General features: G+C 45.4%; 3 protein-coding genes and 1 long non-coding RNA gene across 4 annotated transcripts; all 4 read left to right on the top strand.

Moving 5' to 3' along the window:
* Nucleotides 1-15,965: 15,965 nt before the first annotated feature.
* LOC120935886 (zinc finger protein 572-like) lies at nucleotides 15,966-22,937 on the top strand. Its single transcript, XM_040347922.1, has 4 exons — nucleotides 15,966-16,003; nucleotides 16,087-16,293; nucleotides 16,449-16,584; nucleotides 21,462-22,937. Exons 2-4 carry the CDS (start codon nucleotides 16,159-16,161, stop codon nucleotides 22,415-22,417), a joined length of 1,227 nt encoding a protein of 408 aa, XP_040203856.1. The 5' UTR covers nucleotides 15,966-16,003; nucleotides 16,087-16,158; the 3' UTR covers nucleotides 22,418-22,937.
* An 11,006-nt stretch (nucleotides 22,938-33,943) lies between these two features.
* On the top strand, nucleotides 33,944-37,079 carry LOC120935891. Its single transcript, XR_005748558.1, has 3 exons — nucleotides 33,944-33,989; nucleotides 35,923-36,029; nucleotides 36,993-37,079. It is a non-coding gene; the product is annotated as an uncharacterized LOC120935891 (long non-coding RNA).
* A 908-nt stretch (nucleotides 37,080-37,987) lies between these two features.
* On the top strand, nucleotides 37,988-45,326 carry LOC120935883 (zinc finger protein 271-like). The gene is made up of 2 exons (XM_040347918.1): nucleotides 37,988-38,118; nucleotides 43,089-45,326. Exons 1-2 carry the CDS (start codon nucleotides 38,052-38,054, stop codon nucleotides 44,639-44,641), a joined length of 1,620 nt encoding a protein of 539 aa, XP_040203852.1. The 5' UTR covers nucleotides 37,988-38,051; the 3' UTR covers nucleotides 44,642-45,326.
* A 16,969-nt stretch (nucleotides 45,327-62,295) lies between these two features.
* Nucleotides 62,296-65,862, top strand: LOC120935889 (zinc finger protein 260-like). The gene is made up of 3 exons (XM_040347925.1): nucleotides 62,296-62,488; nucleotides 62,644-62,779; nucleotides 64,954-65,862. The coding sequence occupies exons 1-3, from the start codon at nucleotides 62,339-62,341 to the stop codon at nucleotides 65,652-65,654; spliced, it is 987 nt and encodes a 328-aa protein (XP_040203859.1). The 5' UTR covers nucleotides 62,296-62,338; the 3' UTR covers nucleotides 65,655-65,862.
* The last annotated feature ends 6,227 nt before the right edge of the window (nucleotides 65,863-72,089 follow it).

The raw sequence follows: 72,089 nt of genomic DNA, 5'->3' as shown, positions 1-72,089 counted from the left end.
AAATGTTCGCAATAAATTCGCATTAGCGAAATTTCGCAATTTTTTTTTTTTTTTATAAAATATCACGAATATTCGATTTTAGCGAATATTTCACGAATATTCGGCTATATATTCGTGATATATCGCGAAATCGAATATGGCGTATTCCGCTCAACATTAGTGGCAGGATCCTTCCAGCACCTGAGCCCCGGCCCCAGAACACCCCCCACAGACTAGGGGGTACCCCAAAGGGCCACCAACAGCACTATATATTCATCTTCCACCTGACTGCCCCTGCTGGCATGACTCATGCCTATTTATGAGGTAAGCCTTGCCCCCTGCCAGGCTTTTACTGGTGAATGGCTTAGGCCCTCATAAATATTCCACGCAGCTCCTCCTAATCTCCAGCCACTAGCTTTAGAAGCATCTACAACCTAGAAACAGGGGGAGGCACCAGAGAAGCTGTCAGAATGAGTAATGCAGCCCTGACTCATTGAATCCTGACCCAGAGTCACAGTTCAGGCTTAGCCCTGAACTAACTAAATTTACCTACACTAACAACTAGCATACACTAGAGGGTGCTACAGTAGCTAAGGTAATCAGTTGGGATCCGTTAGTAAGTACCTGCACTCCGGGTCGATAAGGGAGTCCTGTTGGAACTGATTTAGCTATAAGAATACTTACCCGAGAAGAATTTTTGTTAGGAGAGCCAATGTGGTAGAAGTAGAGAAGTGTCTATCCTGTATTGTTGGAATCTTCCCTGCCAGGAAGTGGGTTTCTTGAAGAAAGGCAATGTAGGATTTTTGTCTGCAGTCATTTTTTCAGCACTGTATGGAAACACTTTACAGGACTTTAAATTGAAATATTGCACAGAGACTATATTTGCACTTTCGAGTTTTGCATATGTGTAGCAAGGACCCGGACCTCCAAAGACCTAATCATGACCTCCAGAGTTAGGGAGACCTGACATGCGTCTTTGTAGAGTGGGTTACAAGGCATGGTGGGTGTAATGCAAGATGGAGTGATGGGCGCCAGACACTTTTTGAATGCAAAAGAGATTTATTGTCTCTTTTGTATAGGTAGCACCACTGTCTCCTACGGCAACAAATCTTGTAACAGTCACTAATGGGAGCTGCGGTGGCTCAACGCGATTGGCACTGCGCTGACAAGCCATTCACCTCTGCAGCTAGGGGTTCGGATCCTGGTCTCGGCTACATGTGAATTGAGTTTGGTGGTCTCAGCCCGGCTCCCGGTGGGTGTGCTATGCGAGGTAAGCCTGCGCTTAGTACGCCCACCCCCCTCCCACAAAAACCACCACACTTACACGCACTCGAAATTGAGTTAACATCACGCACTTTGACCACGCGGTCTCTAAAAAGAGAGGCAAAGGACTAACAGGGCTGGTTGAGCGGGCTAGATCCTCTCACTCCCTTGTAGGGAGTCCCTCTGCCCCGTTGGGCTTCAAAGCGGAGCAGGTAGGGCGGGCTGTGTGGGAGGACCCCCTCACACACCCGCCATTGCCACCCGGGGCATGGAGAAAGGTGGCAGATTGCCTCTGGGAGAGGTCTGCCTACTCCCAACTCCTGCAGTCCGGCTCCTCTCTCGAGTACACGCACAAAATACACTTTAAAAGAAAGAATAAAAAACAAAAAAAAAACAAAGTAACAGTCACTAATGTTCGTTGTTAATTACTATTGGTAATACAGATCCTTCCTCAAGCGTCACCCCCACTTCCCTGCTGGGTCCTTGGCTTGGCACTTACAGATGCCCCTCAAGCGTCACCCCTGCTGACCCACTAGGTCCCTGGCTTGGCACTCAGCGATGCTCCACAAGCGTTATCTCTGCTGTCCTGCTGGGTCCCTGACTATTTTGTATGAAAAAATGATAACAATTTTATTTGGGTACACTGTTGAATGACACCCAGCATCATTCAACCCATTGAGCCCGGGCTGTTAAAGGTACAACCCCTGGGGGGTACGTCATCATGGGCTCTTATTACACCTGTGCAGAATGGCGCTTTTACGTCATTACAGATATTCTGCATTGTGTGCAGGACCACCCTAAATTAGGATAAAGTAAGGACCACCCTAAATTAGGATAAATGCATAGTGTATAAAGAAAAATGCTGTGCACTGCTAAATTGAGGTGACCAGATTTTTAAAATGAGATCCGAGGACATTTTTTTTTTTTTTACTAGTTATGGCGGGAATCAGCGACTTCCTGCTTATCGCCGCCACCACCCGCCTCACAACCTGTGAAGTCTTACTCTCTGGGCCCCAGCTACTACTGGGTGGGGAGCGGAGGAAGATCACTCCACCTGCAAAGGCAAAAAGGTAAGCAGTCAGGCGGCTGGCCTGGGACTTGAGCCAAGGCAGAAGAACATGCGAGCGGAGCGGAATGAGCATGCGCCCAAAACTGAAGAAATATTCCCTCTGTCTGACCAGCACATGATCATCAGAAAGAGGCACAGATAATGGAAAAAAATACACCCCCCTAAGCCAGTAGGAGCGCTGGAGCGGGGTGTGTAATTCAGATTTTTTTCTTATTCTGCACTGACCGGGCCAGATTCAGATAGATTTTTTTTACGTTGTTTGCGTTCGGCTTTTTCCAGCGGAAAGTTACCCCTGCTATATGAGGGGTATGTGCGGTGTATCCTATGTTAAGTATGGCCGTCGTTCCCGCGCCGAGTTTTGAAATTTTTACGTCGTATGCAAATACGACCGGACGTAATTTACGTTAACGTCGAAACCAATGACGTCCTTGCGACATCATTTGGAGCAATGCGCGCTGGGAAATTTTGCGGACTGCGTATGCGCAGTTCGTTCGGCGTGGGGACGCGCCTGATTTAAATATTACACGCCCCCTACCCGCCGTATTTGAATTCGGCCAGGGGATTTACACTACGCCGCCGCAACTTTACAGGCAAGTGCTTTCTGAATAAAGCACTTGCCTCAAAAACTTGCAGCGGCGTAACGTAAATCAGATAGGTTAGCGCAGGGATCCTCAAACTACGTCCCTCCAGCTGTTGTAGAACTACACATCCCATGAGGCATTGTAACACACTGACATTCACAGACATGACTAGGCATGATGGGAATTGTATTTCCTGAACAACTGGAGGGCCGTAGTTTGAAGACCCATGGGTTAGCGGATCTTTAGATTCGCGTAACCTATCTGAATCCGGCCCACTGTCTTTAAAATTGCCCCAGCCCCTGTTCACATCCAATCTGGGGACAGACTTGGTCCGGGGACAGTGTCCTTAATCCGGGGACTGTCCGTGGAAACCGGGGATGCTTGGTCACCCTACCATGTTTAGGTTTGGCTTGAACTAGGGTTGCCAACTCATCCCTTTAAAACAGAACACATATTAATTACACAGGTTCTGAGGCTAATTTAATGCAAATAAGGCACCAAGTGAGTTTAATTACCTCCTTAATTAGCCACAGAACCTGTGTAATTAATATGTGTTCTGTTTTAAAGGGATGAGTTGGCAAGCCTAGCTTGAACAAAAGGTGGCAACCCTAGCCCTACTATGTGTATGTATGAATGTGAGTTAGGGACCTTCGATTGTAAGCCCCTTAATGGCAGGGACTGATGTGAATGTACAATATATATGTAAAGTACTGTGTAAATTGACATCGATATATAAATACTGGTAATAAATAAAGAAATCAATATTTGGAAACAATAACAAGGCCGTGTTTACATTATGAAATGTTTCCCAGGGCTGCAGTTCCTCTGAGTTCCACAAGGTGGCAATCTCACTTATGTAAAACAGACAGGAAGTGATGTGAGGTACAGACAGGAAGTTTTTCGAGAGAGGTGAGTCGGGAGGAAGTAGAGAGAAGACATTGCTGGAAGAAGTAGCAGAGGAGGTAATAAGATCTTATTTTCTATTTACACCCAGTAACCCCGTCATGTCCATCCTCTTCCTCCATAGTCACTGTGACGTCTTTTATCTCCAGCAGATGATGATACACACATATATAGTGTGGAAACCTAGATTAACCCCTTCAGGGTCAGAACATTTCCCCACTTACTGGGCCGAAACATTCTCTTAATTTTCCAGATGTGTCACCTTCTCACTGGAGATGAGATGAACTGTTCCTCGGTTCGGTTTCAGTGTTGTTCCTGGAAGTTCAAATGCCAACCCCAAACCCTATTGAAATCAATGGGAGCTGAATCTGTCAAATTAAACACTTCCCCTCAAGCGTATTACCCATACGTTGCTGGACTTTCGGCGGTTATACCTGGATGATATGCAATATAGCTGTAGGCATCACCCCAGTATCGTTTTTTTAGAGCCAACGGTTGGCTCTCTTGTAACAGCAATTGGAACGGCTCACCAGCTACTTGATTGCTATTAGAAGCAGCAAGAGGGGACAACGCCCCCTAATTCTGCCTTCTGTGGCTCTCATGGGCTTTCCCGTCCCACCGGGAGATCCGAGCAGCCAGGCAGCGCATCCGCTGGCTGGACAGCTGAACAAAGGCAGAATGGGCTTTGATCGGCTGTTTGCAATAGTAACCTGGAAGCGATGACATGACATCACTTCCGGTTTACTCAAAAACCATCAGCGACATTTTTTTTTTTAAATCTGATCTTGGTGTTTTGAATGCTTTGAAGTACAGAGGAGGAATTTGGGGTCGTATAGACCCCAGATCTCTCCATAAAGAGGACCTGTCACATGCCTATTAAAGCGAATGTGCCATGGGAAAAAAATATTAAAAGCCAGCAGCTACAAATACTGCAGCTGCCGACTTTTAATATTAGGACACTTACCTGTTCTGGAGTCCAGCGCCGATCGCAGCAGAGGAGGAGCGATCGCTCGTCTCTCTGCTGCTCCCCCCGCCATCCACGCTGAGGGAACCAGGAAGTGAAGCGCTACGGCTTCACTGCCCGGTTCCCTACGGCGCATGCGCGAGTCGCGCCGCGCCCGCCGATTGGCTCCCGCTGTGTGCTGGGAGCCGAGTGTTCCCAACACACAACGGGGGGGCGATGGGATGTGACGGAATGCCCGTCTTTTGCCCATGAATGCCGGGCCGGAAGTGGGTGCAAATACCTGTCTTTAGACAGGTGTCTGCACCCCCCTCCCCCCTGAAAGGTGTCAAATGTGACACCGGAGGGGGGAGGGGGACGATCAGCGGGACTCCACTTTAGGGTGGAGAACCGCTTTAATCACTTCGTTACCGGGCCTATTTTGGCACTTTTCTCCTTTATGTAAAAATCAAAATTTTTTTGCTAGAAAATTAATCAGAACCCCCAAACCTTATATATATTTTTTTTAGCAGACACCCTAGGGAATAAAATGGCAGTCATTGCAACTTTTTTTCCTCACACGGTATTTGCGCAATAATTTTTCAAACGCCTTTTTTTAGGGAAAAAAACAGTTTCATGGGTTAAAAAATAACAAAACAGTAAAGTTAGCCCAATTTTTTGTATAATGTGAAAGACGATGTTACGCCGAGTAAATAGATAGCTAACATGCCACGCTTTAAAATTGCGCACACTCATGGAATGACGCCAAATTTCGGTACCTAAAAATCTCCATAGGCGACGCTTTAATTTTTTTTACAGGTTACTATTTTTAAGTTACAGAGGAGGTCTAGTGCTAGAATTGTTGCACACGCTCTAACGCACGCGATGATACCTCACATGTGGGGTTTGAACGGTGTTTACATATGTGGGCGGGACTTGCATGCGCGTTCGCTTATGCACGCGAGCGACCGGGACAGGGGCGTTTTAATTTCTTTTTTTATTTATTATTTTTTTTTTTTTTACACTTTTTTTTTCCTTTTTTTTTTTTGATCACTTTTATTCCTATTACAAGGAATGTAAACATCCCTTGTAATAAGAATCACTATGACAGGTCCTCTTTATGGAGAGATGTGGGGTCAATAAGACCCCACATCTCTCCTACAGGCTTACAAGCATGAAATCGGTGAAAAAAAAATCACTGATTACATGCCGACAGCCGCGATAGCGGCTTTGTTTACTTTCGGGTACCGGGCGTGACGTCATAACGTCGCGCCCAGTCCTCCGACGGTTATAGAGATGACTGTGACCATCTGGTCACCAGTCATCTCTATGGTTCACCAACGAGCGCCGGCCGATTCACTCTCCGGGCCCCCGATGGCACGGGAGAGCCCGGAGAAGCACCGGATGGCGGCGGGAGGGGGACGTCCCCTCCCGCTGCCTAGAAGAATGATCGAGTGGCGGAACCGCCGCTTTGATCGTTCTTCTGGTGCACAGAATCGCCGGCTGAAGATGGCGATATCTGAATGATGCCGGCAGCTGCAGGCATCATTCAGATATCACCGCACAAAGCCGAGGACATCCCAGGACGTCCTCTGGGTCTCAAGTGGTTAATGTCACAATAATGTTTGCATTCCTCGTGACAGCAATAAAAATGATCAAAAAATTATTTAAGCAACAGTGTTAAAAAAATAATAATAAAAAAATGTGCCCCCCATCCTCCTGTGAAAAGGTGAACGCATGCTTTGGTCTCGCACTCAAACAGCGATCATCCCACACATGTGAGGTATAACCGCGGACATCAGGTCGTGGGCAGTAATTTTAGCACCAGACCTTTTCTGTAGATATTAAATGGTAACCTGTAAAGGCTTTTAAAGTGTTGTATGGATAGTAAAGTTTATGCTGTTTTTCGCTGTTGGACAGGTGTATGCATTGTCAAAGCGCAAATTGTTTGGTATCTATTTATTCAGCGTAACTTCATCTTTTATACTTTACAAAGAAATTGGGTTATGTGTTGTGTTTTTTTGCATTAACCAGTTAACAACCGCCCTATAGACGAAATATGTCTACAAGGCGGTTGCTTAACTCTGGGAGGACGTCCATGGACGTCCTCCCAGAATCGCGCTCCCGCGCGCCCTCTGGGGCGCGCACACGGGAATGTCCGGAGGACGCGGCGGATCACGGTAAATCACCGCTGATAGCGGCAGTTTACCACGTGATCGCTCCGTCCAATGACGGAGCGATCACTTGTAAACAAACCAGCGTCATGTGATGACGCTGGTTCCTCCCTCTCCTCTCTGTACCGAACAGTACAGTGTGAGAGAGGAGAGGGGGGGGAGAGCAGAAGCAGCAGCAGCTGCTGTGGGCTGGATCTGTGACAAATGCGGTCACAGATCCAGCCATCAATACTCTGCAATACCCCCAAAATACTCTGCAATACCCCACAATACTCTGCAATACCCCACAATACTCTGCAATACCCCACAATACTCTGCAATACCCCCCATACTCTGCAATACCCCCCATACTCTGCAATACCCCCCATACTCTGCAATACCCCACAATACTCTGCAATACCCCCATACTCTGCAATACCCCAAAATACTCTGCAATACCCCACAACGTCATCTTTTATACTTTACAAAAAAGGCAACGTCGCCTATGGGGATTTTTAAGTAGCGAAGTTTGGCGCCATTCCACGAGCGTGTGCAATTTTGAAGGGTGACATGTTGGGTATCTATTTAATCGGCGTAACTTCATCTTTCACATTTATGCAAAAGAATGAAGAAAATATACTAAATTTGCTACATTTTATAACAGAAACAAAGAAAAATTCATTTTTTTTTACAGAATTTTCAGTCTTTTTTCTCTTATAGCGCAAAAAAAGAAAAAACCCAACGGTGATTAAATACCACCAAAAGAAAGCTCTATTTGTGTGAAAAAAAGGACGAAAATTTCATTTGGGTACAATGTTGTATGACTGAGTAATTGTCATTCAAATTGTGAGAGCACCGAAAGCTGAAAATTCGTCTGGTTATTAAGTGGGTTTACGTTCCCAGTGGTCAAGTGGTTAAAGTTCTAAAAAATGTTTTTCCCCCCAAAAATTGCATTTGAAAAATTGCTGCAAAAATAATGTCACATAAAAAATTGCAAAACCCACTTGGATCTGGGGGCCCTCTTGTTAAAGTGGGCTTTCAGATTCCGATAAGCCTGCCAGCCACAGATTCCCACAAACACCACCCAGAGTTGTGAGGAAAACACCCTTCTCCCATCAACATGGAGACACGGTGCTTTGGGGCCCCAAAACACCTCTCCATGTTAAGGGCATGTGGCCTGGTATGGTTCAGGTAAGGGGGGTGTGATCGCTCATCCCCCCACTTTCCTTGCCTGCCGGGCTGCATACTTGAATAAGGGTCAGGTATGGATTTGGGGAGGACCCCAAGCCATTTAAAAAAAATATTTGGCATAGGGTTCCCTATTCCCAATTGCTGGCAATTTTTTGTTTACATTCAGCTGTCAACGGGAAACCCACTGACAGCTGATAAGCCATCAGTTGTTGAAGTGGTTGTAAACCCTTCTGGGTGAGTTGCACCTACAGGTAAGCCTAGATTAAGGCTTACCTGTGGATGTTTGCAATATCTATATGATGGCGAACCCGTGGCACGCGTGCCGCTGCCGACATGTCAAGCCCTCTCTGTGGGCACACCAGGAGAAATGGAGAAACAGACTTAAAGACTGAAATCGGACCACGCCGCAAACTACATCTCCCACAGGTCCCTTGGTTTGCGGCGATGTGTCCGAGTGAGCATGACAAAGTAGAAACGGCCAGGGGTGACATGCGTGCATTTGCACACACAAATCCAATCATAGACGCTGTTTTGTCCACACTGCACCCCCATCAAACTACAGCTCCCACAAATCTCTGGGGCCAGCGGTGTCTGGGGTGGGTGTGCCTGAGAGAACACAGCTTCCTGATGGCTGGGATCGAGCTGCTAAAAAAATAGAAAACAAAAATGATGGGAAATTAAATGACAAAAATGTATTAATTAAAGCGGGGGTTCACCCTATAAACCCAAAAAAAATTTTTTTTTTCTTCTACCATAAAATCAGGCATTGTAGCGCGAGCTACAGTATGCCTGTCCCGATTTTTTTATCCCCGTACTCACCGTGTACTCGTACATCGAAGATAACGACTCCCCTCGGGGAATGGGCGTGCCTATGGAGACGGAGGATGATTGACAGCCGGCTCTGGCGCGTCACGCTTCTCCGGAAATAGCCGAAATAGGCTTGGCTCTTCACGGCGCCTGCGCATAGCCTGTGCGCAGGCGCCGTGAAGAGCCGAGACCTACTCCGGCTGTCTTCGGGGAGAGTGACGTGCCAGGGCCGGCCGTCAATCATCCTCCCTCTCCATAGGCACGCCCATTCCCCGCGGGAGCCGAAATCTATAATGTACGAGTACACAGTGAGTACGGGGGTACAAAAATCGGGACAGGCATACTGTAGCTCGCGCTACAATGCCTGTCTCGATGGAAAAATCATGTCAGTGAGGGTGAACTACCGCTTTAAGACAGGTCAAATACAAAAAGATGCTTTTCCACCTACAACCATCTAAAAAGACTACGTTGTCTAAAACAAAAACATCTAGGCGCCGTTATGCATCCACATACCCAAACAATCGTGCAGTAACCATATAACCATGGAATGTATGGCTGGGTATACCCAATTCTGAGCGCAATGCATTCCTGATCCCAGAATTCTGAGCGGAATGCATTCCTGATGCCAGCATTCTGAGCGGAATTCAGAGGGATGATCAGTCCCATCCTCTGTACAGAGCCGCTGGTAGGTTTAATTCTGTGTTGGCACTTTGAAAGAAATAAGTTGGTTTTGCGTCGCGGTTTGGGCACTTGGGTTCAGAAAGGTTCGCCATCACTGGTTTAGGAGATATTTCCGAAAAAGAGTACACCGCTGTCTACGGCGCAGGTGCACTGTAAATGCAGTTTTTGCTAAAATATAATGCTGTGTTTTAAAGCGCCCGCGCGCATGCGCGGAGTGACGTCATCGCCGCTCTGGCAAATCACAGGGCCGGATCGGTGATACCCGAAAGCAACCTCCGGGTATCATGGCTGCGGCTGGAGGGGAGACGAGGACGGCATCGGGGGCTTCAATCTAAGGTAAGTAATGCATAATGAGCTTGTATGCTAGTCAATGGGTTTACTGCTTTAATGACACAGCAGCCGGCTTGCCGGCCCATTCCTTAGCAACCAACTATTCTTCACACAGAATTCAGATCAGTGGATCAATTTGAGATCAATTTAATTTGAATTGTTCCGAAAATGTGGAATTAGTTGGAAAACTAATAAACAAAATTAAATGAATTTCAACTAATATTGTATTTCGGACATTCAGATACATCCGATTTCTCTGAATAACAAAAAATGTGTCTAATTTAGATACGAACCAAAACAAATTGCATACAGTATGTCTACTCAGCAGGGGATACAGAAACGTACTTACTGGGGACAGTTTTAGAATCTTCTCACTAGCTCCTCGTACACAGAGACACATGGAGGAGAGTAAAAAAAATCCCAATAAATGGTTCAAATCTATTAACATTAAAAAAGCGAGGTCAGAGCATATGGGCCCCATAAAGGACGATGAAGTTGGTTACAGATAACAAGGAGACGGCAACAGTACTGAGGGCCAGATTCACAAAAGAGATACGACCGCGTATCTCCTGATACGCCGTCGTATCTCTGAGATACGATTGTCGTATCTATGCGGCTGATTCATAGAATCAGTTACGCATAGATAGCCCTAAGATCCGACAGGTGTAACTGTGTTACACCGTCGGATCTTAGGCTGCAATTCTAGGCCGGCCGCTAGGTGGCGATTCCATTGCGGTCGGCATAGAATATGCAAATGACTAGTTACGCCGATTCACGAACGTCCGCTTTGCCCGTCGATCTAAATTTACCTCGTTTCCGTAGAGATGCGTCGCGTAAAACTAAGGCTGCCCTCTAGGTGGTGTAACCCATGTTAAGTATGGCCGTCGTTCCCGCGTCGAAATTTTAAAATTCAAGTCGTCCGTGAATGGCGCTGGACGCCATTTACGTTAACGTCGAAAACCAATGACGTCCTTGCGACGTCATTTAGCGCAATGCACGTCGGGTAATTTGACGGACGGAGCATGCGCAGTACGTTCGGCGCGGGAACACGCCTAATTTAAATGGTGCCCGCCCCATTTGAATTAGGCGGGCTTGCGCCGAGCGGATTTACGTTACACCGCCGCAAGTTTACAGGTAAGAGCTTTGTGAATCAGGCACTTACGCTGTAAACCTGCGGCGGTGTAACGTAAATGGGATGCGTTACGCCGCCGCAGCGTAATGTATTTGTACCTGAATCTGGCCCTGAATGCTTTCTTCTTCTCAGATTTTACACAGTAAAAGGAGGGAAATAACAACCACGACTGTATTTTTAGTAACACATCACAAGATGTACTCTTGTGGCTGACAGGCGCCGGAGTCCAGAAAAGACTAGAAAAGCTTAACACAAAAAAATCATCAAGATCAGATGGCTTACACCCGAGAATCCTGAAAGAACTCGTCAGGTTATAGCCAGACTGTTATTCATAATCTTTTTGGACCGCATACTGACAGGATTGGTACCAGCAGATTGGAGAAAAGCCAATGTGGTACCATTATTCAAAAAATGTCAGAGAGATTCTTGGAAACTACAGGCCAGTCAGTCTAACATCGATAGTATGTAAACTATTGGAGTGGATGATAAGTGGAGTGGATGGCTATATCCAAGAATTTGCTGATGAAAACAATATCATTAGTAGTAATCAGAATGCGTTTACGAAAGGTCGTTATTGCCAAACCGATCTGTTCACATTCTACGAGGAAGTGAGTTGCCATCTAGATAAAGGTAGGTCTGTGGATGTGGTGTATCTTGATTTTGAAAAGGCATTTGCAATGCATTAAATGCATTTGAAAAGGGATTTTACTCCAGAGATAAAACGATAATCCTGCCACTTTATAAAACTCTGGTGTGGACACATCTATAGTATTCTGTCCAGTTTTGGTCACCAATCCTCAGGAAGGATGTGCTGGAGCTGGAGAGAGTCCAGAGAAGATCAACAAAATTAATAAGGGGACTGAGGACCTTCATTATGAGGAACGACTACAAACGTATTCTCCCTGGAGAAGAGATGCTTGAGAGGAGATATGATAGCGATATACAAATATCTCTATGGTGGTACCAGCGTAGGTAGGAAACTATTCAATCTCAGGGAGTGTAAGAGGACACAGGGCCACACAATGAGACTGGAGGAGAAGCAGTTTAACCTTAACCACTTTAAGACCAGCCACCGCAGTTTTACTGCGGCAGGTTGGCTCTCCTGGGCGAATCGCCGTCATTGTATGTCGACCACTTTAAGAGCTCTATGGGGCACGCGCAAAGCCGGAGCCGATGCGCATTGGCCGACGGCAGCAATGTCAGCCGGCCACCCGCGATCGTTAGTGAGAGAGACAAAACAGGGATATGTCAATGTAAACAGGCAGATCCCCATTCTGTCAGGAGAGGAGAGACAGATCTGCTGTTCCTAGTGATTAGGAACAGCGATCTGACTCCTCCTCCGGTCACTACACTCCCCCCACAGTTAGAAATGCCTCCCAGGGAACACTTAACCCCTTGATCGCCCCTAGTGTTAACTCCTTCTCTGCCAGTGACATTTATGCAGTAATCAGTGGCTATTTTTTGCATTAATCACTGTATAAATGTCACTGGTCCCAAAAAAGTGTCAAAAGTGTCCGATCTGTCTGCCGCTATGTCGCATTCCTGCTAAAAATCACTGCCATTACTAGTAAAAAAAAAAATTATAATAAAAATGCCATAAATCTATCCTCTATTTTGTAGATGCTATAACTTTTGCGCAAGCCAATCATTATATGCTTATTGTGATTTTTTTTTTTACCAAAAATATGTAGAATACATATTGTCCTAAACTGATGAAGAAATGTGTTTATTTTTTGGGGATAGTATAGCAAAAATTAAAAAAAATATCTTTTTTTTTCAAAATTGTCGGCCTTTTTATGTTTATAGCGCAAAAAATAAAAACCGCAGAGGGGATCAAATACCACCAAAAGAAAGCTCTATTTGTAGGAAAAAAGGGACATACATTTTGTCACACGACCGCGCAATTGTCTATTAAAGCGTCAAGTTAGGGAGATAAGGACGTGGAACGCTCCTTCACAATTAGTGGTGTTAGCAGGAAGTATTGATAGTTTTAAAAGACTGGATGTGCAGTACACAGGTTGAACTGGATGGACTAGTGTCTTTATTCAACCTTACCAATTATGTAACTTTTAGGCCTTCCGTCATATTATTTTTCTCAGAAGTCCCTTGTCGGCCTGTGCCTCTCTGCTTGTACGTGATTTATCTCAGGCAGTGTCATTCCACTGATCAGTTATGTTCTTGTTTTAAACTTTACCATAAACGCCATAAAAGCTACAAACAACCATCAACGTGGTGTCGTCTGCTCCCATTTATTGGTGTTGCTTAATTTGTCAAGTAATTCTGTCTATAGGGAAACCTGCATAGATCACATGACCACATCAGTGAGGATGGAGGAGGACCGGAGTCACATGACTGAGAGGATACTAAACCTCACCCTGGAGATCATCTACCTGCTGACCGGAGAGGTAAGGAGGATTCTGGGAGGTCACATGACATCACTCTTATCTCTAATAATAAAACACAGACCTGACCGGAGAGGTGAAGAGGATTCTGGGAGGTCACATGACATCACTCTTATCTCTAATAATAAAACACAGACCTGCCCGGAGAGGTGAGGAGGATTCTGGGATTCTAACATGATATTCCTATTGGTTCCCCAATACAGAGATTTCCTCTTGTGAAGTCAGGTGATCATATGACCATCACAGTGCCTCCATGTGACTCCCTAAAACCTGAGAGACACAACATGCAGAAGATTCTAGAAGTCACCAAGAAGATGATGGAGCTGCTGACAGGAGAGGTGAGGAGAATTCTGGGACATTATCCAGTAACAGACAAGGGATGTGTCTGGATGGTGACTGTATCATTGTGTGTGTCAGGTTCCTATAAGGTGTCAGGATGTCACTGTCTATTTCTCCATGGAGGAGTGGGAGTATTTAGAAGGACACAAGGATCTCTACAAGGACGTCATGATGGACAATCAGCCGCCCCTCACATCACCGGGTAAGAGGAGACTTTATTGTAAAGGAGAGAGCAGTACGGAGGCTCCACCTAGATCCCCCTGTAATGTAACGTCCCACACTCTGCTTGAGTGCTTCCATCAGTATATCGCTTCCTAAGCTCTGGAACACGAGACTAGTGGATCTGGCTAGGTTACCCTAAGAACTAGGCAGTACCAGTTTTATAATAAACCAGAATGAGAACTGTTTATTTAAATAAGTATACAGGCTTTTATGCACTTGAGAAGGACATTCCCCCTTCAGATCAGATTACCCTAACAAAACAAACTGCACATAGGAATATAATTACAACAACAGACTTATACTATAAACATGACGTTAATTAACCCTCTGGATAATTCACAGGTCTGACCTTCCAGGTCAGACTTTATGTCTCCTACCTCACAAACTACAATGCACATTATCATAAGTATAAACACAGAACACCTTCACACAATAGCAGGAGCCCCCAGTAGCAGACGGACCGGCTCCTACATGGAAGACCATGCAATCCACATCTAAGCAATGCTTTGATTAATCGGGGATTGCAGACAGCATGGCAACAGTCTACAAAGTTCATACAAGGTTCCATCATTCTGATACAGTGAAATTAATGTATCGTAGATTTCTTGACGGATATTGTTGAGAATTATTACTGTCCCATTTGCTTCATAACCCTGTGCCGCTAATAGACACAGGGGGGTAGATTCAGAAAGATTTAGGCCGGCTTATCAGTAGATAAGCCGACCTAACTCTGAATCTACGCCGGTGTTTGTTTAAGCGCATGCTCAAACGGAGATACGCTTAAACAAAGCTAATATAGGACTGCTTGCGCCTTTTTATCTTAGCTTGCAATTTTTTGGATGGGCGCTAGGTGGCGCTTCCATTGCGGCCCGGCGTAGATTATGTAAATGAGCTTTTACGCCGATTCCCGAACGTACGCGAGCCCGCCGCAGTCGATTAACGCCGTTTCCATAAGGCCTTAAGCGGCCTAAAGTTATTCCACCTATAAGGTGGAATAACAATGTTAAAGTATGGCCGCCGTTCCCGCCACGAGGTTCGAATTTTTTACGTCGTTTGCGTAAGTCGTCCGCGAATCGGGAGTTACGTCGTTTACGTCCGCGTCAGAATCAATAGGCCCGTACGGCGTACTTAGCCGCAATGCGCCCTGGGAAATGTAGGCGCCCGGCGCATGCGCAGTGTCAAAAAAACGTGAGGTCAAGGCTCATTTCCATACAACACGCCCCCCTCCAACCAATTTGAATTAGGCGCCCTTACGCCCGCCATGTTTACACTACGCCGCCCTAAGTAAGGAGGTAAGTGCTTTCTGAATCATGTACTTTCCTCTCTTAAGGCGGCGTAGTGTAAACACGCTAGGCTACGCCGTCCTTAAGTTTAGGCGCCCCTACCTGAATCTACCCAAGGGTGTCTTAGACATAAGAGGGCATGGAGAGCTGAAACAAAGGTTTCCCTTAAACCAGGGCCCACAGTCAGTAGGCAAGAGGCGAGGATTCAATCCCCTCCAAAAGCCTCTGTCCTGGATGAGTCTATCAAACCCCCATCATCTGATAAACACATAGAAACAATGTATTCAGTCAGTGTGTGTGTTTCCTACAGATGGATCCAGTAATGGGAACCCACCAGAGAGATGTCCCCGTCCTCTGTATTCCCGGGATTCCACACAGGAAGGTCACACCATCCCCCACCATCATCAGGTAGATGAGGAACAATCACTGATAGTATCATTAGGATCTGTACATTATCTGCATTGTTACCATCGATGTCATTTTTATTCTATATTCAGAGTGGAAACCTGAGAGATTCTAAAGTTAAAGTTAAAGAAGATATAAAGAAAGAGGAGGATGATAAGGATGGGGTGATGGCGGAGTCAGAGTCTCTAAAAGTACACAAAGATCTGTACCAGGACACCATGGTGGAGTCATCTAACTACAGAACCCCACCAGAGAGATGTCTCAGTCCTCTGTATTCCCGGGATTCCACACAGGAAGGTCACACCATCCCTCACTATGATCAGGTAGATGAGTGACAATTATTGGTACTGTAGTTCTGATTTATACACAGCATGTTTGTTATAATGAATGTTTTTTATTTATTCAGAGTGGAAACCTCTGGGATGATAATATTGATTTTAAAGAAGAGTATGAAAAGAAGGATGAGGAGTATGGAGTGATGGAGGAGTTTTCAGAAGGACACAAGGATATGATGGAGCCACCTAATACCAGGAACCCACCAGAGAGAGGCCCCCTTCCTCTGTATCCCCGGGATTGCACACAGATGGGTCACACCATCCCTCACCATCATCAGGTAGGTGGAGTTGAGGGTCGGGAACATAAAGTGATTGAACACTCTGACATGTGGAGATGATGTGTGGACTCTACAAGATGATATTTTCTATGTGATCTCACATCATAAATACTTCTATGTTACAGATGTTATTTTCTGCCATTCTGTTGGTTTAGGGTGAAGATCTGATGAACATGAAAGTTGAGGGTGAAGTAGAAGAGACGTATGTGAGGGATGATCAGCAATATATAGATGAGGCTGGAATGATGAGGACATTCAAAGAGGAGGACACTCCTACAGAGATCAGCACAGGTGAGCCATCCTATATATTTCTCTTATCTCTGTTCTGTTACTGCACACTGATTGGTCCAGAGTAGGGAGGGAGGTTAGTGATATCAGTCAAAAAAAAGATTGATAATAGTCACTGATATTTGCCCTCTGGCAAAGCACCTATTTCCTATTTCCTATGAAGATAAGGACACGGACCTCTTCCCCACAACCCTGGCCTGTAGGTGGGGGGGCTTGTTGAAATCTGGAAGCCTCTTTAAAAATTAAGGTAGTTCCTAGAACCTGCCCCCCCCCCCCCCGAGTACCCCTAATATTAAAAACATAAACATACAGACCCACTTCCCATGATGTAGAACTGTCATCAGTCGTGTTGTCCAGAGAGACATATCCCTGTCAATCACAATGAATGAAAGATGGATATCTGGGGTCTCCTTACTTTAAAAGTGGTTTCCAGATTCTGATAAGTGCCTCACTCGCAGACCCCAACACCTACCAAGCAAAGGTTGTAGGGAAGAGCTCTTTGTCCTCCTCAACATGAAGACAAGGTGTACCTCCAATGTTGGGGACATGTGGTCTGGTATGGCTCAGGAGGGGGTCCAACTTTCTTGTATGCTTAGATAAGGGTCTTATATACATTTTAGGGGGGACCTCACAATTTTTATTTTTTTGGAGGTGAATCCCTCAAAATCCATACCAAACCTTTAGGCTCTGGAACAAATTCGGGGTGACAAATCTTGGTATATCAATATACTCATCTCATATAAGGAATTACTTTTGCTTGTACTGATTCAATAACGCGCTTCGCAGGTTAAACCCTGCTTCTTCAGATTATCATGTTCACTTATGACAGTTATACAATAAAAGATCAAATAAGTTGTGTCTAGAGGACAAATCAGATTATCTCATGCTCAGGTAGGCATAGCAGAGGACCAGTAAGCAGGGAAGAAATTAGTCAATCCACCCAAATTGACTGATGTTAGTCAGAAGGCAGGCTCACATTGAAATTTGGAAAAAAAAGGTAAAAAATTGAGATGCCTATAAACACACAAAAAAGAAGCCTAAATGCTCAAAGGCAACCAGTGAAGAAAAATGAAAGCACAGTCCCACAATATTGGTTAAACAAATCGACCAAAAAAGAGGGTTCTGAAATAGTGATGAAAAATCGTGCACAAAGTTGAATCTTAAAGAATCGCGGTGTATAAACATGAAGGGGACACAGCGTCTCCTCGAGGCTTCTCTTGTTAGTATATCTCCGTGTCAGTGTATCCCTGTATGGAAGGGCGTGATGACGTCGAATCCGCTAGCCACACCTATGTGTTTCGTCATAAGAAGACGTCGTCTGGGATAGGCTGCTGACCAGCAGCCTATCCCAGACGACGTCTTCATGTTTATACACCGCGATTCTTTAAACATCTAGATTGTAAGTGCAATACTTCTCTGCTAATTAAATTTTACCAACAGTATCACGCTATGGAGTTTCTCTGTTTTTTTTTACCTTTGAGACATTGAGATACTACCCCGTGTTTAGTACATATGAGGAAGTGAGTCTATTGGGAGACTTTAAACTCCTGGGCCCGGAGAGACCGCCGTTATAGCGGTCACCCATATAGGGTAAGGAGACTACAACACCATTGTCTGGGTGTCTATCGGTGGATGAAGATTCCTCTTTTCTCTTTCCCTTCAACTTTGTGCACGATTTTTCATCACTATTTCAGAACCCTCTTTTTTTTGGTGAATATGTTTAACCAATATTGTGGGACTGTTCATTAATTTTTCTTCACTGGTTGCCTTTGAGCATTTAGGCATCTTTTGTGTGTGTTTATAGGCATCTCAATTTTTTACCTTTTTTTCTATAATTCACGTTCATTATATATAGATTTTTTTCATTGATCATTTGATTAGCGCTGTACCTCCTTTTGTACACATTGCACTCTTTAGTTAGGTATACTTTTTTGGTACTGGCAGATTTTTTTCCTATTCATTGTGGGAATTTCTCAAAACTTTTTTATACGTCTAGCGCAGTGTTTCCCAAGGTAGTGTTTTTTTTTTCACATTGAAATTTGTTATTAACTATCGACTAGCATCCAGTGAAGTTGAGACTCCACCACCATGCCTCCAAGGGCTAGACCAACAATACCCAGACAGGGGCCCACATGTCGCAGCTAGGTATAGAGAAGCAGCCGCTCAGCTCCCCCTCTCAAATTGAACCCAAAAGGACCAGGCAGCCATATCTGTTTTATTTGCACGGGTCAGTCTCTTCTAGTTCACCAAAGGAAAACTGAGGAAGTGGTACGAGTGCCAGAGTAGCTGGCTTGTGTAGAAATGCACCGAATTTTGGCAGGCGAAACATATCGGCCAAAAATGGGGGTTTCTGCATTTTTCCGATCATGAAAAAGGTACTGATAATGGCCCCCGAAAAGCACACGATTTTGCCGCGATTTTACCATGAATTTAATGTGCTTATGGTGTGTTTTTCATAGGTCATGTGACTCAAAAATGTAACAAAGTTTTGTTATTGATGTGTTTTTGCTGCGTTTTCAATACATTTCAATGAGAAGGTGCTTTTTTTGTGTGTTCTCTTTAACTGACCAAAAATTCAGCAAGCAAGCTTTTTAACACCACAGTCGAAGCGCAACGAACCAGTGTGAAGACATACATAGAATTGAAAGGGATTCATTTTTTTTCTAGCTTTTCTTGCGTTAAAGGTGCCGACAAATTCATATTCATTTAAATTTATCATATTAATTAAAAAGTCCGATATAATACAGTTATATATAAAAACTGACATTTTCCGGTGCATCCTGAATTTTCGATTTCCGCACCAAAATTTCCATTCGGTGCACCTCTAGGCTGGTGGTGTCCACTTTTTATTTGGGTAGAGCAGGAAATCACAGTCCTCAACACAGGATGCAGAAGCAGCTTGACACCAGAATAGGAGGTGGTAGTGGGAGCTGGGAAGCAGGCAGAGCAAGTCCAGAAAGCAAAGCCAAGATCAATAACAGCCAGGCAAAGCAATACAGAATCGGCAGCAAGAGCAAGTCCAGGAAACAAAGCCAAGATCAGTAACAGCCATGCAAAGCAGTACAGAATCAGCAGGAAGAGCAAGTCCAGGAAGCAAAGCCAAGGTCGGGAATAGCCAGGCAAAAACAGTACAGAATCATCAGGAAGAGCAAGTCCAGGAAGCAAAGCCAAGATCAGTAACAGCCAGGCAAAGGAGAGTCCAGGAAGCAAATCCAAGATCAGTAACAGCCAGCCAAAACAGTACAGAATCAGCAGGCAAAGGAAAGTCCAGGAAGCAAATCCAAGATCAGTAACAGCCAGCCAAAACGGTACAGAATCAGCAGGCAGTGTAAGTCCAGGAAGCAAAGCCAAGGACTGTAACAGCTGGGCAAATCAATACAGAATCAACAGGCAAAGGAGAGTCCAGGAAGCAAAGCCAAGGTCAGTAACAGCCAGGCAAAGCAGTACAGAATCAGCAGGCAAAGGAAAGTCCAGGAAGCAAATCCAAGATCAGTAACAGCCAGCCAAAACGGTACAGAATCAGCAGGCAGTGTAAGTCCAGGAAGCAAAGCCAAGGTCTGTAACAGCTGGGCAAATCAATACAGAATCAACAGGCAAAGGAGAGTCCAGGAAGCAAAGCCAAGGTCAGTAACAGCCAGGCAAAGCAGTACAGAATCAGCAGGCAAAGGAAAGTCCAGGAAGCAAATCCAAGATCAGTAACAGCCAGCCAAAACGGTACAGAATCAGCAGGCAGTGTAACAGCTGGGCAAATCAATACAGAATCAGCAGGCAAAGGAGAGTCCAGGAAGCAAAGCCAAGGTCAGTAACAGCCAGGCAAAGCTGTATAGAATTAGCACGCAAAGGAGAGTCCAGGAAGCAAGCTAAGATCAGTAAAATCTGGGCAAAGCAGTACGGAATCAGCAGGAAGAGCAAGTCCAGAAAGCAAAGCCAAGATCAGTAACAGGCAAAGTAGTACAGAATCAGCAGGTAGAGCTAGTCCAGGAAGCAAGCCAAGGTCAGTGTGACGGTAGTAGAATGATATCCCCATCAAGCCGTCCCTTCTTCCCATAAAAGAAAATCACAGAACCATCCACACATGAGCCAAGGCTTAATGCTGGAACAAGACAGGCTTTAATGGTATAACACACAGCTTATATGTAATTTCCAAAACTGTTACAATGACAATCTCCGCCCCCTCACACAGTGGGGGCTTCCATACAGATTATAGGCAGACATTTCGGAGCCGACCCTGAAAACACATTTTCTTTAGATAATGACATCAGTGACGTTAATTACTAGTTGTACAGAATACATTATTCTTCACACACACAATAGACCATTTACCCTTTGAAATAGGACTGGCTGAGGAAGGGTTCATTACTATATCAACAGCCTGTTAGCCGAGGAGTGAGTCACACCTGAAATCCTCTAACACACACACAACATTACTAGCAGGGAGAATTACACTGAAGCATCCTTCACAGTCAGTGACAGCCAGGCAAAGCAGAACATAATAAGCAGGCAAAGGAGAATCCAGTAATTAGGTCAAGGGAAACCAGAGAAGTACTTAGAAGTACGAGCGCATGTGTAATGCACATGAGTACAATCATAATTCCGCACTGGTTTTCTGATACCGGGAATCTAGTTTACTTTACATTCCCCAACATTTGAACAAGCAACCTCTGGGAGCTCATCCCTGTTTATGTAGATTCTGGAGTTCCTCTGACAGTATTAGGCTTTATTTTTCTTCTAGTTACAGTAAGATAGATATAATATCACAGATTGTGCCTTGGTCCTCCTTCTTTAAGCAGATTTGTAGCTGAAGGGTAACATAAAACTCTATTTATAGTTTTGTTGGGATGAAAATTATATATAACAATTATATTTTTTATATTTTCCAGGACACGCCATTAAAGAATCCTCAAAGTATTGTCTCACTTTATCTCCAGGTTGTAAAATGGAAGATGAGGACATCACAGGAGATACGACAATGAGCTCAGCTATGGATGGAGGACTTCACAGTGTGGATAGACCATGGAATCCCTTTGACGCTGAGCATCCTTATACTGTGGGGGATGATGCCGAAATTCAGGGGGAGGAGATATTTTCCTGTCCTGAATGTTGGGAATGTTTTAGCTCTGAATTAAGTCTTACTGTACATCAGAGATCTCACACAGGTGAGAAGCTTCATGCATGTTCTGAGTGCGGGAAAGGTTTCCTTCATGAATATGAATTTGTCATACATTGCAGATCTCACACAGAGGAGAAAACAAATTCCTGCCCTGAGTGTGGGAAATGTTTTAGACGGAAGTCATTCCTTGCTAGACATCTGAAATCTCACGCGGGGGAAAAGCCGTATTCCTGCCCTGAGTGCAGGCAATGTTTTGTACAGAAATCAGACCTTGTTGAACATCAGAGATCTCACACGGGGGAGAAGCCATATTTTTGCCCTGAATGCGGGAAATGTTTTAAACAGAAATCAAATCTTTTTACACATCTGAGATCTCACACGAGGGAGAAGATGCGTTCCTCCCCTGAGCGCGCAAAATGTTCGAAACAGAAAACGAGCCTTGTTGAATGCAAGGAAATGCAAATGATGAAGAAGTCACATTCCTGCCCCGTGTGTGGGAAATCTTTTACATGTAAATCAAACCTTCTTATGCATCTGAGATCTCACACGGGGGAGAAGCCGTATTCTTGCTCTGAGTGTTGGAATACTTATTCACGGAAATCTCACCTCGTTAGACATCAAAGAACTCACACAGGGGAGAGGCCGTTTTTTTGCCCTGAATGCGGGAATAGTTATTCACGGAAATCTCACCTCGTTAGACATCAAAGATCTCACATGGCAGAGTAGGGATGAGTTGAACATTCCTGGGTTTGGTTTCTGGGAACTGCTCCTAAGTTCTGAATTCTAATCCAAACCCCTTTGACATAAATGGGAACAGAATCTATTAAATCAATTCAGTCTGTTTTTAACCTTTTCGCGCTGATCGTATGCAAATATGCGGCCTCGGCTTGAAGGGGTTGTACCTGAAGCTGCATGCATCATCCCGGTACCATTTTTTAGAGTCAGCGGTTGGCTTTCTTGAGTTAACAACCGATGCGGCTAAGAAGCCACTTAGCGGTTATCCCAAGCAGCGGGCGGGGGAATCCACCCCCCCCCCCCCCTGCTGCCTTCATCGGCTCTTCCAAGCTCCGTCCCACCGGAAGGCCCGAGCGACCAGTCCGCTGGCTGGCTGGAAACCCTAACAAAGCTGGAATCTTCTTGGAGCGGGTCTCAGATCTAGTAACCCGGGAAGCAATGTCATGACATCACTTCCGGTTTACAGAAGACTAATGCCGCGTACACACGATCATTTTTCGGCAAAGCGCAAATCGTCTTTTACTAACACGGAATCAGCTAAAGCAGCCCAAAGGCGAATGGAACTTCCCCTTTATAGTGCCGTCGTACCGCGCTTTGCTAGATCATTTTTTTAAAACGATGGTGTGTAACATCGTTTTAATGATGAAATTGGGAAACCGACGTTTTTTCGACATGCTGAAAAACTACGTTTTTTTTCATGCTGAAAAATGATCGTGTGTACGCGAAAGGTGACAACGTTTTTTTAACAGTCAGTATCCAAAACAGCCAAGCTTGGCTTTTTGAATACTTTTAAGTGCAAATAAGTTTTGGGGTCTTATATACCCCAGATCCCTCCATAAAGAGTACCTGTCACTGCCTATTACTGTCACAAGGGATGTTTACATTCCTTGTGACAGCAACAAAAGTGATCAGATTTTTTTTTAAAGGGACAGTGTAAAAAAAAAAAAATTTAATGCCCCATCACTCCGTGCTTGCACTCAGAAATGAACGCATACGTAAGACCTAAGATCTCTCCATAAAGAAAACCTATCATGCTTATTGCTATCCATATTGTTCATAAAATTAATAATACTTTTTTTTTTTAACTGTCTCCATCACCCAATGCTCACATGTAAATGCATACATATGCACGCATATATAAATGGTAATCGAACCACACATGTGAGGTATTGCCACAAACATCAGAGTGAGAGCGATAATTCTAGCACCAGACCTCCTGTGTAACTCTAAATTCCTATCCTGTAAAGGCTTTTAAAGCATTGCATATAGAGATTTTTAGGTACTGATGCAATTTTAAAGTGTGACGTGTTTGGTATCTATTTACTCATAACATCACCTTTTTATATTTGACCACAAATTGGTATTTGGTTTGTATGCACTAAAGTTCATTAAAAAATGTTTTTTCCAAAACAAATTGAATTTGAAAAACTGCTGCGCAAAATACTGTGTGACATAAAAAATTGCAGCACCCACTACTTTATTCTCTACGGCCTATGCTTAAATATTTTTTATAAGGTTTGGGGGTTATTTCTAGCAAAAAAAATACATATTTTTGCATGTATGGGAATCGGCCTTGGTGGCAAGTGGTTAAAGATATAGGGCCAGATTCAGAGAGATTGTCGTAGTCGAGTGGCGTAGTGCATCTGATATGCGCTACGCCGACGTAACATAGTGAGGCTCGTACTGTATTCACAAAGCACTTGCTCCCATATTTACGCCGGCGTAACGTAAATGGGCCGGCGTAAGCCCGCCTAATTCAAAGTAGGCAGGTAGTGGGCTTGTTGTATTAAAATTAATCGTGACCCCATGTAAATGAAGCGCTGAACAAACGGCGCATGCGCGCCCATGCTCAGTATCACGTCGAATTTACTCCCTAACATACGCCGGCTTAATGCCTGTGACGTGAAAGTAACCTACGCCTAGCCCCATTCGCGTACGACTTACGTAAACGACGTAAAATTCAACGCTTGTTCCGACGTCCATACCTTTGCATTACCTGCGCCTCATGTAGCAGGGGTAACTTTACGCCGGACGTACGCCTTACGTAAACGGCGTAGCTTAATGCGACGGGCGCAAGTACGTTCGTAAATCGGCGTATCTAGCTCATTTGCATATTCAACGCGTAAATTTACGGAAGAGCCCCTTGCGGCCAGCGTAAATATGCACCCAAGATGACGGCGTAGGAGACTTACGTCGGTAGTATCTTGGCCAAATTCAGGCGTATCTGATTTCCAGAATACGCAGAAAGATACGACGGCGCACATTTGGACTTACGACGTCGTAAGTCCTTTCTGAATCCGGCCCTCAGAAGTTTTAATCAAGAGCTCAATTCCAGTGTTTGCTGAAAACACCAAATTACAGGAAAATAACTTTGCCACAGGATGTAGCATCATTACAGAAAGACCTTGACATACAGTATTAGGGGAATGGACAGTGTGACAGACCCAACCAGGCCAGGGGCTTTCCATCTACCCACCGATTATGGCCCATGGAGGAGAACGGGGATTTTGTCTGCTTCTTCTGGTCAAATCATGAAAAAGAGCTCAGTTCAGCATCTGATCCCAGGGAGAGAGCAGATCATTCTTGAATGATGGATGGCGATGTGATGAACGCTGAGAGCGAGGATTTGATTAATTCGCAGAGCTTCCCTTCTGGAGTGGATGGAAAGGTGTAATATTAATCATGTACAGGTTATAGGTCAGAGGAAACAAGGTCCATAAAGACATGAATGAGCAAGTTTGTGGTGGAGAAACTTGACTAGCCTGCACAGAATCCTGATCTCAACCTGATAGAACATTTTGGGATGAATTAGAGCAGAGAATGCTAGACAGGCCATCTCGTCCAACATCAGTGCCTGATATCACAAATGTACTTCATGAAGAATGGTCAAACATTGCCATAGACACACTCCTTAACCTTGTGGACAGCCTTTCCAGAAGAGTTGAAGCTGTTATAGCGGCACAGAGTGGGCCAACTCAATATTGAACTCTACGGACTAAGACTGGGATGCCATTAAAGTGCATGTGCGTGTAATGGCAGGCGCCACAATACTTTTGCTAATATAGTGTGTGTGTTTGTGTATATACAGTATATATATATATATACACACACACATTTAAATTGCTGGCTGCTAAATGACTTTTTCTGGCTAGTTTCTCTGTAAACAAAAGAAATTTCCCTCATCCATACCATGGGTATTATACATCAATTGTGCCCCAGAAACCAGTGGATGCTGTGAAGGATCGCCACCTGCATCTGAGCAACTAATGACATTATCTATTGCTAGGACACCACGGGTCATTGCTGATTTCGGGGCCTTGGTCTGTCACCCACAGACTGGATGCTCAGCACCTCCGTGTGTACAGCAAGTAGCCTCGTGCTACACTGGCTCCCACCTCTCTCTCCTAGGTGAAGCCCTCCTGACTCCCATGCCCAGGCCTCCTGTCTGCAGGGTGGAGTCATCTCCAACTGGGAGCCTTGGTCTGGTCATTACTTAAAGCCCAGAACACAGCTGACCAATTAGTGTACTGGCTGTTCCCTAGACCTGGACCCTGGCAGGGTACCACCCTGCTACAAAGGGTAAACCCCCACATACGTGGCACACAGACAAAACACTGAGGCACTAAAAGTAGCAAGAGAAGGGGTTAAGTACCTTTCAAACAGCCATTATCAGCGGATCAGATTCTCTAGTATATGATGCTCATGCAGTATAGTTGAGCATCATGGGAAATGTAGCTCCAAAACATCTGGGGTGCCAAGGTTTGCCAACACTGCTCTAGTAGGTACAACAACTGGGCCATCTCAAGGCTTAGCACTGGGGTGATTAAACAATGCCGGTATTTTGACGTCAAAGGGTAAACAGAATTTACCCAGGAGCATTATGGGGCTAATGGGCTCATGCACAGGAGGGCCAACACAATTGGTTGTTACAGATGGTCTCAGGCGTGTTTGAAATCCCACATGCCTGATCCCGCCAGGAAGCCGACACTGCACACCGCTAATCACAGGCAGGGAGACATTTCCGGTTCACAGCTGCACAGATCAGGAGATTTCTCTCTGCCTGTGATTAGCCGTGTGCAGTGTCGGCTTCCTGGCAGGATCGGGCATGTGGGATTTCAAACATACCCAGGCCCATTTCTAATGGTTGTAGACAGTTGAGCTCCCTGCAGGTTGCTTAGCAGCAGTAGAGCCTTCTCTGACATGCTAATCGGGATGCAATCCAGGTGAGGCTTCTAGTCAAATCTAAAGTTAAATATTATAGTGGTTTTATTGATCAAAGCCCACACCTTACAGGCAGTGGGCTGGATTCAGATACATAGGCGTATCTGTCCGCCCGGCGTAACGTATCTCAGATACGTTACGCCCCTCTAACTTTGGGCACGAGTTCTTTATTCAGAAAGAACTTGCACCCTTAGTTAGAGTGGCGTAGCGTATGTGTTGCGGCGTAAGGCCGCGTAATTCAAATGAGGATGTAGGGGGCGTGTTTTATTTACATTTCCCTTGACCCTGCGTTTTTCACGTTTTACCTGAACGGCGCATGCGCCGCCCGTAAAATCTCCCAGTGTGCATTGCTCTAAATGACGTTGCAAGGACGTCATTGCTTTCGACGTGAACGTAAATTACGTCCATCCGTATTCGCGAACGACTTACGCAAACAACGTAAAATTTTAAAACTTGGCGCAGGAACGACGGCCATATTTAACATTAGCTACCCCACATATAGCAGGGGTAACTATACGCTAGAAAAAGCCGAACGCAAACGATGCATATTCCTCGCATAAACAAACGGAAGCGCCACCTAGCGGCCAGCGTGAGATTGCAGCCTAAGATCCGACGGTGTAAGTCACTTACACCTGTCGGATCTTAGGGATATCTATGCGTAACCTGATTCTATGAATCAGGCGCATAGATACGACCGTCGGAACTCAGAGATACGACGGCATATCGGGAGATACAACGGTGTATCAGGAGATACGCCGTCGTATCTCTTTCTGAATCCGGCCCATTGAGTCTACATGGCAGCTAAACATACGGTTGCATATACACTGCTCAAAAAAATTAAAGGAACACTTTTGAATCAGAACTCCTGGGATATTGATCTGGTCAGTTAAGTAGCACAGGGGGAGGGGTGTATACAGAGGGGGTTGTTAATCAGTTTCAGCTGCTTTGCTGTTCATTGAAATTAACAACAGGTGCACTAGATGGGCAACAATGAGACGACCTCCAAAACAGGAATGTTTTTTTTCAGGGGGAGGTGTCTGACATTTTTTTTCCCTATTCATCTTTTCTGACTGTTTTTCACTAGTTTTGCATTTGGCTAGGGTCAGTGTCATTACTGGTAGCACAAAGCCATACCTGGACCCTGTAGAGGTTGCACAGGCAGTCCAACTTCTCCAGGATGGCACATCAATACGTGTCATTGCCAGAAGGTTTTCCGTGTCTCCCAGCACAGTCTCAAGAGCATGGAGGGGATTCTAGGAGACAGGCAGTTACTCTAGGAGAACTGGATAGAGCCGTAGAAGGTCCTTAACCCATCAGCAGGACCGGTATCTGCTCCCTTGTGCAAGGAGAAACAGGATGAGCACTGCCAGAGCCCTACAAAATGACCTCCAGCAGGCCACTGGTGTGATTGTCTCTGACCAAACAATCAGAAACAGACTTCATGGGGGTGGCCTGAGGGCCCGACGTCCTCTAGTGTGTTCTGTGCACACTGCCGGACACTGTGGAGCTCGATTGCCGTTTTCCATTGAACACCAGAATTGGCAGGTCCGCCACTGGTGCCCCATGTTTTTCACAGATGAGAGCAGGTTCATCCTGAGCATATGTGACAGACGTGAATGGGTCTGGAGAAGCCACAGAGAACATTATTCTGCCTGTAACATGGTTCAGCATGACTGGTTTGGTGGTGGGTCAGTGATGATCTGGGGAGTCATATCCATGGAGGGACGCACAGACCTCTACAGGCTACACAATGGCACCCTGTCAGACCCTACACTAGGGGAAGTGGGTCCTGGGTTCCTCCTGGTGCACGGCAATGCCCGGCCTCATGTGGCAAGAGCATGCAGCCAGTTCCTGGAGGATGAAGAAATTGATACCATTGAATGGCCCCCACGCTCTCCTGACCTAAATCCAAAAGAACACCTCTGGGACATTATGTTTCGGTCCATCCGGTGCTGCCAGGTTGCACCTCAGTCTGTTCAGGAGCTCAGTGATGCTCTGGTCCAGATCTGGGAGGAAAACCCCCAGGACACCATCCGTCTTCTCATTAGGAGCATGCCCTGATGTTGTCAGGCATGCATACAAGCACTTGGGGGCCATATAAACTACTGAGGACCATTTTGAGTTGTTGCAATGAAATTTTCGCAAAATGGACTAGCTTGCTGCATAATTTTTTCACTTTGATTTTCGGGGTCAAAAAATGTTCCATCCTTTCATTCCTAACACATTACCCAGTCTATATCAGTATAGATATCCAGCATGAGATTTTTGCCCGTTGAGATCTGATATGTTTTCAAAGTGTTCCTTTCATTTTTTTGAGCAGTGTATATAAATATATATATATGTAGCAAGGTGTCACTTTGCAATGTAGCCAAAAGACTACAGTTTGTGATTGAGAAGGAACTCAGCTCCCTCCGGTGTTCAACTGTTGTACTGCTGCGACTTGTTCGGTTTAATTGTATTAGAACAATGCATTATGGACCTTCAAGTACAGGGAGATAAAGGGCTAGATTCACAGAGAGATACGACGGTGTATCTCCTGATACGCCGTCGTATCTCTGACTTAGGCCCGTCGTATCTATGCGCCTGATTCATAGAATCAGTTACGCATAGATATGCCTAAGATCCGACAGGTGTAACTGTGTTACACCGTCGGATCTTAACTGCAATTTAAAAATGGTCGCGGGGGGCGTTCTCGCTGATTTACGCTGAGAAATATGTAAATCAGCGAGATACGCCCAATTCACGAACGTACGCGGGCCCGACGCAGTTTGTTACGACGTTTACGTAGCGGTTTTCCCGGCGTATACTTACCCCTGCTTCTATGAGGCGCAGCCAATGTTAAGTATAGCCGTCGTTCCTGCGTCGATTTTTTTTTTTTTTTACGTCGTTTGCGTACGCAGATTCTCAAACCCGCTCGTCCCAAGTTACGCTCACGCCAAAACCACTGACGTCCTAGCGACGTCAGTGGGAGCAATGCACGCCGGGAAAAATCACGGACAGCGCATGCGCATTTAAATCGGCGCGGGGACGCGCCTGATTTAAATAGTACACTCCCCCTAGCTGCGGAATTTAAATTCCGCCGGGGGATTTACGATCCGCCGCCGCAAGTTTGGAGGTAAGTGTTTTGTGAATTACCCACTTGCCTCTCAAACTTGCGGCAGCAGATCTTAAATCACATAGATCACGCAGATCTATAGATCCGCTGATCTATGTGAATCTAGCCCAAAGACTCCATTGCCTTGGGTGTTTAACAGACTACAATGCCCACAGTGCCACTGTGCTACCAAAGTGCATTGCATCACGCAAAGTCTTCTGGGAGAAGCCACTTAAAGGAAGGGAAGGCTTGCATCCGGTCTCTTGGGATGGCAACTTCAAGCAAGCAGGAAGCCTGTGCTCAGGCCTGCTACGTGGGCGTTTAGGCCTAAGAAGCCTGGGCCTACAGTTGCCAGCACGGATCACCTATCCTGAGGGGGATCCTTGACGCAGTGTTTGGCCTACGTTCCACGGCAACCAGAGTCGCCTGTCCACCAGCACTTTGTGACGGCTGCGTGGACCAGAGACTGCCAGGTGCGGAGAGGCCGAGAACCGGGACACTACAGACTGAGCGTACCAGAGAGGCGAGGCCTCATTGGGTGAGAAGGGCACCTCCCCAATGATATAATAACTGTATCGCAGGAAGGTGGATCTGATAGACTCACTATTGTTTGGAGGTTAACACGCCATGTGCAGGGATACATTGCATCCAGCAGTGACTGTGCATTGAAGGAATTGGCGCCTGTGTCGCCAGCACGCTATATTTACTTTGAATGTTAGTTTTTCCATTTTCTTCATACCTAATGGATTACAAATTGTTAATGTGCACCAACTAAAGCTAGGGAAGACTTCAGTTAACCGGAAGGAACGATTACAGGATTCAGTCTGACTATCCATCCTGTGTTCTCAGAGAGGCTGTGGCAGAGACTGTTTCTATACTGTCCGTGCATCATTCAGGCTGCTAGGCCATGTGAGAGGGGTCTATCCGGGTGAGCAATACCCACTCAGGAGTGAGTGGTGAATAATAATGGAACTTTAAATACTTTTTGTGCATTCTGTACCGCGTACCTGAACCTTCCCCTTCTCTCTATACTCTCTACTTCCTTCACAAGTTTTATGCAGCAAAAATAAAACCTACAGTTGAAGGTTTTACATCTTGTGTGGACATTGCAATTTCTACAGACTTCCTTCCCTAGACAACGAACTTAGAGGTAACGTGCAAAACCCAAAATCTAAACCAGCAGCTCCTACAGGGGTAGTGCACACCCCATGCTGACTAAGATGGGGTGTGTGCACTTCTTTCCCCCTGCCTTTCTTTAAGTGCCCTCCCCTTTTACTATTTGTCATTTCCTGTCATGTGATTTTGTATTAAGGGAAATGATTGGCTGTTGGGGCCATCACTTCCTGCTTTTGTTATTCTTTTGTTTCCAATGAATTAAAGAACCTGAGTTTCTGTGCTCTGCCCAGAAGCTTGAGATTCCAGTTTGAAGCAGCATCGTTTCTGATTCTACCTGGTGCCATGAAGTACTTCACATTCCTTGTACCAAAGAGCTTGATACAAACGTGCTTTTAAGCACAAAGGAATTGTTTTTGTGCTTTGTGTGCATTGAGACGCTGGAAGTGCACATTTTGGTGCGGTGTGGATTTGCGTACAAAGCCCAAGGGAATTCTTCCACCACAGCACTAGGTCTTAACCACTTAAGCCCCCGGGACCAATATGCTGCTAAATGCCCAACGGCGTTTTTACAATTCGGCACTGTGTCGCTTTAACAGACAATTGCGCGGTCGTGCGACGTGGCTCCCAAACAAAATTGGAGTCCTTTTTTCCACAAATAGAGCTTTCTTTTGGTGGTATTTTATCACCTCTGCGGTTTTTATTTTTTGCACTATAAACAAAAATAGAGCGACAATTTTGAAAAAAATGCAATATTTTTTACTTTTTGCTGTAAGGCCCCGTACACACGACCAGTTTCCTCGGCAGAATTCAGCTTCCGACCGAGTTTCTGGCTGAATTCTGCCGAGAAACCCGGCCGTGTGTACACTTTCGGCCGAGGAAGCCGACGAGGACCTCGGCGAGGAAATAGAGAACATGTTCTCTATTTCCTCGTTGTTCTATGGGAGAACTCGGCCCGCCGAGCTCCTCGGCGGCTCCAGGACTGAACTGGCCGAGGAACTCGATGTGTTTGGCACGTCGAGTTCCTCGGCCGTGTGTACGAGGCCTATTTAAATATCCCCCAAAAACATATATATAAAAAAAAAAATTTCCCTCAGTTTAGGCCGATACGTATTCTTCTACCTATTTTTGGTAAAAAAAATCGCAATAAGCGTTTATTGATTGGTTTGCGCAAAATTTATAGCGTTTACAAAATAAGGGATAGTTTTATTATTATTTATTTATTTTATTACTACTAATGGCGGCGATCAGCGATTTTTTTCGTGACTGCGACATTATGGCGGACCCTTCGGACAATTTTGACACATTTTTGGGACCATTGGCATTTTCACAGCAAAAAATGCATTTAAATTGCATTGTTTATTGTGAAAATGACAGTTGCAGTTTGGGAGTTAACCACAGGGGGCGCTGTAGGAGTTAGGGTTCACCTAGTTTGTGTTTACAACTGTAGGGGGGTGTGGCTGTAGGACTGACGTCATCGATCGAGTCTCCCTATAAAAGGGATCACTCGATCGATGCAGCCGCCACAGTGAAGCACGGGGAAGCCGTGTTTACATACGGCTCTCCCCGTTCTTCAGCTCCGGGGAGCGATCGCGACGGAGCGGCTATAAACGAATAGCCGGGCCGTCGTCCCGGATCTCTCCCCGCGGGAATCCGACTGCCGCATGTAGCGGGGGGGGGGGGGTCCCGATCGGACCCCCAACCCGCGGAAAGGCAAGGACGTACCTGTACGCCCATTTGCCTGTACGTGCCATTCTGTGGATGTACATATACATGCGGCGGTCGGGAAGTGGTTAATAGACTGCCACCGCTGCCAAGGAGACAGATGCCAGACCAGCGCTGTCAATAGCAGGGGCAGGACAGCAAGAGGAGGCTGGGGAACCCCACAGTGGCAGAACACCAGGGCCCGGTCGCAAGTGCAACCTTTGCAACCCTGGTAGTTCTCCCACTGCTTTTTTGGACCCTTATATTTTCCTGGTGTACTGGTGACATACCTTGTTTTCTGCCACCTTGGAGCCCCCAATACAGTAGGAAGGGCCTCACAGTACAAAACATGTGAAAGGGTCTTGATGCAGGATCGTAATAAAGGGCCCCACAACAGAAGTAAAGGGCACCAGGATATATATAATTGCATTTTATAGTTAGCCTTCCTACTTTTGTCACTGTCCCCTCATGTGACCCCCTAAATATGAAAGCTAGAGACAACACTGAACCCAGAGAGTGTTCCAACAGTCATCCCCTCACTGCTAATCTGTACAGAGTCCTGAAAAATGCAGGGTGAGGACACAATGGGACAGTAGCCGAAATCCAGGGAATGTCCTGCAAAATCTAAGACACGAGGGCCCAGATTCACAACCGAGATACGACGGCGTATCTCCAGATACGCCGTCGTATCTCTGAGTTGCTCCGTCGTATCTATGCGCCTGATTCTTAGAATCAGTTACGCATAGATATCCATTAGATCCGACAGGCGTAAGTCTCATACGCCGTCGGATCTTAACTGCATTTATTTTTTTGACCGCTAGGTGGCGCTTCCGTCGAATTCCGCGTGGGGTATGCAAATTAGCTAGATACACGAATTCCCGAACGTACGCGCGGCCGACGCAGTAAAGTTATGTTTACGTTAGGCTTTTCCCAGCGTAAAGTTGCCCCTGCTATATGAGGCACAGCCAATGTTAAGTATGGCCATCGTTCCCGCGTCGAAATTTGAAAATGTTACGTCGTTTGCGCAAGTCGTCCGTGAATGGGGCTGGACGTCATTTACGTTCACTTTGAAACCAATGACGTCCTTGCGGCGTACTTTGGAGCAATGCACACTGGGAAATTCCTCGGACGGCGCATGCGCCATCCTGAAAGAACGTCAATCACGTCGGGTCACAGTAGTTATGCCCGCACAAATTTACGCGGCTTTACGTCAATCTGCCCCTTGGAAACAATGACAAGGCCTATTTCACAGTATGAGACAATTCTCAGGACTGCAGTTCATCTGAGCTCCACAAGGTGGTGATCTCACTAATACTGAGACAGTCTCTATGGAGACAGGAAGTGATGTCAGGTGTAAATAGGAAGTTCTGGGCGAGAGGTGAGTCAGAAGGAAGTAGAGAGGGGACTTGCTTGGAGGTGGCAGCTGAGGAGGTAATAAGATCTTATTTTCTATTTACACCCAGTAACCCCGTCATGTCCGTCCTCTTCCTCCATAGTCACTGTGACGTCTTTTATCTCCAGCAGATGATAATACACACATTATTAGAAAAAAAATTGAGTTGCAGGGTTCAAGAGTGCATTAACCACTTGCCGCCAGTAAAACGTAGATATACTGTGGCAAGGTGGCACTATTGCGCCAGATCACATACTCATACCTCCCAACTGGCACGGATTGTGCGGGATTTTCCCGCAATAACAACTGTTTCCCCGCAAGAGAGGATATTTTCCTGTATAACCTTATTGAAGAGGTAAGGAGGAGGAAGAGAAGGTCAGAGGTCAACAACTTTACTTTCCCGCAGTTCAATGTTGAAAAGGAGGTATGTATGTATACTAAGTACATGATCCGACACTTCTGGGTCTGGGTCGTGCATGCATGCTGCCCGCGACCCCCTTTCATTGTGATTAGACACAGCGGGAGCTGGTCTGCAGGTAACGCAGACTTGAATGTCCGCCGGAACCCGCTGATTATTAGGCAGAGAGCCAGAATGGCCATCTGCCTATGTAAACATGGCAGATCACCGTTCTGACCCTACAGAAGGCATTGATCCTGTGTAGGGATGAGTTCCGGCATGTTCGCAGAGTCCACGTGCAGAGCCCGCCAGGAAGTCTGCAGCGCGCTGCGCTAATTACAGGCAAGGAGACATTGTCATGATGCTCGGCTGCAGAGATCAGGAAATGTCTCCCTGCCTGTGATTAGCGCAGAGCCGTGCAGACTTCCTGGCGGGCTCTGCACGTGGACTGTGTGAACATGCCGGAGCTCAACTCTAATCCTGTGTTCCTGGGCACCAATCCATACCTTCCCCTAGTAAAAGCCCCTCCCACACAGTGCACAAACACTGGTTAGGCACATAGTTAACCCTTTGATCGCCTTTGATGTTTAACCCCTTCCCAGCCAGTGTCATTAGTACAGTGACAGTGCGTATTTTTAACACTGATCACTGAATTAGTGTTGATGGTCCCCAAAAAGTGTCAAAAATGTCAGTTAGTGTCCAATTTGTCCGCCATAATATCGCAGTCCTGCTATAAATCGCTGATCGCCACCATAAACAAAAAGAAATCAAAAATATCCCATAGTTTGTAGATGCTATACACTTATTGGGATTTTTTTTACCAAAGCTATGTAGCAGAATACATATTGATATAAATTGATTAAGAAATTACATTTTTTTATTGGATGTGTTTTATAGAAGAATGTCAAAACTTTTTTTTTTTTTTTTATATTGTCAGTATTTTTTTGTTTATAGCGCAAAAAGTAAAAACCGCAGAGGTGATCAAATACCACCAAAAGAAAGCTCGATTTGTGGGGGTAAAAAAGCACATAAATGTTATTTGGGTACAGCATCGCACGACCACGCAATTGTCAGGTAAAATAACACAGTGCCATATCGCAAAAAATAGCCTGGTCATGAAGGGGGGGGCTAATCCTCTGAAGGTCAAGGGATTAAGCATATGACTGTAGGTTCAGGAGTACATTATGCACAGGGTGCAGTGACCCTTTTGCTGCTAGGAGACAGTGCTAACCACTACACCACTGGGCTGTCGAGTATTTACCAAGCAACAGCTATTTTCAAACAAAGACACTAGAGCAGGGATATGCAATTAGCGGACCTCCAGCTGTTGCAGAACTACAAGTCCCATGAGGCATTGCAAGACTCTGACAGCCACAAGCATGACACCCAGAGGCAGAGGCATGATGGGACTTGTAGTTTTGTAACAGCTGGAGGTCCGCTAATTGCATATACCTGCACTAGAGGGAAGCACATGTGCCAATTCCCAATAAGGGGCAACACACCAATTAACCCCTTCCTCCCCATTCTAATATTTTACAACCAATACAGTAAAAAAAAAAAATCTTCATCTACAGATAAACCTATAAAGATCACATCAATGAGGATGGAGGAGGATCGGAGTCACATGACTGAGAGGATACTAAACCTCACCCTGGAGATCATCTACCTGCTGACCGGAGAGGTGAGGAGGATTCTGGGAGGTCACATGACATCACTCTTATCTCTATTAATAAAACACAGACCTGACCGGAGAGGCGAGGAGGATTCTGGGAGGTCACATCACTCTTCTGGGAATGTGACTGTAACGGAACGTCCCACACTCCGCTTGAGTGCTTCCGTCATATACCGCTTCCTATCAGTCTGGATATAGATATCAGATATTCCAGCTGCCCTCAACACACAACGAGACGAGACTTGTTTGTCTGCTGAACATGGAGTGTTTAATAGGACCAAGAATGCCACCTTATATACAGTTTAAAGAGGAGGTAACCAGAACATAAATTAACATGAGCTAATTAACTAACCATTTACCCAGACGAGGTGACTCCGAGATATGACCTTTCAAGGTAGACGTCCCGTCTCCTCTCACCTGCTATACAATACACATTATCATAAGTGTAAACACAGGACATCTTTACACAATAGGAGGGTCAATTAGCACAGAGAACAGAGAGATGGCTGGAGGCGAAGGACATTAGCATCTAACAGTATGAAGGAGTCACTCTTACAATTAACCCGTTGAGTTCAGAATCAACAGCCAGTAAATAGTTCTTTACAGGTATCCTGGAATATATTGTGGATAATAATTACATAATAATCCCATCTCAGGTAGTCCAAGATATAATTTCTCAGTCATCCTATGCCCCTAGTGGACATAGGATGATTTTAGACATAAGAGGGTCCGAGTCTGTTACATTTCTCCCCCATCAAAAGTCGACTAATAAGGTCCCAGACCTCAACCTGGTCTGGACATGCGTTAGTCGGACAAAGTGAACTCAAATAGTCTGTCCGCATCACCTCCAATCTTGGCTGCCAGGAGTAGTTGACACCAGTAGGTGTGGGGCAGAGGTCATTGACTCTCTGTCCGGCTGCCAGCGCTTCAGCTGGGTGGTAATTAACATATTACTCTTTTTCTTGCATACAGAGTTTTCCTCTTATGAAGTCTGGAGATCATATGACCATCACAGTGCTTCCACCTCCCTCCCTGACACCTGAGAGACACAACATGGAGAAGATTCTAGAAGTCACCAAGAAGATGATGGAGCTGCTGACAGGAGAGGTGAGGAGGATTCTGGGAATTCTGGGACATTATCCAGTAACAGACAAGGGATGTATCTGGATGGTGACTGTATCATTGTGTGTGTCAGGTTCCTATAAGGTGTCAGGATGTCACTGTCTATTTCTCCATGGAGGAGTGGGAATATTTAGAAGGACACAAGGATCTCTACAAGGACGTCATGATGGACAATCAGCCGCCCCTCACATCACCGGGTAAGAGGAGACTTTATTGTAAAGGAGAGAGCAGTACGGAGGCTCCACCTAGATCCCCCGTCATCTGATAAACACATAGAAACAATGTATTCAGTCAGTGTGTGTTTCCTACAGATGGATCCAGTAATGGGAACCCACCAGAGAGATGTCCCCGTCCTCTGTATTCCCGGGATTCCACACAGGAAGGTCACACCATCCCCCACCATCATCAGGTAGAAGAGTGACAATTATTGATAGTTATGATTTATACACAGCATGTTTGTTACAATGAATATTTATTATACATTCAGAGTGGAAACCTCGGGGATAATATTGTTGTTAAAGAGGAGGCTGGTGTGATGGAGGAACGTTCTGAAGGACACAAGGATCCCTACAAGGACATTATGATGGAGCGGCCTAATAAGAGAAACGCATCACAGAAATGCCCCCCTCCTCTGTATTCCTGGGATTCCACACAGGAAGGTCACACCATCCCCCACCATCATCAGGTGGGTGGAGTTGAGGGTCGGGAACATAAAGTGATTGAACACTCTGACATGTGGAGATGATGTGTGGACTCTACAAGATGATATTTTCTATGTGATCTCACATCATAAATACTTCTATGTTACAGATGTTATTTTCTGCCATTCTGTTGGTTTAGGGTGAAGATCTAATAAAAAAAGTTGAGGGTGAAGTAGAAGAGACGTATGTGAGGGATGATCAGCAATATATGGAGGAGGCTGGAATGATGAGGACATTCAAAGTGGAGGAGGACACTCCTACAGATATCAGCACAGGTGAGCCATCATATATTCTTGTTTCCTCTGCTCTGTTACTGCACACTGATTGGTCCAGAGTAGGGTGGGAGATGAGTGATATCAGCCAATAATAGGTTGATAATAGTCACTGATATCCGTCCTGCACATCATTTCTCCCCCTCATGATTTATGTAGATTCTGGGAGTCTGGCACAGTAGCACAGATGTGATAATACAGAGGCTGGCCCCTCTTCTTATTAGGAGACTTAAAGCTAAATATGAACATAAAACTCTGTTAACAGTCTTGCTGGGACGGAAAGTAAGGAGTAGCGATGGGCTGAAGGTTTGGTCTAAATGTGGCATGTTTTCTGGTGTTTTAATAACCAGTAAGTCATTATTCCTTGGCCCTTGGGTCTGATATGGATTTTAACCACTTAAGCCCCGGACCATTTGGCTGCCAAATGACCGGGCCACTTTTTGCGATTCGTTGCTTTAACTGACAATTGCGCGGTCGTGCGACGTGGCTCCCAAACAAAATTGGCATCCTTTTTTATTCCCACAAATAGAGCTTTCATATGGTGGTATTTGATTACCTCCTGCGGTTTTTATTTTTTGTGCTATAATAAAAAATAGAGTGACAATTTTGAAAAAAAAAAAGCACTATTTTGTGCTTTTTGCTATAATAAATATCCCAATTTTTATTTATTTTTTAAAGCAATTTTTTTCTAATTTTAGGCCGATACGCATTCTACTACATATTTTTGGTAAAATAAAAACGCAATAAGCGTATATTGATAGGTTTGCGCAAAAGTTATAGCGTCTACAAAATAGAGGATAGATTTATGGCATTTTTATCTTTTTTTTTTTACTTGTAATGGCGGCGATCAGCAATTTTTATCATAACTGCGACTTTATGGCGGACACATCGGACACTTTTTTGACACATTTTTGGGACCATTGTCATTTATACAGTGATCAGTGCTATAAAAATGCACTGATTACTGTAAAAATTACACTGGCAGTAAAGGGGTCAAGTGTGTCCTAGGGAGTAATTCTAATGCCCCGTACACACGGTCGCTTTATGTGATGTAAAAAAACATTTTTAAAAACGTCATTTTAAATGACCGTGTGTGGGGAAAACGTTGTTTTATGTCTTCTGAAAAACGTCAAAAAAAAATTGAAGCATGCTTCAATTTTTTGTGTCGTTTTTCAAAACGTCGTTTTTTGTGTCATAAAAAATGACCGTGTGTAGGCTAAAACGACGTTTTTAAACCCGCGCATGCTCAGAAGCAAGTTAGGACGCAAGTTTGAATGGAACAGAGTGCCGTCGTACGTGCTGAACGTAACCGCGCTTTGCTAGAGCTTTTGGAAAAAACGATGGTGTGTATGCTCCATCGTTTTTGAAAATGAAGTTTGAAAAACGTCGTTTTTTTCTATCACAAAAAACGACCGTCTGTACGCGGCATGGAATTCCACACAGACGATTGTTTTTTTACTATCGTTTTTTTTCCAGACCGATGGGGCCCACACACGATTGGTTTGTCCGATGAAAAAAGCCCATCTGACTTTTTTCAACGGTAAAACCGATCGTGTGTACACGGCATAACTGTTAGGGGGAGGAGCTACCAGTGACACATCAGTGATCACTGTTCCCGATCACATGGAACAGTCCATCCCTGACATGTCACTAGGCATAACACTGAAATGCCTTGTTTACAAAGGCATCCCCCTGTTCTGCATTTTCCGACCGCAATCGTGATGTTCCCGGGACCCGCGGGCGCACTCACAAAGCACGCTGGGCGGCAAATTCAAAGGGACGTACAGGTACGCTAATTTGCCTGCCCGTGCTATTCTGCCACCGATCATATGACCATCACATTGCCTCCACCTCCCTCCCTGATAGAATAGAGAAATACAAAGAAGATTCTAGAAGTCACCAGAGAGATGATGGAGGAGAGTGACTATTTGAGGAAATGGTTGGAGTAAGCCGCAGCAATATATATGAAGTCTGCAGGATGTCTGAAAGATACCAGTGGAAGTGTATAAAGTGGGAATATCGTTGGATGTATGGAGGTGAAGCTCTTTATGGATTTCCTTGTTGCTGTATCTGTATATATATGAGGTGAGAGTTCTGAGAGACCAGACACGCTGGGGATCAGACCACTTATTCATTGCTTTGGGCTTACAGATCAACGGACGTTTATTTTCCATTTACACATCTTTTTTCGTTTTTTCAGCAGTTTTTCTGCCTTATGTATATGGACTATTTTTTGGTATTACACACGACTTGATTATTACACATTACTGTTATTGTTTCATTCACTTCAATTCAATAGTATTTATGCGTGTATAGATTATGTGCGAAAACCTTTATTTATTTTATCTTTATTTAGGTGTATTGTAAACACTGGCCCAGATTCAAGAAGCAATTGCGCCCGTGTAACCATAAGTTACACGGCGCAATTGCTTACTTGCTCCGGTGTAACGAGTGCTCCTGATTCAGGAACCTTGTTACACCGACTGCAGCCTAAAATCTGCGCGGCATAAGGCACTTATGCCTCGCAGATTTTAGGCTGCATTCTTGTGCTTGCCGCTAGGGGGCGCTCCCATTGTGTATCAGCGTGTAGTATGCAAATTGCATACTACCACTGATTCACAAGCTTGCGCGGGCCCCGCGCAAGCCAGGTACGGAGTTTCCGTACGGCAACTTTACCGCAAGGTTGCCCCTTCTAATAGTAGGGGCAGCCAATGCTAAAGTATAGCCGGCCTTCCCGCGCCGTGAAATTTGAATTTCACTGCGTTTGCGTAAGTGATTCGTGAATGGCGCTGGACGCCATTCACGTTCACTTTGAAGCAAATGACGTCATTGCGACGTCATTTGCCGCAATGCACGTCGGGAAAGTTTCGCGCGCTTACGCCGAATTTGCCGCCCCCCCTCTCGCAGTTCACGGAGCTACTGCTCCGTGAATCGAGGGCAGCGCAAAATATTTGCGGGGGCGCAGGGCAAAATCGTTGCCCTGCTCCCCCGCAAATATAGCGCAAGCTATGCTGAATCTGGGCCACTGTTAGTTTTTGCTGCATTTTCACTTTGTATATTTGAGATATTCACTAATTTCTTCAAGTAGCGCGAAGGACATTATTTATCACTATTCTGCCAACGTATATTGGCGTGCGGCGGTCGGCAAGTAGTTAAGCAACCCCCCAAAATTAGGGTGAGGGTCCCCCATTTTTTTGTTTGTATTTCAAGTTGGTGCCATATGCAAAAAAATAAAAATCGATACCAGACCCTTGTCCGAGTATGCAGCCTGACTTGCCTGAAAAAGGAAGGGGGTGAGCATGCACCCCCTCCTATATCACACAATGCCACATTCCCTCAACATAAGGGGTGTACCTTGTTTTATAAAGACATAGGCATTTTTCCTACAAACCTTGTCGTTGGTTGTGGGGGGGGGGGCTTGATGGAATATGGAAGCCCCCTTTAAAATACTAAGCAAAGCCCCAGATAACGGCCACCCTAATGAGTAACCCTAACGTTAAAGCGGTGGTTCACCCTGCAGAACAACATTTCAGCATAAAATCCGGCATAGTAGCGCGAGCTACACTATGCCGGTCTTACTTTTTTTATCCCCGTACTCACGGTTATATCGTACATAGACGATTCCGTCTGCCGCGGGGAATGGGCGTTCCTAGCAAGAGGGAGGGTGATTGACGGCCGGCTCTGGCACGTCACGCTCCCCGAAGACAGCCAGAGTAGGTCTCGGCTCTTCACGGCGCCTGCGCACAGGCTATGCGCAGGCGCCACGAAGAGCCAAGCCTATTTCGGCTATTTCCGGAGAATCGTGACGTGCCAGGGCCGGCTGTCAATCACCCTCCCTCTCCATAGGAACGCCCATTCCCCGGAATCTTCTATGTACGATATAACAGTGAGTACGGGGATAAAAAAAATACAGACAGGCATACTGTAGCTCGCGCTACTATGCCGAATTTAATGCTAGAGGGAAAAAAATTTTTTTTTTTTTTATATAGGATGAACCCCCGCTTTAAGTAAATAAACATGCAGACCCACTTTTTAGCAAATCCTTTATTAAAAAAAAAAAAAAAAAGTCCCATGATGTAGAACTATCATCAGTCATGTCGTTTAGCGATGCAGATCCACATCACTCACGATGAATGTTACTTACTGACCTGATCATAGAAAAAATGTGAACGCACATCTGAACCTGTCACCCACTTGCTGGGAATGACATCTCCTGGGCCCTGCAGTCTAATGGAAACAAAAAGGCAGGACCTCTCGGGTAAAATCTTTGACCAAATGTGGACCATGTTTGGTCAGTGATATCATAGGGGACATCATTGACCTAAAATGATCATGTCCATAATGGTCACCCTCTATACCCTCACTTATTAAATATATTCAGCTAAAGCTATCATTCGTGTTAAGCAGTCAATGGGAGATCTTGTTTTTGATTCATCACAATTGACTTGTATCTGCATTGCTGGACGACAATATTTTTTTACAAATAAATATGTGAAAAGTGTGGCGTTCATTTGTATTCAGCCCCCTTTTCTCTGATACTTCTAACTAAAATCTAGTGGAACCAATTGCCTTTAGAAGTCACCTAATTCTTAAATAGAGTTCACCTGTGTGTAATTTAATCTCAGTATAAATACAGCTGTTCTGTGAAGCCCTCAGAGGTTTGTTGGAGGGGGCGGGTGCAGATGACTTTGGCCCTCAGCTGCGCGCCGAGATCTGTAGCCAGCTGTCAATTAGGCAGCTGGGTGGATCATGACAATATGAACGGGATTGTTCAAGTGCCTGGAGCGGCTCTGCGACATCAAATGACAGCAAGCTTTTGCACCCTGTCATCTAATTCTGGGTCACAGCAGTTCAAAAGTAGGTATGCTTTTGTGACCCAAAGGAGAAACCGGACCAAAAAAGCTTTGGCCACACTTCTGTTTTAAGTGATATATCTTTTTTTATCTATTGATCATGTTTTCATATTTTTCCAGGACATGCCATCAGGAAACCCTCAAAGGCTCGTATCACTTTATCTCCAGTTTGTATAATGGAAGATGAGGACATCATAAGAGATTGTGCAGGAGAAAAGACAATGAGCTCAGCTATGGATGGGGGACTTCACAGTGTGGAGAGACCATCAAATCCCTCTGACTCTGAGCAACCTCGTACTGTGAGGGATGGTGCCGCAATTCAGGGGGACGAGAAGTTTTCCTGTCCTGAATGTGGGAAACGTTTTAGCTCTGAATTAAGTCTTACTGTACATCAGAGATCTCACACTGGTGGAAAGCTTCATCGCTGTTCTGAGTGTGGGAAATGTTTTGCAACAAAATCAAATCTTTTTAGACATCAAAGATCTCACACCGGGGAGAAGCCGTATTCTTGCACTGAGTGTAAGAAATGTTTTGCACAGAAATCGTATTTTGTTTTACATCAGAGGAGTCACACTGGGGAGAAGCCGTATTCTTGCACTGAATGTGGGAAATGTTTTGCACAGAAATCACATTTTGTTTTACATCATAGGATTCATACAGGGGAGAAGCCGTATTCCTGTCCTGAGTGCAGGAAACGTTTTTCAGGGAAATCAGAGCTTGCTAAACATCATAGATTGCACACCGGGGAGAAGCCGTATTCTTGCCCTGAGTGCGGGAAATGTTTTTCAAAGAATTCACTTCTTGTTGTACATCAGAGATTGCACACAGGGGAGAACCCATATTTCTGCCCTGAGTGCGGTAAAGGTTTTTTACACAAATCAGACTTTGTTGTACATCAGAGATCTCACACGGGGGAGAAACCGTTTTCCTGCCCTGAATGTGGAAAATGTTTTTCAAGGAAATCGCACCTGGTTATACATCAGAGATTGCACAAAGATGAGAATCTGTATTCTTGTCCTGAATGTGGGAAATGTTTTTCACGGTTGTACTCACTTAATTTGCATCAAAGACTTCACACAAATGAGAAGCCGTATATCTGCTCTGAGTGTGGGAAATGTTTTTCATGGAGGTCAGGCCTTGTTTTACATCAGAAGATTCACACTGGGGAAAAGCCGTATTCCTGCCCCGAATGCGGAAAATGTTTTATACAAAATTCAGAGCTTGTTAAGCATCAGAGGTCTCACACAGGGGAGAAGCCATATTCCTGTCCTGAATGCATAAAATGTTTTTCTAAGAAATCACAACTTGTTATACATCAGAGATTGCACATGGAGAATCCGTATTCTTGCCATGAGTGTGGGAAATGTTTTTCACAGTTATTCTCACTTAATTTACATCAGAAGTTTCACACAGGCAAGAAGCCGTATTCCTGCTCTGAGTGTGGGAAATGTTTTTCATGGAGATCAGGCCTTGTTTTACATCAGAAGATTCACACTGGAGAAAAGCCTTATTCCTGCCCCGAATGCAGAAAATGTTTTATACAAAAATCCGACCTTGTTAAACATCAGAGATCTCACACAGGTGAAAAGCCATATTCCTGCACTGAGTGCGGAAAATGTTATTCACGGAAACCAAGTCTTGTTATACATCAGAGATCTCACAGAGTGGTGTAGGGATGAGAAAGGAAAAAGATTTTTGATTTCACACTTGAATCCAAAAAGATGTTGATGAAATTTTCTTTGTCACACCAGACAAACTTGCAAGAATATTAGTTGACGTATTTCACACAAAAGGAGCCGTGCTTGTTCATAACATTTGAAATGCCTTGAGTACATGTTATTTATAGGCATGTGTAGAACACCTGTAACTCAAAGGCAGTCCACAAAAACATCACCAGTCATAAAAAAATCTTACTTTTCGAAGATTCTGTGGCAACTTCAGATTCAGACTTTGCTACAGCACGCCCCCTGCGCCCTAGACATCCTGATGGGAGCAGTACACTCTCTTTTTCAAAAAACAAGGGCACATAGACGCGAGCATCAGAAGAAAAAGAAAGAACGGGTTTTAAGAAGACAAGAAGGGTCCACAGATGGCAATACCAATCATGTTTTCAATCAATATCCACTCTGGACTGTCCCCCCGCAAGACTAAGTAGGTGCTTGCAATGTCTTAAATCTTTCTCAAAAGTGCCTATCTCCTCAGGAAACCCCCCTAACCTTCCAGAGGTCTCAGATTCTGCCCCCAAAGACACTTTAATGTTTTCAAGACTCTTAGGGACAGGTTCCAAGAACATCTTTATAGTATAGAAAATAATCATTCTACTAACATCTCCAAACACTTAAACCGCTTGAGGACCGCCGCACGACGTTATAAGTCGGCAAAATGGCACGGCACAAGGGCGTAAAGGTACGTCCCCTTTAAGATCCCAGCTGTGGGTCGCGAGCGTGCCGCCGACGGCATGCTCGCAACCCAGTCCTCTTCTCCGTGACCGTCTCAGTGGAAACAGCGGTCCCGATCGCTGCCGGTGTCCCGCGATCGGGTCACAGAGAGGAAGAATGGGGAGAGATGAATTTAAACAAACCTCTCCCGTGTTTGCTAGTGTGGCTGACACTGATCGTCTGTTCCCTGTCATAGGGAACGACGATCAGTGATGTCACATGCACAGCCACGCCCCTCCACAGTAAGAACACTCCCTTAGGTCACACTTAACCCCTACAGCGCCCCCTCCTGGTTAACCCCTTCACTGCCAGTGTCATTTTTACAGTAACCATTGCATTTTTATAGCACTGTTCACTGTAAAAATGACAATGGTCCCAAAATAGTGTCAAAAGTATCCTATGTGTCCGCCATAATGTTGCAGTCATGATAAAAATTGCTGACCGCCGCCATTGCTAGAATTTTTTTTTCTTATAAAAATGCAATAAAACTATCCCTTATTTGGTAGACGCTACAAATTTTGCGCAATCTTTATACCAAAAATATGTAGAAGAATACGTATCAGCCTAAGCTGAGGGAAAAAAAATGTTATCTTTTTTGGGGATATTTATTATAGCAAAAAGTTTAAAATATTGATTTTTTTTCAAAATTGTCGCTCTATTTTTGTTTATAGCGCAACAACTAAAAACCGCAGAGGTTATCAAATACCACCAAAAGAAAGCTCTATTTGTGGGGAAAAAAGGACGCCAATTTTGTTTGGGAGTGATGTCGCACGACCGCGCAATTGTCAGTTAAAGCGACGCAGTGCTGAATCTCAAAAAAGGGCCAGGTCCTTTAGCTGCATAATGGTCTGGGGCTTAAAGCGGAGGTTCACCCATAGCTTACACATTTTCCCCTTAGATTCCTGCTCGTTTTGTCTAGGGGAATCGGCTATTTGTTTTAAAATATGATCCGTACTTACCCGTTTACGAGATGCATCTTCTCCGCCGCTTCCGGGTATGGGCTTTGGGACTGGGCGTTCCTTCTTGATGACAGTCTTCCGACGGTCGCATCCATCGCGTCACGATTTTCCGAAAGAAGCCGAACGTCGGTGCGCAGGCGCAGTATAGAGCCGCACCGACGTTCGGCTTCTTTCGGCTGCGATGGATGCGACCGTCGGAAGCCTCTCGGAAGACTGTCAATCAAGAAGGAACGCCCGCTCCCGAAGACCCATACCTGGAAGCGACGGAGAAGATGCATCTCGAAAACGGGTAAGTACGGATCATATTTTAAAACAAATAGCCGATTCCCCTAGACACAACGAGCAGGAATCTAAGGGGAAAATAGAAAAAAAAAAGCAATTGGGTGAACTCCCGCTTTAAGTGCAGGGCCAATCCGCCCTATAGGCTCACTATGCAAGCCGCTTAGGGCCCACAAAACTGCGGAGGGCCCCCCAAATTACTAGAGGCCCCGCCTGATGAGAAGTAATTTTCGGCCCCTCACCCCGCTTCTCAATTTGCTGGCTGCATGGGAGAAGAGATAAGAACTCAGCACCCCCCGCTTCTCACTTATTGTAAGATGTCATTTCCAACAGCAGAACACCTCCTCCCCCCGCTTCTCAACTTTAATCTTTAATGTGACATGTCACTGTCGGCAGCGCCCCCCAGGGAGGTCAGGATCGGCACTGCTTAAGTGGTTAAATTACATTGTGCAGGTTGTACCACGGCAGTCGGGTACAGATTTTGGAAAAGATCTACAGCCATGGCCAAAAGTTTTGAGAATGACACAAATACTAATTTTCACAAAGTCTGCTGCCTCAGTTTTTGAGATGGAAAATTGCATATACTCCAGAAAGTTATGAAGAGTGATCAGATGAATTGCAATTAATTGCAAAGTTCCTCTTTGCCATGAAAATTAACTTAATCCCATAAAACAAATTTCCACTGCATTTGTGAAGAAGGCTTCAGGGTGCCCAAGAAAGTCCAGCAAGCACCAGGACCGTCTCCTAAAGAGGATTCAGCTGCGGGATCGGAGTGCCACCAGTGCAGAGCTTGCTCAAGAATGGCAGCAGGCAAGTGTGAGCGCATCTGCACGCACAGTGAGGCGAAGACTTTTGAAAGATGGCGTGGTGTCAAGAAGGGCAGCAAAGAAGCCACTTCTCTCCAATAAAAAACATCAGGGACAGATTGATCTTCTGCAGAAAATATGGTGAATGGACTGCTGAGGACTGGGGCAAAGTCATATTCTCCGATGAAGCCTCTTTCCGATTGTTTGGGGCATCAGGAAAAAGGCTTGTCCGGAGAAGAAAAGGTGAGCGCTACCATCAGTCCTGTGTCATGCCAACAGAGAAGGGCAACCAAACTGATAAGAGGCATGGAGGAGCTCAGCTATGAGGAAAGATTAGAGGAACTGAATTTATTCACTCTTGAGAAGAGGAGAATAAGGGGGGATATGATCAACATGTACAAATATATAAGAGGTCCATACAATGAACTTGGTGTTGAGTTATTCACTTTACGGTCAACACTGAGGACAAGGGGGCACTCTTTACGTCTAGAGGAAAAGAGATTTCACCTCCAAATACGGAAAGGTTTTTTCACAGTAAGAGCTGTGAAAATGTGGAACAGACTCCCTCCAGAGGTGGTTCTGGCCAGCTCAGTAGATTGCTTTAAGAAAGGCCTGGATTCTTTCCTAAATGTACAGAATATAACTGAGTACTAAGATTTGTAGGTAAAGTTTATCCAGGGTAAATCCGATTGCCTCTCGGGGGATCAGGAAGGAATTTTTTCCCCTGCTGTAGCAAATTGGATCATGCTCTGCTGGGGTTTTTTGCCTTCCTCTGGATCAACTGTGGGTATGGAGTTGTGTGTATAGGATTTTACTGTGTTTTTTATTTTGTTTTTTGTGGTTGAACTGGATGGACTTGTGTCTTTTTTCAACCTGACTAACCATGTAAAGCATCCTGAGACCATTCATGTGTGGGGTTGCTTCTCATCCAAGGGAGTGGGCTCACTCACAATTTTGCCCAAAAACACAGCCATGAATAAAGAATGGTACCAAAACACCCTCCAACAGCAACTTCTTCCAACAATCCAACAACAGTTTGGTGAAGAACAATGCATTTTCCAGCACGATAGAGCACTGTGCCATAAGGCAAAAGTGATAACTAAGTGGCACGGGGACCAAAAAGTTGACATTTTGGGTCCATGGCCTGGAAACTGTCCAGATCTTAATCCCATTGAGAACTTGTGGTCAATCCTCAAGAGGCGGGTGGACAAACAAAAACCCACTAATTCTGACAAACTCCAAGAAGTGATTATGAAAGAATGGGTTGCTATCAGTCAGGAATTGGCCCAGATGTTGTTTGAAAGCATGCCCAGTCGAATTGCAGATGTCCTGAAAAAGAAGGGCCAACACTGCAAATACTGACTCTTTGCATAAATGTCATGTAATTGTCGATAAAAGCCTTTGAAATGTATGAAGTGCGTGTAATTATATTTCACTAAATCACAGAAACAAAGATCTAAAAGCAGTTTAGCAGCAAACTTTGTGAAAACTAATATTTGTGTCATTCTCAAAACTTTTGGCCACAACTGTAGAAAACCAAAAAGGGGTAGAGATGTTTTTAGACTTCTCTGTAAAAGAGAGTTTTTTTTTATTTTAAGACCCACATTCCGTTTGGGATGAACTTTGAGTGGGCTATTACTATGATTGATTTATTTTTCCACTCAATGATCTTCCCTGATCAATCTGCTTTCCTACTCGTTGTTCTTAACCTTTGTTTTGTCTTTTTTGTATATGCTAAGATTTCCTCCTTAAAATTGCTCTTTTAGTGTCTTGAACTTTTTTCTGGATATAATCTTCAATGTATCAAAATACTAATATATAAAATCATATATCCATTTATTTACTTACAAGGGAAAAGTTATCGGTGTCTGTCCTATGAGGTGCCACATCCAAATACAAGTCAAAATAGAGAACAAAACCCCTGATTGGACTTTAAAGGCACAGATAATAAGCAATGTGTGATATTTGGTAGTATTTATTAGAAAATCAAACAGTGAAGAAGAAGGAGAGTTATTTCTCTCGGAAACGTTGGGACAGCCCTGCGAACTACACCATCCAACGCTAATTTTCAACCCTGTACTTACTTGTACCAACACATCTTGCCTGTTTTCGATATTGCTAAATTTTGTATTTTATTGTACTGTTTGATTTTCTAATAAATACTACCAAATATCACACATTGCTTATTATCTGTGCCTTTAAAGTCCAATCAGGGGTTTTATTTACTTACAGTATATATAATTTATTATATGTTTCTCTTGTACTCTCATAGTGTTTTTATTACATTTATTTTTGTATTTATTTTTCTTTCTTTGATATTATATTAACCACTTCACGCCGTCGCTATAGATGAGACGTCAACAGCGCAGCGCTCAATTTCCGGGAGGGCGTCCCTGGACGTCCTCCTGTTTTCGCGCACCGGGGAAAATCTGTGTTGGCCGTGTCCCTTGGACAGAGCCAATCACTGATCGTGCTAAATGGCCAATCACAACGGCCATTTAACACTCGATCTTTGTGCCCAATGAAAGATGATCTCAAATGTAAACATATGAGATAATCTCTCATTGCCAGCTCTCCCTCCTCACACAGAGACCGCGTGTGAGGAGGGAGAGCTTCTGTGCTGCAGCTTCGGCTATTGTGATTGGTAAAAAAACACAGTACACAGTGCCCACAGTACCTATCAGTGCCATCTGCCAATGCCATCTGTCATCAGTGCCATGTGCCATCTGTTATCAGTGTCACCAGTGCCACGTATCAGTGCCTCGTATTAGTGCCATCTAGCATCAGTACCACCTGTCAGCGCCACCTGTCATCAGTACCACCTGTCAATAGTGCCATCTGTCAGTGCAACCTGTCAGTTCCATCTGCCATCAGTACCATCTATCAGTGACACGTGTCATCAGTGTCACGTGTGCCTTCTGTCATCACCAACAGTTGCTAGAAGATTATTTTCAGCCGAGGAGGCGTGCAATATTCTTGCGGTCGACGGGAGCAACGGTGATTTCTCCGCTTTTGGATTCCTCCGCAAATTCAGATTGTGAGTCTGATGTTGACTACGAGCCTGTTCTAAGCAGTGAAACACTGACAGCCTCAGAGGAGGAGAGCCCGTCCACCAGAACCAGATATCTCATGATAATGAGATTCCTACACTTTAACAATAATACCCAGTGCCCTCCCCGAAATGACCCAAATTTTAATAAGCTTTATAAAATTCTGCTACTAAATAATTTTTCTGAAATGTTTACCCCAGACCAACACATATGCGTGGATGAGTCCCTTATCAAATTTTCTGGCAGGCTGGGCTTAAAACAATTTGATCCCACCAAAAGGGCCCGCTATGGGGTGAAGCTGTATAAATTGTGCGACCGAGCCACAGGGTATACATATGTCTTCATGGTATACGAAGGTAATAACACCCAGCTGCATCCCCCTAATTACCCGGACTACATAGGAACCAGCGGGAAAGTCGTTTAGGAACTCATAAACCCACTCCTGGAGAAAGGCTACCAGTTGTGGACAACTTTTTTGCAAGTTTGCCCCTGTTCCGCAACCTTCACAGAAAGAAAACTCCAGCATGTGGCACCATGAGGAAGAACCGGAAGGGCTTTCCTCAAAACCTTGTCAACAAAAAGGTAAGAAGAGGGGAGGCAGCGAGTTTACGGAATGAGGAAATTCTGGCTGTGAAGTGGAGGGACAGAAGGGAGGTCTACATCAATACATTCATTGAGATCACCAGGAGGAATGGCCCAATCCAAAAGCCAACATGTATCCACGAATACAATATGTTCATGGGGGGTGTCGACTTCAACGACCAAATGCTCGAACCCTACCTTTCCACAAGACGAACATACCAGTGGTATAAAAAAGTCGCAATTTATTTGTTTAATTTGGCCATATACAACTCCTATGTAATCTATCGGAAATCCACTGAAAGACCCAAACCCTTCCCTTTCTACCAGGAGGAAATCATCACTGCCCTTATATATCCCCGAATGGCCCACCAGAAAACATTAGATTCGGTGTAATTAGCAGACTCTCCCAACGCCACTTTCCCGATGAAATCCCTCCCAAACCAACAGGCCAAAAATGCCGGGTGTGCTCTAGAGGAGTGAGAAGAGACACCACTTGTCATTGTGCCCAATGTCCTTCAGAACCAGGCCTCTGCATAGTTGACAGTTTCCGCTATTACCATACTTCACTGAATTATCAGTATGAAGTATGGTAACCATAACCCTCAAATCCTGCCATTTACCTTCACACCCCTTATGCCTCTGCTTGCTCTGTACCTGACCCTGGCTTGTTATTCGACCACGCTTCTGCCTACTGATTCCGTTTAAACCTCTGCCTGATCTGGAACTGACCCTGGACTATGTGAGGGGCTCCAGAATTATTTTTCTGGATGAAGAAAACAATTATTTTTGTGGTCTGGAGACTGGGAGGCTTCAAAGATATTTGGGTGGGAGAAGCCTCTACCCCTGTCCCCATTCTGTCCTGAACGAGGCCCTACTTCTGCCTGCTGCCTGTAGGACCTATGCCATCATGGCTCTGCCTATCGCATGAACTGACCACACCACATGGACCTACCTACTACCAGGACCAATATCTTGGCACTGCTGACAATCTCTGCCTGCACTGACCCTGGACTGTATATGGACAGTATCCCTGCCTGCTGCCTGTACTGACTATGGACAGTATTCCTGCCTGTTGCCTGGACAATTGCGTTCACTTTTGCTGACCAAGTCCCTGCCTGCTGCCTGGAATAGTGCTATCCTCCTGTGGATAACTGTGCTACTAAAACCACAGGTAATCTTTTGTTTACCCTTTGCTCAGCAGAATGTATTTTGGGATGTAATTATTGGTATGTGCATGCTATGTGTCCCTAGAACACCTAATGGTGTTCCTTGCATGTTGGGCCTCTGTATATGGCCAGGCTGTGTAATAGTCTCACACATGTGGTATCACCATACTCAGAAGGAGTAACAGAATGTATTTTGGGGTGTCATTTTTTCCCCACAGTTTCCAAAAACTTCTGGAAAAAAATGAACCGTTCAAAAGACTCATGCCTCATAGATTATATGTTGGGGTGTTAGCTTTCCACTTTGTGGGCGTTTACATTGTCCTGGTGCTCCAGGGCCTTCAAAAGTGTAATAGGTAGTCAACAAGTTAGATGTGTAATTTATGCTCAGAGAACACCTGATGGTGCTTCCTGCATATTGGGCCTCTCTATGAAAAAGTCCCACACATGTGGTATCGCCATACTCAGGAGGAGTAGCAGAGCCTTTTTTAAGTGCCTCCAGGTTTTGACCCATATTTGTGAGGAGGTTAGTGTAGGGAGAGGTACCCCATATGTCAGGGTCAGCACTAGCAGTAGGGAAAGCATAGAGCCTACGTCTGCTCTACTGCAAGCTCCCACATGGGTTGAACAGGCCATGCCGCACTCCACCTCCATTGCTGAGGGCTGTCTTCAGCTCGGGCCTACTACTGCTACTCTCTGCTGCACTGACTGTGAGTTCCCGGAGGAGCGTTCTCCCCGCCCGGTTGTTGTGACTGTTTTGCACGTTTTTCAATACATTCGTTTCTGCATCCAGGCCTCAGTGTCATTCCTGCTGCCACACCATAATACACCTAACCCAAGTGCTCCCGTCTTTTGGGGCTCAGTGGGACCGTGTCTGACGAAGAAGCTGTGACCAGGTACAGGGGTTCCCTATGTCAGAATCAGTGAGGAGGCCAATGAAGAGCATAAGGGCATGCAGCACTAACATAAGTCCCAGTAACTAACATTGGTGAACATTTTCCCGATTCATCCTGAGCATTGCCATACCAGAATCCTTATCACCGCGATACCCAATGCCAGTGTCCTTATCACTGCCACACATCATGCCAGTGTCCTGATAACTGCCATACCTCATACTAGCATTCTGATCACTGACATACCTCACACCAGTGTCCTGATCACCGTCATACCCTATACCACCACCCTGATCACCACCATAGCTCATGCTAGTGTCGGGATCACCATCATAACCCATACCAACATCCTGATCACAGCTATACACCATAACAGTGTCCTGATCACTGCCTTACTTCATACCAGCATCCTGATCACCATAACATCCCATACCAACGTCCTGATCACCGCAATACCTCATAGCAGCATCCTGATCACCACCATACCCCATGCCAGTATCCTGATCACCGCCATACCCGATGCCAGTATCTTGAGTACTGCTATACCCCATACCAGCATCCTGATTACCGCCACAGACCACACCAGCGTCCTGATCACTACCATGTCTCAAACCAGCATCCTGGTCATCAATATACTCCAAACTAGCTTCCTGATCACTGCCATACCTCACGCCAGTGTCCTGATCACCACCATACCTCATACCAATGTCCTGATCACATCATACCCTATAGAAGCATCCTGATCACCGCCATAACCTATACCAGCATCCTGATCACCACCATACCTCATACCAGCATCCTGATCACAGCCATACCCCATAACAATGTCCTGATCACTGCCATACCTCATACCAGCATCCTGATTACCATAATACCCCATACCAGCGTCCTGATTATCACCATAGCCCATGCCAGTATCCTGATTACCGCCATACACACACCAGTATCCTGATCACTGTCACATACCATATCAGCATCCTGAGCACTGCCATTCCACATATCAGTATCTTGTTCACGACACCAGCATCATGATCACCGCCACACAGCTGATCACCACAATACCTCATACCAGCATCCTGATCATCACCATACACTATGCCAGCATCCCGAGCATCTCTTTACACAATACAAGTATCCTGTTCACCGCCATACACCACACCAGCATCATGATCACTGCCAAACACCATTCCATCATCCTGATCACCACTATACTTCATATCAGCGTCCTGATCACCACCATAAACCACACCAGTGTCCTGCTCACTGCCACAAACCACACTAGCGTCTTTATAACCACCATACCTCATACCAGCATCCTGATGACCACTACACACCATACCAGCATTCTAAACACTGCCATACACCATACTATCATTATAATCACTGCCATACCCCATGTCATCATTCAGATCACTGCCATACCCCATTCTAGCATACTTTTCACCGCCATACCCCATGTCAGTGTCCTGATTACCGCCACATACCATGCCCACAGCCCAACACTGTCATACCCCATACCAGCTTCCTGATCACCACCATACCTCATACTAGTGTCCAGATCACTATCTTACCCCATACAAGCATCCTGATCACCGCCATAGCCCATGCCAGCTTCCTGATCACCACCATACCTCATACTAGCGTCTTGATCCCCACCACACACTATACCAGCATCCTGATCATCACCATACCTCATACCAGCATCCTTGTCCTCACCATACTCCATACTAGCATCCTGATCACCGCCATACCTCATACCAGTGTCCTGGTCACCACAGTCCCCAATATCAGCATCCCGAGCAATGCTAAACCCCATACCAGTATCCTGATCACCGCTATACACCACACCAATGTCCTGATTACTTTCACACACCATATTAGCATCCTGATCACCGCCCTTCGATTCCGTCGCCGCCATCTTGCTACACCCCACACTAACTTTGTATGCTACGTTGGAAGTGTTATCGAGCATGCATGGTTTCGTTACCCTGCAGGTAAGCATACAGACGACCGGTTTTCTCAGCAGGAAACACTCTGCCGGGAATCCCGACAGGAAAATAGAGAGCAGGTTCTCTATTTTCCCGTTAGGATTCTGGGCTGTTTTCCTGATAGGAAACCTCCTAGGGAGCATACACACGGCCGGGAATCGCCCGGGCAAATGCTCCCCTTGAAGTTTTCGTGCAGGGAAAACCGGTCGCGTGTACGAGGCTTGAGACACTCGGAAGCAATGACAAGACCGATTTCTCATGACTGCAGTTCCTCTAAGCTCCACAAGATAGTGATCTCACTAATACCGAGACAGATGGTCTCTATGGAAGATAGGAAGTGATGTCAGGTGTAAATAGGAAGTTCTGGGTAAGAGGTGAGTCAGGAAGAAGGAGACGTTACTGGATGGGGCAGCAGAGGAGGTAATAAGATCTTATTTTCTATTTACACCCAGTAACCCCGTCATGTCCGTCCTCTTCCTCCATAGTCACTGTGATGTCTTTTATCTCCAACAGATGATGATACATACATATATATAGCCAGATTCACGTAGGCGGGCGCAACGTTAGGCAGGCGTAGCATATGGCATATACGCTACGCCGCCGTAAGTTAGAGAGGCAAGTGCTGTATTCACAAAGCACTTGCCTCCTAAGTTATGGCGTAGCGTAAATGGGCCGGCCTTGCCCCAAAGTATGCCGTTTCGATGTGAACGTAAATTACGTCCAGCCTGATTCGTGTACGACTTACGCAAACGACGTAAAAAGATAGGCTTGTTCCGACGTCCATACCTTGCATGGGCTGTGCCACCTAGGGAGCAGCTTTATCTTCACGCCGGCGTATCTCTTACGTAAACGGCGTAACTAATTGCGCCGGGCGCACGTACTTTCTCATTTGGCGTATCTAGTCATTTGCATATTCTACGACGAACTCAACGGAAGCGCCACCTAGCGGCCAGCGTAAATATGCACCCTAAGATACGACGGCGTAGGAGACATACGCCGCTCGTATCTTAGCCTAATTTAAGCGTATCTGGTTTCTAGAATACGCTTAAATTTACGACGGCGTATCTCTTTGTGAATCTAGCTAATAGTGTGGAAACCTAGATTAACCTCTTCAGGGTCAGAACATTTCCCCACTTACAGGGCCGGAACATTCTCTTCATTTTGGAGATGTGTCACCTTCTCACTAGGAATAAGATGAACCGTCCTGGGTTCAATTTAAAGCGGAGGTCCGGTTTAAAAAAAAAAAAAAATAATTAAAAGTCAGCAGGTACTAATAGCTGGATTCAGGTAGGCGGGCGCATCATTGCGGCGTAGCGTATCGTATTTACACTACGCCGCCGTAAGTTAGCTAGGCAAGTACTGTATTCACAAAGTACTTGCCTGCTAAGTTACGGCGGCGTAGCGTGAATAGGCCGGCGTAAGCGCGCCAAATTTAAATGAGGATGTGGGGGGCGTGTTTTATGTAGATTAACTGTGACCGGACGTGATTGACGTTTTTTACGAACGGCGCATGTGCCGTCCGTGTACATATCCCAGTGTGCATTGCGGCAAAGTACGCCGCGAGGACGTATTGGTTTTGACGTGGACGTAAATTACGTCCAGCCCTATTCACGGACGACTTACGCAAACGACGTAAAATTTTCAAATTTCGACGCGGGAACGACGGCCATACTTAACATTGGCTACGCCACCTAGGGGCATGTTTATCTTTAGGCAGCCTATCTCTTACGGAAACAGCGTATCTTTACTGCGGCGGGCAGACGTACGTTCGTGAATAGGCGTATCTAGTGATTTACATATTCTATGCCGAACGCAATGGAAGCGCCACCTAGCGGCCAGCCTAAATATTGCACCCTAAGATACGACGGCGCAAGCCGCCGTATCTTAGATAGGTTTAAGTGTATCTCAGTTTGAGAATACACTTAAACTTAGGACAGCGCAGATTCCGAGTTAGGTCGGCGTATCTACTGATACACCGGCCTAACTCTTTATGAATCTGGCTATAACACTGTAGCTGCTGACTATTAATAAGGAGACTTGCCTGTCCAGGGTGCCCGCGATGACGGCAGTGGAAGCCGAGCAAACACTCGGGTCTCGGCTGCCCCGCCGCCATTCTTGGTGAGAGAATCAGGAAGTGAAGCCTTGCGGCTTCACTGTCCGATTCCCTGCTGTGCATGCGCGAGCCGCACGGCGCAACGTGAATGGATGATGTGTCCTGGGACACACACAAGGTCCCAGAAGACACCGCTCCCCCATTCCTCAGGAGGCAGCAGAGGAGGAGAAGAAAGAAGACGGACCGCAGATCAGGAAGTGGCAGATTAGGATGATCTGCCTAGCAACAGGCACTTCAGGTATGTATAAAATTGTTTTTTTTTTTCTTGGTGGAGCTCCGCTTTAAGTATTTGTCCAAGAACTTCGAAGGTGTTCGGATGCCAAACCCAAACATTATTTATTGAGTATCTCCACTTCTATTGAGAAAAAAACATTGTACATTACAAGGATTTTAACAAACCTTATTGGCAGATGGCTAAGTTTTATTACTCTGAAGAAATCCATGCGTGTCTCTGTGTGCCCCTGTTCTGAGTGAGTCTAATGGGAGTGGTTTCAGAATTATCAACCAGCTGCTGCATCTGCAGGGCTCTAATGAGAAAAGCTGCTGGACCTGCATCCCTTTAGATGTTTTTTTTCCTGTTGGGAGTATCTTGCCAATAATGGCCTAGATTCAGGTAGCAATTTCGCCTGCATATCAACAGATGCGCAGCGTAATTGCTAAGTAGCGCCTGCGTATCGACTTTCTGTATTCAGAAAGCTCGATACGCCGACTGCAGCCTAAGATATGACTGGCATAAGGCTCTTATGCCGTCGTATCGTAGGCTGCATTCTTACGCTGGCCGCTAGGTGGCGTTCCCGTAGTGGTCAGCGTAGAGTATGCAAATTGCATACTCACGCCGATTCACAACCGTACGTGCGCCCGGCGTTCGCATTTTACGTCGTTTGCGTTCGTCGGTTTCTGCGTAAGGCTGCTCATGCTATTTATTTTTTTTTTTTTCTTTTTCTAAAGTGTATTTTGTGCGTGTACTCGAGAGAGGAGCCGGACTGCAGGAGTTGGGAGTAGGCATGCCTCCCCCAGAGGCAATCTGCCACCTTTCTCCATGCCCTGGGTGGCAATGGTAGGTGTACCAATGCAAAAATATTTTTAACCACTCGTGCGCTATAGCAGTTTTAAAGCTACAGGGCAGCCACATTGCGAAGGATCACGACACTATATTGTCAAAAGTATTGGGACACCTGCCTATGTAAACAAGGCTAAGCAGCGGAGCTGCGGTGGCTCAACGCGATTGGCACTGCGCTGACAAGCCATTCACCTCTGCAGCTAGGGGTTCGGATCCCGGTCTCAGCTACATGTGAATTGAGTTTGGTGGTCTCAGCCCGGCTCCCGGTGGGTGTGCTATGCGAGGTAAGCCTGCGCTTAGTACGCCCATCCCCCTCCCACAAAAACCACCACACTTACACGCACTCGAAATTGGGTTAACATGCACGCACTTTGACCACGCGGTCTCTAAAAAGAGAGGCGAAGGACTAACGGGGCTGGTTGAGCGGGCAAATCCTCTCACTCCCTTATAGGGAGTCCCTCTGCCCCGTTGGGCTTCAAAGCGGAGCAGGTAGGACGGGCTGTGTGGGAGGACCCCCTCACGCACCCACCATTGCCACCCGGGGCATGGAGAAAGGTGGCAGATTGCCTCTGGGGGAGGCCTGCCTACTCCCAACTCCTGCAGTCTGGCTCCTCTCTCGAGTACACGCACAAAATACACTTTAAAAAAAAAAAACAAGGCTAAGCACACATATTGGGGCAGATCCACAGAGCGAGTACGCCGGCGTATCTATTGCTACGCCGGCGTACTTTCAAATTTCCCGCGTCGTATCTTTGGTTTGAACCCTCAAACCAAGATACGACGGCATCTGGGTTAGATCCGACAGGCGTATGGCTTCGTACGCCTTCGGATCTTAGATGCAATACTTCGCCGTGCGCTGGGTGGAGTTCTCGTCGTTTTCCGCGTCGAGTATGCAAATTAGCTATTTCCGACGATCCACAAACGTACGCGCGGCCGTCGCATTCTCTTACGTCGTCTCTAGTCGGCTTTTTCCGGCGTATAGTTAAAGCTGGTGTTTTGCGGCGTATAGTTAGACTTGCCATGTTAAGTATGGCCGTCGTTCCCGCGTTTCATTTGAATTTTTTTTTTTTGCGTAAGTCGTCCGTGAATAGGGATGAACGTAATTCACGTCTATGTTAATAAAAATGACGTCCTTGCGACGTCATTTAGCGCAATGCACGGCGGGAAATTTAGGGACGGCGCATTCGCAGTTCATTCGGCACGGGGACGCGCTTCATTTAAATGAAACACGCCCCCTAATCGCCGATTTGAATTACGCGCCGTTACGCCGCCAGAGATAGACTACGCCGCCGTAACTTACGGCGCAAAATCTTTAAGGATTCGAACTAAAGCCAGGTAAGGTACGGCGACGTAGCGTATCTCTGATAACTGAACCACCACCTGGCCGTCATTTTGCTATAGACCGGGCGGGAAGTGGTTAATGTTGAAAAATGTAAAGTAATGCTAAAAATATGAATGCAAGTTACTTACTACGATTAAAGGCTACAAACATTAAACTAGGGTTGTCCCGATACCACTTTTTTGAGACCGAGTACAAGTACCAATACTTTTTTTCAAGTACTCGCCGATACCGATTACCGATACTTTTTTTTAATGTCATGTGACACTGGCAGTATTTTTTTTTTTTAGGGGGGGGGGGGTGGATTGTCGGTGTGTTTTTTTTATTTTATTTACATTTTATCTTTTATTTTTTATTATTTATTGCAATTTTTTTTTTTTTAGAGCCGGTTCACACTAGGGCGGCACGACTTCGGGGGCGACTCGGCCAGGCGACCTGAAGACGACTTCTAAGACGATTTGCAAAATGACTTCTGTATAGAAGTCAATGCAAATCGCCCCGAGTCGCCCCCGAAGTAGTACAAGAACCTTTTTCTAAGTCGGAGCGACTTGCGTCGCTCCTATTAGAACGGTTCCATTGACTACAATGGGACGCGACTTGTCAGGCGGCTGTGTCGCCTGACGAGTCCCCCCAGTGTGAACCGGCTCTTAATCAGCCCTGTTATGGGTCTTTGGTGAGATATCAGGGGTCTTAACAGACCTCTGACATCTCCCCTTTAAGACAGAGAAAGGGACTAAAGACACAGATTCCCCAGTCCCTTTCTCAGCAGTCTCAGCTAAAATGAATGGAGAGAAGCTATGGTAAAGCAGGGGCACCGATCCATGCCTTCCCCTAATAAAATCACCTTGCACACAATGCACAAACACTGGCTAGGCACACAATTATCCCTTTGATAGCCCCTGATGTTTAATCCCTTCCCAGCCAGTGTCATTAGTACAGTGACAGTGCATATTTTTTTGCTCTGATCACTATATTAGTGTCACTGGTCCCCAAAAAAGTGACAAGTGTCCCGGTTGTCCACTGCAATATTGCAGTCCCGCTATAAATTGCTGATCGCTGATCCGCAAATGTGATCAAATACCACCAAAAGAAATCTCAATTTTTTGGGGGGAAAAGGAGATACATTTTATTTGGGTACAGCATCGCAAAGAGCACTCAATTGTCAGTTAAAGTAACTCTTCCGGAGGTCAAGTGGTTAAGCACAGGTTCAGGAGTGCATAATGCACAGGGTGTAGAGACACTTTTTTTCCCTGCTAGGTGAAAGTGCTAACCACTACACCACGGTGCTGCCCAATATTTACCAAGCAACAGCTATTTACAAATAAAGACACTAGAGGGAAGCAGCTCCTAACACATGTGTTAATTCCCACTGGGGGCAGCCTGACTATTAACCCCTAACATCCCCATCCTGATATTGTACAACCTATACGGTACTATATATAATATAATATAATTTTTCATCTACAGATAAACCTAGAAAGATCACATTAATGAGGATGGAGAAGGCCCAGAGTCACATGACTGAGAGGATAGTAAACCTCACCCTGGAGATCATCTACCTGCTGACCGGAGAGGTGAGGAGGATTCTGGGAGATCACATGACATCACTCTTATCTCTATTAATAAAACACAGACCTGACCGGAGAGGTGAGGAGGATTCTGGGAATGTGATATATTTCTCTTTTTCTTGCATACAGAGATTTCCTCTTGTGAAGTCAGGTGATAATATGACCATCACAGTGCCTCCATGTGACTCCCTAAAACCCGAGAGACACAACATGCAGAAGATTCTAGAAGTCACCAAGAAGATGATGGAGCTGCTGACAGGAGAGGTGAGCGGTGCCGGGAATTCTGGGACATTATCCAGTAACAGACAAGGGATGTGTCTGGATGGTGACTGTATCATTGTGTGTGTCAGGTTCCTATAAGGTGTCAGGATGTCACTGTCTATTTCTCCATGGAGGAGTGGGAGTATTTAGAAGGACACAAGGATCTCTACAAGGACGTCATGATGGACAATCAGCCACCCCTCACATCACCGGGTAAGAGGAGACTTTATTGTAAAGGAGAGAGCAGTACGGAGGCTCCACCTAGATCCCCCATCATCTGATAAACACATAGAAACAATGTATTCAGTCAGTGTGTGTGTTTCCTACAGATGGATCCAGTAATGGGAACCCACCAGAGAGATGTCCCCGTCCTCTGTATTCCTGGGATTCCACACAGGAAGGTCACACCATCCCCCACCATCATCAGGTAGATGAGGAACAATCACTGATAGTACCATTAGGATCTGTACATTATCTGCATTGTTACAATTCTATGTCATTTTTATTATAGATTCAGAGTGGAGACCTGAGAGATTCTAAAGTTGAGATTAAAGAAGAGATAAAAGAGGAGGATGATGAGGATGATGTGATGGAGGCGTCAGAGTTGCTAAAAGAACACAAAGATTTGTACCAGGACACCATGGAGGAGTCATCCAACTACAGAAACCCACCAGAGAGATGTCCCCGTCCTCTGTATTCCCGGGATTCCACACAGGAAGGTCACACCCTCCCCCACCATCATCAGGTAGATGAGTGACAATTATTGGTAGTTATGGTTTATACACAGCGTGTTTGTTACAATGAATATTTATTATACATTCAGAGTGGAAACCTCTGGGATAATATTGTTGTTAAAGAGGAGGCTGGTGTGATGGAGCAACGTTCTGAAGGACACAAGGATCCCTACAAGGACATTAAGATGAAGTCACCTAATAACAGAAACGCATCACAGAAATGCACCCCTCCTCTGTATTCCCGGGACCCCACACAGGAAGGTCACACCATCCCCCACCATCATCAGGTGGGTGGAGTTGAGGGTCGGGAACATAAAGTGATTGAACACTCTGACATGTGGAGACGATGTGTGGACTCTACAAGATGATATTTTCTATGTGATCTCACATCATAAATACTTCTATGTTACAGATTTTATTTTCTGCCATTCTGTTGGTTTAGGGTGAAGATCTGATGAACATGAAAGTTGAGGGTGAAGTAGAAGAGACGTATGTGAGGGATGATCAGCAATATATGGAGGAGGCTGGAATGATGAGGACATTCAAAGAGGAGGACACTCCTACAGAGATCAGCACAGGTGAGCCATCATATATTCTTCTGTTTTCTCTGCTCTGTTACTGCACACTGATTGGTCCAGAGTAGGGTGGGAGATGAGTGATATCGGCCAATAATAGGTTGATAATAGTCACTGATATCTGTCCTGCACATAATTTTTCCCCCTCATGATTTATGTAGATTCTGGGAGTCTGGCACAGTAGCACAGATGTGATAATACAGATTGTGCCTTTCGGAGGCTGGCCCCTCTTCTTATTAGGAGATAGAGATGAACTTCGAGTTCGAGTCGAACATCAGCTGTTCAACGAAGATCGAACATTATGGGTCGTTCGCACCAAATTTGAGCGGCGCGTCACAGCCCATACTGCACTGCGTCATCGCAGTGTATTGCTGGCTGAGGATTGGCCAAGCATGCACTAAGACCTGCATGCTTTGGCCAATCACAGCGCTGTCAGTGAAGAGACCCGTAATTGGCCAATTATGGCTCAGGGGGTTAAGTCCATGCCCCACACTATAAAAGGCCGCCTGCACGTCGGCCTTGTGTAGTGTGTTGCTGGCGTGGAGAGAGAGAGTGAGTGTCATTTCTTTTCATTTACTTTGAGCAGGCAGGCGATTCAGTTAGCTTCAGTGCAGAGGTGGCTCTAGGCTTTGGGAGGCCTTAGGCAAAACTCAGAACTAAGGATAAAGGGGGACTAGCATTACCAGATTTTTCAAAATATTTACAAGCCGTTTCCCTGACTAGGATAGTAGATTGGCACCACAATACGGAGGACAAGCAATGGGTTAAATTAGAACAAGACATCATAGGAATCACACTTAAAGCCCTCCCCTGGATAAAAACTCACTTAAGACCTGGAAACAAAAAATAAACAATTTTTGCAAGAGCTACATTAAAAATATGGGATGCAGAATTAAAAAAGGGGAAATTATTTACCATGATGGAACCAATGACCACACTGTTCTCAAATCCAGAGTTTCCACCAGCTTTAGCAACCACAAAATACTTGGAATGGAATATATTGGAGAACATAAGGGTAGCCCAGATTCTAGTGGAAGGGAAATTCAAGATTCGGGACCAGAACATAAACACAAATGGTTACAATATTACCAATTAAATACATATATTACAACAATTATTGAAATTATATTACAATTTTTCGTTCATCACAATTGACTTGTATCGGCATTGCTGGACGACAATATTTTTTTACAAATAAATATGTGAAAGTGTGGCGTGCATTTGTATTCAGCCCCCTTTATTTGATACCCCTAACTAAAATCTAGTGGAACCAATTGCCTTCAGAAGTCACCTAAATCATAAATAGTCCACCTGTGTGTAATTTAATCTGGGTATAAATACAGCTGTTCTGTGAAGCCCTCAGAGTTTTGTTGGAGAGCTAGGGAGGGGGCGGGCGCAGATGACTTTGGTCCTCGGCTGCGCGCTGAAATCTGTAGCCAGCTGTTAATTAGGCATCTGGGTGGATCATGACAATATGGACGGGATTCTTCAAGTGCCTGGAGCGGCTCTGTAAAATCAAAATGATGGCAAGCTTTTGCACCCTATCAGCTAATTCTGGGTCACAGCCATTTAAAAGTAGGTACACTTTTGCGACCCAAAGGAGAAACAGGACCAAAAAAGCTTTGGCCACACTTCTGTTTTAAGTGATATAACTATTTTTTATCTACCGTGTTTCCCCGAAAATAAGCCTGGGTCTTATATTAATTATGCCAACAAAAGACACAGTAGGGCTTATTTTTGGGGTAGGTCTTACCATGTAATGTGCTGTCTTCTCTTCCCCTCTCCCCCCCTGCCTGTCAGGAATCCCCAGTGTGAACCGAGTTAAAATGCTTGTACAATCCTATAATCCACTCTATTAGAGTATTATATAACGTACAATGTGTGCGTTTCTGTAATATAATTGTGCCAAATACATTTGTTATAGCAACGCTTTGCAGTTCTGTTACCCTCGAGAGCTCTCTTCCCCGCAATTATATTACAGAAACACACACATTGTACATTATAAACTACTGTAATATAGTGGATTAGAGGATTTTACAAGCATTTTTAACTAGGGCTTATTTTCGGGGTAGGGCTTATATTGCAGCCCTCCTGGAAAATAACGCTAGGTCTTATTTTCAGGGTAGGTCTTATTTTTGGGGAAACAGGGTATTGATCATGTTTTCATATTTTTCCAGGACACGCCATCGGGAAACCCTCAAAGGCTCGTATCACTTTATCTCCAGTTTGTATAATGGAAGGTGTGGACATCATAAGAGATTGTGCAGGAGAGAAGACAATGAGCTCAGCTATGGATGGAGGACTTCACAGTGTGGAGAGACCATCAAATCCCTCTGACTCTGAGCAACCTCGTACTGTGAGGGATGGTGCCGGAATTCAGGGAAAGGAGAAATTTTCCTGTCCTGAATGTGGGAAACGTTTTAACTCTGAATTAAATCTTGCTATACATCAGAGATCTCCCACCTGTGGAATGCTTCATCCCTGTTCTGAGTGCGGGAAATGTTTTACAAAGAAATCAAATCTTGTTAGACATCAAAGATCTCACACCGGGGAGAAGCCGTATTTTTGCACTGAGTGTGGGAAATGTTTTGCACAGAAATCACATTTTGTTTTACATCAGAGGATTCATACAGGGGAGAAGCCGTATTTTTGCACCGAGTGTGGGAAATGTTTTGCACAGAAATCACATTTTGTTTCACATCAGAGGATTCATACAGGGGAGAAGCCGTATTCCTGTCCTGAGTGCGGGAAATGTTTTTCAGGGAAATCGGAGCTTGCTAAACATCAGAGATTGCACACAGGGGAGAAGCCGTATTCTTGCCCTGAAAGACCGTTCTTGTCAGACCAACCTGTTATTGTTCTATGTGGATGGAAGTGAGAAATTGGATGGTGGAAGTCCAGTGGATGTACTGTAGTCTATCTAGATTTTGTACCTCATAAATGTTTAGTCTATGAAGTTCTGTTGCATGGTTACATGAACGGGTTCAGAGAGTAGTGATAAATGCCTCATCCTCTGAGGCCGCGTACACAAGGTCAGACAAAACCGATGAGAATGGACCGAGGTTCAGTTTCATCGGTCCAAACCGACCGTGTGTATAGCCCATCGGTCTGTTTTCCTTTGGTCCAAAATTTTAAAACATGCTTCAAAATCGAACCGATGGACCGCTGCCCGATCGGTCCAAACCGATGGTTAGTACAGAAAGCATCGGTTCAAAACCTGCGCATGCTCAGAATCAAGTCGACGCATGCTTGGAAGCATTGAACTTTGTTTTATTCAGCATGTCGTGTGTTTGACGTCACCGCGTTCTGACCCGATCGGTTTTTGGAACGATGGTGTGTACGCACATCAGGCCACTTCAGCGGTGAACCGATGGAAATGGCCTGTCGGACCATTCTCATCGGTTTGCAACGAACCTGTGTACGCGGCCTAAATGGTTGGCCTCCACGGTTCTGTCTTGGGGCCAATGTTGTTTAATTTATTTTAATGATATAAAGGTTGAAATCAAGAGCTCAATTTCAATGTTGATACTGAATTTTGTTTAATCTCATTTTATAACATTTTCATAGAAGGAAGGTGAAAAATAAGTACAATCCACATTGTATTTGTATTTGGGAATAAAGACAAGTTGTCAAAACAGTATAAAACATACCTATTTACTGCGTACATTAGGAATCCACACTGTTCATGTATGTGGACAGCATGACACCGTATTAGAAGGTACTATATTAGCAAAGACAAAAATATCAGAGTATTCATTCACTAAGCAGCTAGTATAAGCAGTGCACTCACAAAATTATTAAAGGTAGACTGTATATGGTAAGAGCAAGAATCATGCTTGGTATAACCTTCGCATAGCCAGTTCTACAAGTTTGGGGTTTATATGGACTGTATGTTTGTAAGATCCTCCTAGCTTGTTAGGTACGTTTTGTTGTCTTCTCTGTAGGCAAGGTGCTATATAATTATCTCAACCATTCCAAAAGTAATATAGGGCCAGATTCTCGTAGAGCGGCGCATATTTAGTTTGGCGTAACGCATGTCTATTACGTTACGGCGGCTCAATTTTGTGACGTAAGTCCTGTATCCACAGAGTATTTGCGCCAGCGTAACGTAAATTTCGAGACGTAAGGCGGGGTAATTGAAAGTGGGAAGGAAGTGGGCGTGCTCCATTGAAATGAGCCGTGACCCCATGCAAATGAAGGGCCGGCCGTACTGCGCATGCGCGCATGAATATGCACCTCACTGGGCATGCTCAGAACTCGGCCCGGCGCAATCAGTGAGATAGGAACTAGGCCCGGCGTACTTAGTGAGATACGCCCTGTGTATATATAGCCCCAGACAAACGCCCTTCCATTGCAAAAGTACATCCCTGTGTTCCCCTTCCTGAAAGCGAGGTGCTTTTGTTCTGTTGTCTGTGGCTGTTGGTTTGTGTAGGAGTGATGTAGGAAAGATTTTTTGGAGAGTGTTAGAGGAGTTTGTATTAGGTGTTTTTTTTTTCTGAGTGTTTTTTGTGTCGGTTTTTTCTGTGTGGTTTTTGGAGTCTGTATTAGCTGTCTGTTTGTGGTTTTTGGTTTTTGCTGTCTGATTTTTGTCTCTGTTTGTTCTGTGTCTTTTTGTCTCTGTTTGTTCTGTGTCTTTTTGTGTCTGTTTGTTCTGTCTGATTTTTTTTTGTCTGTTTGGTGCTGGTGTGTTGTGTGGTGATATGGCACCAAAGAGGAGAAAGCTCAACTTCTCGGTGCGTGAAAAGCAAATACTTGCTAGGGCTATCACCCGATATGGGCGATTTTTACATGGCCTTGAGAGCCGGGACACCACCCTGGCCAGGAAGAAGGCGATCCTTCAGGAGATTACTGATGAGATCAATGCGGGGGGGGGGAGACGAGGACCACCAGTGGGATCGCAAAGAAGATCAATGATCTAAGGAGCCTGGTCCATGATAAGCTGGCCAAGGTTACAGCACATGCTAGGGGCACTGGCGGGGGACCACCTTGCACCATCAGGTGGACTGATGAGGAGCGTGCGGTGGCCCAGTGCTTCCACAGCCGTGCTTCCACAGCCAGCAAGTGGTGGGCCTGCCTGGCTTTGACTCCGATGAGGCCGTGAGGACAGGTAAGTAAAAAAAAAATTCTATCTGGCGAGTAGCATGTGTGGGGGGGGGGGGGGGGAGGGAATATGTGCCAAGTGTGTGGATCCTCCAACCTGTGTATGTTTTGTGTCATCCACAGATGGCCAGGAGAGTGCTGGGCCATCTGGCCAGTCTGCTCCATCCCCCGGAAAACAGGCTGCTGAAGAGCCCCAAGAAAGGCAGGAGTCTTCAGGGCAGGGGAGTGGCCACACCTCACCTCATGAGGAGGATGAGGGGGGGAGGTTGAGGAGGATCAGCTTGACCTTGCCAGGGAAATACTTGGGCTTTTGGATGATGCTCCCCCTGAGGCTGGCAGCAGTCAGGCCTCCATCAGGGGTAGCCCCTCCCACTCCTCCCCCAACAGGGCTCCCCCCAAGGGTCTCTCTCTCCCCTCCTCCCAAGCCACATCTGCAGGCAGGAAGGCCACCCAGAAGACCAGGGGGGTGGCAGACTTTCTGCCTGCAAATCTGCGGAGGGACCAGGCCCGTCAGACCCACCATCTGGGTCAGGTCACCCGGACTTTGGCCCAGATGGAGGACAGCCTGGGCTCCATAAAAGACTCGGTCAATGATGTGGGCACCAACTCATTGGCGATTATCACCTGCTTTTGTGACCTGCAGACCGCCACAGCAGGCGTGGCCCTGGAGGTGAATGCCCTGACCCAGGCTGTCCAGGACAATACCCAGGCTGTCCAGGCCAATACGGCAGCCCTCACTGTGGGCCTGACCAGAATAGCCGTGGCCTTGGAGGGCAGGTGTACAGACACCAGGGGAGGCTCCTCCTTCCCCTGCTCTCCCCCCCCCATGAGTCTCCCCTGAGTGGCCGTGGCCGGCCCAGGCGTAGCTCACGCCGTCGTTAATGTGGTATGTGCTTTTGATTTATTTTTTCATCTTTTTTAGGGATTTGTACTGTGATTATGATTTGTTTTATGTGTGTGAATGATGTATGAATGTGGGGGTGACATTCCTGATTCCTGCCAGAAAAGGGGTGTCACCCTAATTTTTGGTGGAGTAGGGATCCCCAGGACCAGGGAGAAGTGATCCCAGGTCCATGTGAATGGTGTATGAATGTACAGTGACATAATTGGAGCCTTGGCAGGGCGTTGCTGCTCCCTAGTACCGTGCGGTATACTTCGGTCTAATCCAATTCGATGTGGATGTGGTGTGTGTGTGCTAGGGACCACAGTGGGTGTGCATGCGTGCATTCTCATTGTGCCATGATTAATGTGTGTGTTTACTGTGCAAAGATGCCTTCTGCAAGGCGTCTCCTGGCTGCTCTTCCCTCAGAAGACGGGGTACCCTTGGTTAGGGGGGGAATGTCTGGTTCGGGGGTCAGGTCATCACGTATGTCAATCTCCAGGCCCCTTCTCACTGCGAAGTTGTGCAGCATGCAACATGCATCGATGATCTGGCACACAAAGTTTGGGGAATACAACAGGGTACCCCCAGACTTATCCAGGCATCGGAAACGGGACTTCAGGAGGCCAAAGGTGCGTTCCACTGCTGCACGGGTACGTATGTGTGCAGCATTGTAGTTTTCCTCTCCTGGGGTTTGGGGGTTCCGGAATGGAGTCATGAGATGGGGTCCAAGTGCATATGCAGAGTCACCTGGAAGGGAAAAGACAGGAGGATGTTAGTCATGCATGTGCCCCTCGTGATGTCTGCATCATGGGGGGGGGACAGTCATGCCTGACACCCATGTCACTCACCAACCAGCCAGCTGTCCCCATACACGTTCTGTTCAAATTCTCTTGGGATGTTGCTTTGACGGAATATGTAGCTGTCATGGCTGGATCATGGGTGTTTGGCACGTACATGCCATATGAGGTATTGGGCATCGACTATCACCTGTACATTGATTGAATGCCAGTGCTTCCGATTGCGGTACATGTGCTCTGTCTCATGGGGGGGCTGTAGTGCCACATGTGTGCAATCAATGGCCCCCACGGTGCGTGGGAATCTGGCAATTCTATAGAAATCTGTCATTGTCTTCAGCCGCAGGTCCTCCTGGGTGGGTTTGATGATTTAATTGGCCAATGCGTCTCAGGATTGCAGGGACAACCTGGTGCACACATCTGCTAATGGAGGATTGTGCCATCCCAGCCACCACTCCACTTGTGCGCTGAAAAGAGCCAGTGGCAAGGAAATGGAGTGTTGCCACTACCTTGACCAGTGGCTCCAGTGCATGTGAGCGGTGTGTTGTTGGGCTGGTGATGTCATCTTCCAGGGTTCTGGTTAATTCCATGATGGCTTCAGGGGTGAATCTGAAGTTGCGATACACCTCAGAAGCAGCCATGCCAAAGACATCTATGCGTCTGCGGTATATCCTCTCCTGTGCCCTCCTTCTCCTCCTCCTCTGTTCCCTCCTCCTTCTGCATGCCTCTAAAGTCACTAGTATAGCTATGAGCATGGATGCCCCTGGCATGTTGGCATACAGATTGTTGTCCTGCAAGTGTGTGTGCTCAGCTCGTCCCTAATGGTGTTGCTTTAGCTGACCTGCACACGTCTGGTGTAAAGTTAAGGCAGCTTTTATAAGGTGTAACTTTACACCGGACATTCAGCTGATACTACGTACTTTTGTGGATCGCCGTAATTCCCTCATTTGCATATTTGAATAGCAAAACAATGGTGCGTCTATCGTATTTTGCGCCCTAAGATGCGCCGGTGTAATCGTTTTACGTCGGACGGAAAAAACTTTTTCAGGCGTATCTGGTTTTGAGGATGCGGCGCATAGATACGCACGGCGCTGTTTTCAATTACGCCGCGCATCTCTAGATACGCCGGCGTAAGTGCTTTGAGAATCTGGCCCATAGAGTCCATTTTGAATGCCCAATCTGCCAGAGAACACGGCGTAGGGTTCTGATTTACTTCAATATCTAGCTATTATAGTATGTGCAAATGAAAAATACACTTTTTTATGTGTTTGTAGGATCCAGGCACCATAATTAACAGAGCGACTTGAAGAATGTTTGGAATCTTATAGCCCACAAGCTTATAATTTGTGGCAGTTAGCCAGTTTCCAAACAGTGTCAGTTAGTGTCAGATTGTCTGCCGTCCCGCTATAAGTCGCTGATTACCATCATTACTAGTATATAAAAAAAATACAGTATATATATATATATATATATATATATATATATATATATATATATATATATATATATATATATCTCATAGATTGTAGACATCTATAACTTTCATGCAAACCAATCAATATACATGCAATAGGATTTTGTTTTACCAAAGACATGTAGCAGAATATATTGTGGCCTAAATGTATGAAGAAATTTGATAAAACATTTTTTTATTGGATATGTTGTATATAACAGAAAGTAAAACATTTTTTTTTTTTTTTAAATATATGCTATTTTCTCATTCATAGCGCAAAAAGTAAACCCAGTGGTGATCAAATACTACCAAAAAAAAGCTCTATTTGTAGAGGGAAAAAAATTATAGAAATTTTCTTTGTGTACAGCAATGCATGATCGCACAATCGCCAGTTAAAGGGGTTGTAAAGGTAAAAAATGTTTTCTCTAAATAGCTTCCTTTACTTACCTCATCCTTCTTCTGCCTGTAACTCCACACCGTAATGCAAGGCTTTCTCCCTGGTGTGGAGAAAGCCTGTTGAGGGGGGAGGGGGCGAGCAGGAGTCCCAGGAACCTCTCTACTTTGCAGAGAGAGAAAGGAGCTGTGTGTTAGTGGGCATCCTGACACTCCTGCTCGCCCCCTCCCCCCTCAAGAGGCTTTCTCCACACCAGGGAGAAAGCCTTGCATTACGGTGTGGAGTTACAGACAGAAGAACAGGAAGTGAGGATTTCTCAGAAGAAATAAGGACATTTAAAAGCAAAATGGAAGGATGAGGTAAGTGAAGGAGGACTGCACTAAGGTAAAGGAAGCTATTTAGGGAAATCTTTTTTTACCTTTACAACCCCTTTAAAGTTGCGCAGTGTCAAATAGCAAAGAATGGCCTGGTCACGAAAGGGATCTTCCAGAGCTGAAGTAGGTATTGTGTGCTGCCTCTAGGTATGGAAATGTAGCACTACCCCCGAAGGAGCTGCTGCTTGTTTGGGTGGCACATTTACCTCATGGTTCCCCCGAATTCCTAGGGGTGAATGATGCGTATTGCATTAGATAGAAGTAAAGGAATGTCCGCAACAGGTGCTCTTTGCTGTGCTCTTTATCACCCATCCG

Source organism: Rana temporaria, chromosome 4, assembly GCF_905171775.1.
Source record: "Rana temporaria chromosome 4, aRanTem1.1, whole genome shotgun sequence".
NCBI classification, from domain to species: domain Eukaryota; kingdom Metazoa; phylum Chordata; class Amphibia; order Anura; family Ranidae; genus Rana; species Rana temporaria.
Note: the sequence above shows the minus strand (reverse complement) of the source record. Positions and strands in the feature narration are given on the sequence as shown.

Bases quoted from the DNA above. Each gene is read 5' to 3' on its own strand.
- LOC120935886 (XM_040347922.1), top strand. From the start codon at position 16,159: ATGGAGGAGTTTTCAGAAGGACACAAGGATATGATGGAGCCACCTAAT. The intron at 16,294-16,448 runs GTAGGTGGAGTT...CTGTTGGTTTAG, and splicing joins CCATCCCTCACCATCATCAG to GGTGAAGATCTGATGAACAT. The intron at 16,585-21,461 runs GTGAGCCATCCT...TATATTTTCCAG, and splicing joins TCCTACAGAGATCAGCACAG to GACACGCCATTAAAGAATCC.
- LOC120935883 (XM_040347918.1), top strand. From the start codon at position 38,052: ATGGAGGAGGCTGGAATGATGAGGACATTCAAAGTGGAGGAGGACACT. The intron at 38,119-43,088 runs GTGAGCCATCAT...ATATTTTTCCAG, and splicing joins TCCTACAGATATCAGCACAG to GACATGCCATCAGGAAACCC.
- LOC120935889 (XM_040347925.1), top strand. From the start codon at position 62,339: ATGGAGCAACGTTCTGAAGGACACAAGGATCCCTACAAGGACATTAAG. The intron at 62,489-62,643 runs GTGGGTGGAGTT...CTGTTGGTTTAG, and splicing joins CCATCCCCCACCATCATCAG to GGTGAAGATCTGATGAACAT. The intron at 62,780-64,953 runs GTGAGCCATCAT...ATATTTTTCCAG, and splicing joins TCCTACAGAGATCAGCACAG to GACACGCCATCGGGAAACCC.